General features: G+C 46.6%; 2 protein-coding genes across 6 annotated transcripts in view; one reads left to right on the top strand and one right to left on the bottom strand.

Annotated features, from left to right (window-relative positions):
- Positions 1-6,369, bottom strand: part of LOC100739557 (leucine carboxyl methyltransferase 1-like) — an 18,301-nt gene extending 11,932 nt beyond the window's left edge. For 2 of the 3 annotated variants that reach the window (XM_021086458.1, XM_021086456.1), the window contains exon 1: positions 6,043-6,369. In XM_021086458.1, the coding sequence (XP_020942117.1) occupies positions 6,043-6,152 (110 nt within the window). In that variant the 5' untranslated portion in view covers positions 6,153-6,369. Of the gene's footprint in view, positions 1-6,024 lie in introns of all 3 variants that reach the window. The other variant, XM_021086457.1, reaches the window with a different exon arrangement.
- On the top strand, positions 19,351-64,669 carry LCMT1 (leucine carboxyl methyltransferase 1). 3 transcript variants are annotated; one of them, XM_021086454.1, is made up of 11 exons: positions 19,352-19,677; positions 27,981-28,072; positions 30,790-30,911; positions 36,044-36,120; positions 38,235-38,296; positions 43,534-43,636; positions 51,743-51,863; positions 56,137-56,238; positions 57,519-57,610; positions 62,118-62,215; positions 64,450-64,669. In XM_021086454.1, exons 1-11 carry the CDS (start codon positions 19,568-19,570, stop codon positions 64,470-64,472), a joined length of 1,002 nt encoding a protein of 333 aa, XP_020942113.1. In that variant the 5' UTR covers positions 19,352-19,567; the 3' UTR covers positions 64,473-64,669. The 3 variants fall into 3 exon arrangements, 2 of the variants coding, with proteins under 2 accessions (XP_020942113.1, XP_020942114.1); XM_021086455.1 differs by lacking the exon at positions 27,981-28,072; XR_002342375.1 differs by lacking the exon at positions 27,981-28,072 and having other exon boundaries at positions 19,351-19,677; positions 56,137-57,610.

Below are 71,112 nucleotides of genomic sequence, written 5' to 3'. Positions count from 1 at the left end.
TGGCCAAACACTAGATCCAACTCAAAGCTGCACCGCCAGGTGAACAGAACAAATCGTGCCATGTTCACACAACAACACAAAAAGAAGCACATGATTTGACACGGACCCCGATTCTCTCCTGGACCAACCTGTCACCTGCCTCCTCTGAGCTGCTCCTCCACTAGGTCTCTGCCCGGGCTTAGAATATAAAGGCCTGAGCAAATACGAACGCAGTTGAAAACCGCTCAAGGCCACATCACCAGGATGACTCCCGTTCCCCTTAGAGGGCTTGCTTGCTTGCCTGAGAAAACTCCAGGCTGCCAAAAGAACTTACTCTTTGCTCCAGGTGACACCCTGTCCCCCAGTTAGCAAAGCCAGATGCTTTCACGTGAACCAACCCCCTCTTCCCCACGTTCTGTGCTTTTGCTCTGACTCCAAAGAATCCCTGCTTCCCCCTCCTTCCTCCCTCACTCTCCCTTTAAAACACCCTCTCTACAAACTGGAGTTGAGTTGAGTTCATGCTGGATTCTTTTCTGCATTGCAATCGTTATTACTGATTAAAATCTAACCTCACAACTTTAACGCGTATCCAGCTTTGTTCATCTCCGACAACGGGTGTTTTATCTTTGACAACGTGTGAAACAGGGATGAATCCCCAAGAACATGTTGAGTGAAAGAGACACAAAAAGAACGCATGCTGCATGATTCCATTTATCTTATACTCGAGAATGGGCAAATCTATTCAGGGTAGCCAGAATCAGAAAATATTTGCTAAGTAAGGGTAAGGAGACTAACTAGAGCTAAAAACGGAACTTTCTGGGTTTTAGAAATATTTTATGTCCTGTTTTGGGCAGTGATACACAAAAACATTCCACTGTCAACACTCATCAAACCGAACCTTCATGTTCTGTATAAATGATCTCCCCCTCTCTCCCTCACACCTGCCACCTCTCCCTCTCTCTTCTGTCTTAAGAATACCTGAGCGGGAAGTTCCCGTTTTGGCTCAGCCTGTTAAGAACTCGACATCGGGGAGTTCCTGTTGTGGCTCAGTGGTAACAAACCCGACTAGGACCCATGAGGACAGGGGTTCAATCCCTGGCCTCGCTCAGCAGGTGAAGGATGCGGCCTTGCCATGAGCTGCAGTGTGGGTCACAGACACAACTCAGATCTGGCTTGGCTTTGGCTGTGGCACAGGCTGGCAGCTACAGCTCCCATTCCACCCCTAACCTGGGAAGTTCCACATGCCACAGGTGTGACCCTCAGAAGACCTAAAACGAAAAAAAGGAAAAGGAAAGAGAGCTTGACCTTGTCTCTGTGAGGGTGCCTGTTTGATCCCTGACATTGCTCAGTGAGTTAAGGATCTGGCCTTGCCACAAGCCTTGGCCTAGGAGGCAGATGTGGCTAGGATCCAGTATCGCTATGGGGGTGGCAAAGGCCTCAGGTGCTGCAGCTGATTCCACCCCCAGCCTCGGAACTTCCACATGCCACAGTATGACCTAAAAAAAAAAAAAACCTGAGGAAATTCTAGATGGAGGAAAAAAAAGATGAGGACTGTAGCTAATCCTCCCAGGGCCCTTCCCAGCTCCCAGTCCCTCTTCTTCCTAGGAGGACCCCCATTTTGCCTGAGGCATCCATCTGCACTAGGAGGAAGTCTTACCTCCCCACACTGTGCTCCACTCAGGAGTGGGGCCGTGTGTCCGAACTCTGGCTAAAGAGCACTTAGTTCACAGAAGTCTTCAGGGCAGGGCTCCCCAGAAAGCTCCTGCTCTCCTGATGAAAAGGGGCACACTCAGACACACACGCCTCTTGCTACTATCCCTTCCTTTGGAGCGCAGCTGCTCACACGGTGCTCCAGGAAGCACAGACTAAAACAATTCTGACATCCCTGCAACAAATCTGTTTTTAACCTGCAAAGCAAGCTTGAATCCATTCACAACGGAGCAACTTTCTAATCAGAAGTTTTCAGACAGTGGAGTTCCCTGGTGCCACAGCAGGTTAAGGATTCAGCACGGCCACTGCTGTGGCTCCCGTTCCAGCCCTGCACCAGCCACTGGAGCATGCCACGAGTGTGCCCCCAACCAAAAGAGAAAAAAAAAAAAAAAACAACAATGTGTGTGACCAGAGAAAAAATACTCGGTCTCACTCCTGATTTAGAAAAACAAATCCTCTTCCACCTCACACCAGTCACAACGGCCATCGCCGACTGGGTCATTTTGCTGTACAGCAGAAATTGACCCAACATTGTAAATCAACTACAACAAGAAAACGTTTTAAAAAAAGAATGGCCATCATGAATAAGTCTCCAAATAACGAATGCTGGGGAATGTGTGGAGAAAAGAGAAGCCTCCCACCCTGTTGGTGGGAATGTAAACTGGGGCAAGCAGTACGGCGGGGCCTCAGAAAACTACATTCAGAACTACCATATGCTCCAGCAATTCTACTCACAAAACCTGCATTCAAAAAGATCCATGCACCCCTATGCTCACTGCAGCCCCATTCCCACCAGCCAACACAGGGAAACCACCCAGAGGTCCACTGACAGATGAATGCATCAAAAAGACATGGCACATAAATACACAATAGAATACTACGTAGCCATAGGAACGAACAAAATAATGCCACCTGCAGGCAACATGGATGCAACCAGGAATTACCATACCAAGTGAAATCAGAAAGAGAAAGACAAATACCACAGACAGCACTTCTAGGTAGAATCTACTATATGGCACAAATGAACCCACCTATAAAACAGACACTTTGTGGTTGCCAAGGGAAGGCGGGAGGGAGCGGGATGGACTGGGAGTTTGGAGGTAGTACATGCACACTCCTACACTTAAAATAGATCAGCAATGTGGTCCTGCTGTGTAACACTGGGAACCCTGTCCAGGCTCTTGGCACAGACCATGATGGAAGATAGGACGAGAAAGGCAACAAACATATGCAGGACTGGGTCACTGGACTGGATGGTAGAAATGGGCACATCGTAAATCAACTATACTTTAAGGAAAACATTATCACCCACCTGCCAGTATTGTCACACACAAAAGCAGTACATCCAATCAGAAGAGTTCTAACTTCTGGATTGTAGGAGGGATGATGGAGATGAGGAGGAGGAGGAGGAGGAGAAAGAGGGTAGGGATGATAACAATGACTCATTCTGAACGCCTACTATGTGCCAAGCACTGTGGGAAGGGCTCCACATTTAATCTCACAGCTACCCTCTGAGACAGATAACGGTATTTATCTTGCACAGGAGGACTCCCTACCAAAGGATGCAGCAAATTCAAGCAGAAATTACAGACCTGGAGTTCCTGTTGTGGCGCAGTGGTTAACGAATCCGACTAGGAACCATGAGGTTGCGGGTTCGGTCCCTGCCCTTGCTCAGTGGGTTAACGATCCGGCGTTGCTGTGAGCTGTGGTGTAGGTTGCAGACGCGGCTTGGATCCCGAGTTGCTGTGGCTCTGGCGTAGGCCGGTGGCTACAGCTCCGATTCGACCCCTAGCCTGGGAACCTCCATATGCCGCGGGAGCGGCCCAAGAAATAGCAACAACAACAACAACAACAAAGACAAAAAGACCAAAAAAAAAAAAAAGAAAGAAAGAAATTACAGACCTAACTCAGGAGCTAACTGGCTTTTGAAACATGATTTGTAGGGACCTTAGACAGCTGTAACTCAGGGGGGCAGGAACCACCTGACTCGCAGCTACATCAGTAACTTCAAACAAATAATATTCAGGCTGCAGGGAAATCAAAACTAGCAATAAGAGGAGTTCCCGCTGTGGCGCAATGGGGTCAGGGACACCCCCACAGTTCCAGGAGGCAGGTTTAATCCCCAACCCCACACAGACTGTTAATGGAACTGGCGTTGCCAAAGCTGTGGTCACAACCATCTGATCTGATCCCAGGCTTAGGAACTCCATGGGCCACAGGGTGACCAAAAATAACTCACTGATTAATTATTTTTAAAAAACTAGCAATAAGCATTTATCGAAGGCTTCACTTAGGGCCAGATCCTCTGCTAACCTTTGCATGGATTATCTCACTGGATTCTCACATGCAAAGGGCACGTTACCATTATTATCCCCAGCTTATTTTATTTTATTTCATTTTACTTTGTCCACACCTGCGGCGTGCAGAAATTCCCGGGCTGGGGATCAAACCCAAGCCACGTCCTTAACAGCTGGACCACCACGGAACTCCTCTTAGAGCCATTTTACAGACGAGGAAACAGAGGCAGAAAGAGAATAAAGGGCCTACCATTCTGCAATAATGAGTCCCTAGTCAACAAGATGACTCTGTGACAAGCCGTAACGGTTTAACATGTTCCCCTGAAGATGCAGAAGAACCACAGAACTTGAACGTCACTGGTCCTGGACACTGTCCACAGTCATTCACCTGACGACTCTCACCATCTCTTTGCCTGGTTTGTTCACATAAGAGAAAACCCGGGGCAAACAAAGCCTGGATGAAATGCATCCAGGGGGCAAACAGGTCCGGGTTTTATGGCCCCAGAACCTATGTCAGAAGATTCTGATTCGGCATCTTCAGGATCCAGAGTAGGCCCTGAGCACCTCTGCCTTGCTTTTCAAAGTCCCACAGGCTATGCCGATGGGCACTCAGGCCTGGGAACGAGATTCCCCGCAGTGCCAAACCCTACCTTCCCCACAATGTGAAGCGGTCTCAGGACACGCGGGCCTTGCAAACTGAGGCAGAGAAGAGCTCAAATTATGACAACTATCCAACAGAGGGTCAAGGAAAGGCAGGCCCGCATTACGCTATTTCTCTGCACTGCTGAGTCTGAACTATTTCATACCAAACTTGCCCTGTTTTAAAGTAAGCAACGTAGCCAAAAATGTTACCCACAATTTTTTTTTTCTCTTTTTTCGCTGAGCCGGCAGCATGTGGGGGTTCCCAGGCCAGGGACTGAACCCCTGTCACAGCAGTGACCTGAACCACAGCAGTGACAAGGCCATATTCTTAACCCACTGCACCCCTGGGCAACTCTACCAACAAATATTACATAAACCAATATTGCCAACACAAACGGCAGTCCCTAGGGGGCCCCAGCTTCCACGAAGGACATTCAGTTGCTCTAACAGTCCACACTCCCTCCTGCCTCTGCCACAACACCCTCCTACATCCCTGTTTCCTTTCGCCCTCCTTTCTTTGCTCTCTTCCTTCCTTCCTTTCTTGCTTTAGGTCTTCTCAACTCAAACATCATCCACTCAATTACAAACTCCAAGAGCACGTTGTTTTTCTCAGCACTCAGCACAAAACTGTAACTATGTTGCTACCCCGGTAATTGTTTGCTTCCTGTCCTTTCCAACTGGAGTGAGTTCAGACACCACCTCAAACTTGCTCATTACCAGTTCTCCATCACAAAACACCACCAACTCGCCAAAAGGAAGGGCCTGGAACAAATTAAACTCTGAATTGCTGTTGAATGACTGGATGAGTGGAGGACACTCAAGCGTCATGCTTTCTTTTTCACGCCTTCAGGTCCATGACACACACCTGTGGTCACCACGTGCACACACACCCCCCCCACACACACACACATAGCCTCCACTGCACTCCTAATTCTAGCCTCCCTTAGCAAAACCCAGAGCTCTGGAGAATACAGGCTCCGCATGCAAATATGTGGCCCTGGACAGGCCATTCCCCCCCTTAACTAACCTGAGTTTCGGGGACACGACAGGGATCATGACAAGTCCCAGTGGAAATTTATACAAGAGCAAGAACCTGCATTTCTCCTCCGAACCCATCAAGGCCGCAGTTATGACTTGCTTCAAGTGTGTGTCCAGGCCCAGTCCGCGTCTACCTTGTTCACTGCCTTATCCCAGTCAAGGCATCCCCAGGCTTGTGCTGTGCCAGGCACACACCACACGTTACGTATTATTAGTGAAGTAAGTGAGTCCCCGCTCTGAGCAGGGGCTCACAGATGGCCCACAAGGGAACGCGGACCTTTTGGGTAAAAGCCCACTCCCGAGACACAGGCCCGCCTCCCACCTAGGCCCCACCACCCAGGGGAAGCCGGCCCCTAACCCCGCGCCGCGCAGGTACCGCTTGCACAGAGAAGCATCTTCGCAAGTGCCGCGCACGCCCTCGTCGTCCGCGTCCGGAGGGGAGGAAGAACAGCCGGTGAAAGACGGCCTCCTCAGGCTAGTGGCCATGGGCGTGGAGGGTGCGGAGGACTGCGTCTACCCGGGACATGGAAAAGGCTCGACGGACCCTGGGTGAAGAAGCGAGCCCCGGAGAAAGCAGGCGAGAGGAGCGGGTCTGCAACCGGCTCCGCCGGCGCGGCTCAGTGACGCCGCCCTCCGCAGCTGCGCCAGCAACCTTCCAGCGTCTCGGCGTCTTCGTCCGACAGGCTCCTTGGACAATTTCCCCGCCCCCTCAGCCCAGGGAGGCGCCCATTGGACAACTCCTTTGGCCCCGCCCACACAACCCGGAAGGTCAGGCGGCGAAGGGGCGGGACCTGAAATGGCCGCAAGGGAGCACCGCAAGCCCTTCTGGGAATCGAAGTCCTAGCGCTTTGGGACGCCACCGGGTTACTCAGGGCAGGTTATGAGCTTTTAGAAGTGTAATTAACTCAGGGCGGAAGAGCTGGCATAATCCTCAGCGTCGGGGCAAAGGGCAGAGAAGCCATCTGCAAAAACAAGTGCAGTGATAGAGTCAGTAGGAGCTGGCTCATTCAGCAGGAAGAAGGCAGGAGACCTGCAGCCCAGCAGAAGAGGGCTTCCCAAACCTCTGCTGGGAGGACATATTGTTTTCCCCAAACTGAATCCTTTGTGGATGACATTCTGTTAAAAGATGCTTTGCAGAGTTCCTGATGTGGCTCAACGGATGACGGACTTTGGTGGCTGCAGGTTTGATCACTAGCCTCACTCAGTGGGTGACAGATCCTCCAATGTCATAAGCCATGGCAAAAGTCACAGATGTTAGGTTCTGGTGTGGCTGTGGCATATGCTTCAGCTGCAGCTCCAGTTAGACCCCTAGCACAGGCACTTCCAGATGCGTCACGTGTGGTCATGTGAAGAAAAAAGGAAAAAAAAATGATTTGATAGAAAAATAACATGGAAAAGACATGCAGAATACAATACCAACTTTTGGGGGGAGGATTTTTTGGTTTTTCCTTTTTTTTTTTTTTTTTCTTTTTCACCTTTTAAGGGCCTCACCCTCTGCATATGGAAGTTCCCAGGCTTTGGATTGAATTGGAGATACACCTCCTGGGGCTACACCACAGCCACAGCAATGCCAGATCCCAGCCTCATCATTGACCTTGGCCTATGCCACAGCTTATGCAATGCCAGATCCTGAACCCACTGAGCAAGGCTAGGGATCAAACCCATGTCCTCATGGATACTAATGGGATTCATTTTTGCTGAGCCGTGTGAGCCACTCCAAGCCCAACTTACTTTTTAGTAGATTCACCAGACATAAAATCCCTCTGCCAACCTGCGGTAAAAGTGTCCAAATTCTACTCTCAAATGTCATTCTACAAATGGTCACCCTTGAGCAGCAGGCCTTCCTAACAGACAGACTCTGTCTTCCCGTACCCCTTAAGTATTTCCCAGCTCCTCTGTCCCAGCTCCCCCGACTCCAGAGCTTAACAAGGTCAGTCATTAGGCCACCACTGGCTTGTGTCTCCCCTCCCCACGTGATGCCACCTTATCCACACAGAGGCTCTAAGCCAGACAGGGCGGGAGTGAGGGGAACATGGTAAAAAGTATGGCTTTCTTTGCTCTGACATCCATCTGCCCAATTTCCTAGATCACCAAATGGTATTTTTTCATGTGCCCTCATGATACTGAGTTTCGCTTACTTATTTACTTACTTATTTATATATTTATGTATTTATTTATTGCTTTCGAGGGCCACACCTGAGCATTCCGAAGTTCCCAGGCCAGGGGAGGAATCAGAGCTATAGCTGCCAGCCTACACCACAGCCACACCAACATGGGACCTGAGACATATCTGTGATCTACACCACAGTTCAAGGCCATGCCAGCTCTTAACCCACTGAGTGAGGCCAGGGATTGAGCCCCAGTCCTCATGGATACTAGTCGGGTTCATTACCACTGAGTCATGACTGGAACTGCAATTTTGACTTTGCCTAAAATACTGAGTAGATTTCACTAAAGCCTCAAAAGAGTACATCTTCAAGAGGCACATCTAGATCAGATATTTTCACAGAAAGCATTGTGTTTTCCTAAGTAGCAGTATAGGACATTGTATTTTTCTTAAGCTCATTAGTTCCAGTCTTAAGGAACTTGTGCTCATTTTGGTTAGGGCACCTGTTTTGTTTTGTTTTGTTTTGTTTTGTTTTTCAATAACAGAAAGGGAGGGAATAGCAAAGTCATTAATTTTCCTGGAAAGCCTCCAGATAAATGCTGATCCTGAAAAGGGGCAAAGTGTTGTCTTGCTCTCCTAGCACAGTGGGCTCTGAGGGATTACTTCCGGTGTCACCGAGTGACCGTTTGCTTCTCTGTTTGTTTCTAGGATATTTTGCTCACATCCACAGCGTCAGTCATCTTATCAAGGTGTTTCTGCTGAAGACAGGATGCAACTGTCAAATTCTAAACCTTGGGGCTGGCATGGATACCACCTTCCGGAGCTTAAATTTCTCCTCTTCTCTCCCAAGTGGTTTAAGTTTTTGAAATTACCTGGCTCAGAAACTTTAAATATATATATATATATATATATATATATATATATATATATATTCAAACATGGTGCATGTCAGCCTGTTCCCACCTCTGTTTGAGGCCACCCACCCCCAACACACCACCCCTCAGCCCTGTCCTTGAACTCACCAGGGCCCTAGTGGAGACATTGGGGTTGTTTCCCACCTTTTGTTGCTACAACCAGGGTTCAAGTCAAAATCTTTGGGCACGTTTCTCTCTGTGTCTGTGGCAATATAGCAGGGCAAAAAGTTCTACCAGTGAAGGAACTGCTGACACAAGGAACATGTGTGTTTGTCATGTGGACTATAATGCAAGGTTTTATTGTCCCCATAACAGTCTTCAGTAAGATTTGGTGATTTGCAGGGCTGGGTAATGGTTGTATGATGCAAAGCCCCTTTGGAGTCATTCTCTCATGGCTTTCCTCCACTGCACCATTAGGGTTCAAGGGCAGGTGTAATGACCCTCACAGGAAAGAAAGCCTGGGGGTAATTAGTGGCAGAAGCAAAACACCAAGGTTCTGGTGTTTGCTTCCTGGGCTGGAAGTTTATGGCCAAAACTTCTCCCTACAGGTATCATACTCACTGCATTTTCCCTTCCTTCCTTCCTCCTTTCTCTCTTTCTTTCTTTCTACAGACTTTTCTTAGTCCTTCTATCAGCTTAGACACTTGACCATAGTGGCTACATGCACTTCTCCAGATTTCTTGCAGACTTAGACCAGAGAAATGGTATAGTGTAGAGGCATGTAGGCATAACTCGCCCTACAGTAGCTATTCTGTCCCTCATCAGCTCACTGGATAAGAAGGTCTTTGTCCATCAGAGACCCCTGCCAGATGGGGCTGGAGAGTACAGAGAGCAGGTCCAGTCCTAGGAGGGCAATGCTCTGTGGGTCACTGGGGTCTCCAGATGTTGGGAGCAGGGAGGTGCAGCCCCTCCTCATCCAGAGGGTCTCAGGGACCAAGCAAGGGCCCAGAGCCAGGTGCCCAGCCTTATTCTTTATCCCAGCATGGGGCCCTCTGGCTCAGTGAACTCCCCTGCCCACATTCTGGTTGGCTAGCAGCTTCATGTGGTGGAAATGCTTCTTCCTGGCTGAGGCCCACCAGGCCTCTGCTGTGCAGAATAGGGGCATGGGGGAGGTGGGGTTAGTGCCTGGAGCTCCTACATCAATCACTGGCCAAGGTGGCAGTGGGGGCTCCCCAGCACATGGCCCAAACCTTGTCAGTTCACTTGCAGCTCTCCTCTTGCACTGACCATCCGACCAGAGAAACTGGCACTGTGAGGCCACTAGCCAGGGTACTGCAAGCCCGGCCCTCACCTTGGAGTCCCTCAATCCCCCCAGTAGGTTTGCTTGACTCCCAAAGCTTAGAGGATCAAAGCCCAATGGGCCACTCACTAGATGACCTCCATGTCCTTTTACTCAGCAATCGCCTGTTCCAGTGATATTTAACTCACTTCCCAGGTGACATCTCAAACACAAAGTGATAAAAGCAGACACAAATATGTGGACGGTGGGAAACCCATACATGACGTCCAAGAACCGCCAAAACTCCTCTGTGGGACTAAACCCCCAAGTAGGGTCAGATGGGGGAGGAGGCAGACTTGGAAGTGGAGAGGTGCTTTTGGGTGATGGAGTCAATGTCTTTATAAGGGTCCACACTGATGCGCAGGTGTGGACTTCTGCAAAATGCACTGACTTTACTCTTTACAGGGATGCAGGTCACTGTGTGCCTTTTACATTGACTTAAAAAATGCTGTGGCGTGAGACTCACAAGCTGCAGGACAGGGAGGGCCATATGATTCCACTTAGTAAAAAAGGGAAAGGGAATTAATAGCTACAGAGTATACTGTATAAAATAGAGAAACAGCAAGTTCCTACTGTGTAGAACAGGGAACTATACTCAGTAGTTTGAAATAACCTGTAAGAGAAAATACCCTGAAACAGGATTTCTACCTGAGTGTGTGGGGATATATATCTATGTATAGAACACAAATCACATTTCTGTACACCTGAAACTAACACAACATTCTAAATCAACTGGACTCCTGTTTTATCCAATTAAGTAAAACTTAAAAAAACAAAGGCAAGGAGTATTTTCTGTGAACACACACTCAGAGATGGCGCCTTCAACAGGGCTGGGATGCTGGACGCAGGTCCAGGGAATCCAAAGCAGCACAGTGGCACCAGAGAACCACACAGGTGGGGAAAAGGCCCAGGCCCTGGGCTAGAAAGACGTGGGGATGAGCCTGGGGGCAGGGGTGGGGGGACAGGTCCCTGCAGTCAGGCCCTTGGTGAGGTCTCAGGCAAGAACGTTGTTGCCTAGAAACCACTCATTGTGATTGGATTCTTAGCCTTGCGCTGGCAACAGTGCAGGGACATTTTGCGGGACTGTCCGACGGCAAGGGACGCTTTGTACGAGTGGACCAGGTCTGTTCCATGACCCGCTGTAATGGCCACCTGGTTTGAGACCCTTGGCTCCAGCTTAGGGAGTTCCCTGGGGCAGCTGGGTGGTAGTGTGGCCTCCCTCACAGGCCACATCTCAAATGCGACAAAAGTGGTGTTGGGCAAGGGAAATGAGCAGGGACCTCAAGACGTACATCAATCCATGAAGAAGGAAGGTACGTCTTCTTCCTTGAAATCGGGGGATGAGGGGAAAGAGGGTGCTGTTGTAAGTGTCGAGAACAAGGTTCTTCCACAGACAACATCATGGAAAGACATAGCCAAAGATCAGCCAGCACAGTCTGCTGCTGACAATGAGATCATAACACTAGGCAGTTTCAATAAGAACAATAGTGCTATGGAAGAGAACTTGAACCCTGAAAAACCAGCCCAAGGTATCGATTTGGAGATACAATCTCTTCCGAGGAACTTATCCTCTGAAGCCTCCAGCCAAGAGAACACACAGGTTCATCTCCAAGTACAAGCATGTGCTTGGGAAAGAGACCAAATCTTAGCTGTTTTAGAGGAGAAAACTCGGGAAAACAGCAATCTGAAGAGAGAAAACTTCCACATGATGGATGTACTTGTTGCCAAAGAAGTAGACCTGGTCAGACTTCAAGAGGCAAATACAAAACTCTGCACTCAATTTGAGAGCAGTGGTCAGGACATGTTTCAAGATAGGCTTCAGCATTTATCCCACCTCATTCGAGAAAAAGACATTGAAATCGATGCTTTAAATCAGAAATGTCAGACGTTACTGACAATCCTGCAAACCTCCAGGGACGGGGATGAGGTGACCAGAGTTGGTAGGAGTCAGGTGGAGGAGCTGCTATGGCAACGGGATCAGTTCCAACAACAAGTGAAGAGGATGCAAGAGTGGAAAGAGCACGTGATGACCTCGGCGCAGAATATGCAGCAGGAGGCAACCCAACTCCAGAGAGAGCTGCAACAACTTCACGTGCAGGATTTAATTCACAAGGATAAGAATGCTAAGCAACAAGCCAAGTACACGGACCCGATCCAAGACTGGGAAGGCAATGAAATCAGACTGAAAAACATGGCGAAGCAAGTAGCACAACTTCAGCTCAGCCTAGAGCAGCTCTGCCATTCCAGAGACCTTTCTGAAGGGGAGTTTGACTTTACTGTACCACAGCCCTCCACCCAATCTCTCCCTTCCGAGTCAGCTGACTCTCTCAAGGACAGGAAATCCGATGTGTTGACTGAGTCTTCTCAATTGCTCGAACAAGATGGAGGAGACTTAAGAAAAGTATTGGAGGAGAAAGATGCCATGATTAGAACCCTCCAGGAAGATAAGCAGAGACTGTCTGACTCCATCGCAGCCAGCGCCGACCTCGAAAGGAAACGACGAGAAGAGACAGATTCAGAAATGAAGCAGCTCTGGAATAAACAGGATGAATTCCAAACCTTACTGAAGGAAAAAGAGCTCATCATCCAAGCAAAAACCAATGATGTCCTTTCTTTGAGTGACAGGTGCACGAGTGAAGTGCGTGAAAATGAACTTTTGAGGCAGGCCGTGATCAACCTCAGGGAAAGGGTTGTCCATTTGGAAGCCGATGTGTGTACACTGCAAGAGGAAAAGGGAAAAAGAGTAGAAAAGTGTAAGGAGAGGGAAATGGAAACTCAAGCACTGCAAGAGACCAATGTGCAGCTCTCCATGATGCTGAGAGAAAAGGACTCAGAGATTGTCACCATCAAGGAGAAGGCTCTTGCTCTGGAGCATCTCCTGAAAGAGCAAGAGCATGGCAACACAGAGCAACTGAGCCAGATTTTAAATGCCCTGACAGCCACACAGGAGAAGACCGTTTTGACTCAGAGAGAGAGAGACGAAGCCATGCTGCTCTTGAAAAGGAAACAATTGGAAAACGCTGCCCTCCAGAGCCAGGTTCAACACTTCCATGAAAAAGAACTCAGTTTCAAGAAGGACCTGGAGAGATTGAGTCACCAGGCTGTCCACTCGGAAAAGTCCTATAAACTCCAAACATTGATGGCCGAGGAGAGAGCTGCTCAACTGGGTATGAGAGTCAGCACCTTGGAGGAAAAGCTCCTTCTGGCCTCCAGGGCCCTGGAAGAGGCCAGCCAGCAAGCGAGCTGCAGAGAGAATCCCTGAAGGAGCAACTGCATGTCATCTGCAAGCAGAGCGAGGACACTCAGCTGCAGCTTTCTCTCTCCCAACAGCAAGAGAAGCAGGCTGTACAAGCCCTAGCGAACATGAAGACGGTCCTGGCTGAATGGATGGCAAAGGCAGAGCACCTCGAAGGCCAACTCCTATCGGCTCACAAACTTCAGGAGAAAGCACAGGCGGCCTTGCATGGGAAGGAAGACCAAATTAGAGATCTGAAGAAGCAAACCGCGGTCCAACAGGAAGTGCTTGATAACCTCCAAGAGAAAGTGATGAACTTAAGAAGTGACGCAGAAGGCAAAGTCGATAAAAGCCTCATGAAGAATCTCTTCATGGGCTATTTTCAAACACCCAAAGCTCAGCGCCCTGAAGTGTTCCAGATAATCGGAAGCACTCTGGGCATCAAGAGGGAAGCCATGCAGGTGCTTCTGAATGAAGAGAAAAGCAGTGGTCCCAGATGGATGACCAGGTGGCTGGGATCCAAAAGTGGCCCCAGGACACCTCTGGAACCAAATCAGCAATCAGCAATGCCCAAGACGTCGTTCTCAGAACTTTTCGTTAAATATCTAGACACAGAATCTCATCACACTTTGCCACCACTCAAACCCTCTGCTTCTCGTGTGAAACGTTCAAATGCAGCAGGAAGGAAACAACCAGCTCAGAACATCCGACTCCATCTTCAAACTACCCTTGGATCCACACCCAAAAAACCAGAGGTGAAAGTGGGCTCTCTGTCTCTCTCTCTGGTTAACCCTCCAGGACCTGAGCCTGGTGGGTCGGGCATCTTCTTTTAAATGCTATTACTGATGTGGCGCCCACATACCCACCTTTGCTGCTGCCAACTGGCAAGAACGCTGGCGCTGGGCTGAAAGACCTTTCCAAGCAACGGATGGTTCTCTAGCCAGAGAAGACAGCCCTTCAAAGAAACCACAACATGGCCTTTTAGGAAAAGCCATGCACTGTTCCCCCCCCTTCAGTTTTTCTCTGTTAAATAAACATATAAATTCCTTCAAAAAGTGTGTTTTAAGGACTTTGACACCGTCACCCCAGTTAACACAGTGGGTATTTATTTCTTTATTCATTTATTTTGGCATTTAGGGCCACACCCAAAGTGTATGGATGTTCCCAGGCCAGGGGTCTAATCGGAGCTACCGCTGCTGGCCTATGCCACGGCACAGCAACGTGGGATGTGAGCTGGGTCTGAGCCCTACACCACAGAGGACAGCAACGCTGGATCTCTTAACCCACTGAGCGAGGCCAGGGATCACACCTGCATCCTCCTGGGTACTGGTTGGGTTTGTTACCACTGAGCTACAGCAGGAACTCCCCATGCAGTGGTTCCTTCTTCTATGAGAGGGTGATGGTGGGATTCCAGGCTGTGAGCAAAGAGTACTTCCAATAGTATTTTTTTTTTTTTTTTGTCTTTTTGCTATTTCTTGGGCCGCTCCTGCGGCATATGGAGGTTCCCAGGCTAGGGGTCTAATTGGAGCTGTAGCCTCCGGCCTACGCCAGAGCCACAGCAATGCAGGATCCGAGCCGCGTCTGCAACCTACACCACAGCTCACGCAATGCCGGATCGTTAACCCACTGAGCAAGGGCAGGGACCGAACCCGCAACCTCGTGGTTCCTAGTCGGATTCGTTAACCACTGCGCCACGACGGGAACTCCTCCAATAGTATTTCTAATCCTATCGTTTTGTGTTTGGACTGCACCCAGGCCAGAGAGCTCATCCATGCCACCCATAGCAGTGACAATGCAAGTTCCTTAACCTTCTGGGCCACCAGGGAACTCCATGCCTTCATTGTTTAAAACGAGTAGGTATTGATGTATTCCATAGGGAGTGAAAACTCTAACTTGTGTTAATGTTTCAAATGATAAAATACACACGTGCCACTCATTGTACAAGAAAAAAGGTGAAAAGCACAAAAGTACAGATGGGTGCTGGAAACTATCCATTCAGCCTTTTTCCAAGACCCCAATTCATTTTTTTTCCATCCTGCTTTTGCTTTAGCCTCTTTCCTAAGCGGAAGGCTGCCCACATCTCTACAAGCAAACACTTCTCATTGTCCTCATTCAGCAGCAGATATGTTCAGATATGTTCTCTCAGGGACCATGGTCTGATATGTGTCTTCTCATGCACCCTGTGGTCTCAGGGGAAGCTCCTCCACTCCCCTGACTTGACTTTCACCTGGATGCCAATGACCTGAATGCCACCTCCCACCTCACCCTTCTCCTGACTCCACACTGATTTATCAGAGTGTCTGCTGGATGCCTCTACCAGGTTCTTCTCAGGTTTCTCAAAATCCACATGGCCTAAGGGAGCTCAGGACCCTCCCTTGGAACTTGCTTCCTCCTCCTTCATCCTTTCGTCATCTCAAAACCTCTGTCCATCTTGTCACCCAAGCAAGAGCCCTCAGAGCCGCAATGGCTCTCCATCTCCCCACTCTATATCCCATCAACCATCAAGTCCACTCATTTCCTTCCCTTCCTGCCTCTTCCATGGACCAGAAGAGTGGACTCCTCCCTGCTGTGGCTCGTTCCGTCCCTGGGCTTCCCTGAGTCCACATTGCTCACTGCTCAGAGAGTGAAACTGCTCACATGGAGATCTGATGTTACTTCCCTGCTTGAAGTGGCTGTTGGGTCCCCACTGCCTTGAGTCCCAGCTTGAATCCAGTAACCAGGGCCTTTGGAGCCTTTCTGCCTGCTTGTCATCCCCACACAGGCTACCCTCCAGCCACATATGACTTCTTGCAAATTCAAACAGACTCTTACCCCAATAATTGCCAGTCAGATCATATCAGGACCATGCCTTCCAAAAAGTGAGGATCAGGAATGTGCAATTTCTCTCCTCTTCACCTCTTGGGGCAGGAGTATTTCCACACAAAACTGATGGGGAGGGCCAAACACTAAATGGATGATCCCCATGGCATTTTCATAGTCTAGGGGAGGACACGGTGATACTATGCAGGGCCACATGGAGTTTTCCCTTGGGCCTGGAGTGAACAAGCAGGTCCTGGAGTGGGCAGACTTTGGAGTCATAAGACAGTGGAGGTGACTCTGGTTCCCAGCAGGAGGGTGTGGTTTGCTTGTTTGAAGAATTTCCCAGTCTGGCAGGGAACTGGAAGTCCTACTTGGGGACTTGGGGATAAGTTGTGCCTGGTCTCTGGGATACGGAGGGTGGTTGGACTAGGGGCCCTTACCTGTGGGAGCAGAGGGAGGGAGTTTGGGCCATTTAAGGCCCTCTGATTTTACCAAGTGTCAAGGCAAGACTTCCCACTGAATCTGGATTTCAGGGGTTATACCCCAAAGACTCTGAGATACCTTGACACCAATGTGAACCTTGGTGATGATACAGCCTTTAGGCAGGAGGTGAAGTCCTGCCCCAGGCAGTGAAGCTGGCACTTGACCGAGAGGGAGAGGGGGTCCTCAACCACATGAAGTGTCTGAGCCCTAAGTGATGTTCACTCCGTGGATTCCAGAGGGTCTGGGGGAGCGCTGACATCATCAGGCTCAGTGGCACCTGACCATGGACTGAAGAAATGGGAAGCCAGGCCACCTACAGGTAGGATGTGCCAGAGGGCCCGGTTTCAGCTCTATCCTCTAGCAAGGAGGCCTTAACGACCACACTGAGCTTGTGGGGTGTGGCCTCCATGACTCAAGATGTGCTGGGCAGCTGGGTATTGGAAGCTCAGGCTCTGTGAGAGAGACTCTATTTCCAGTAAAGCCTAGGGCATGGCCAGCAATTCTTGCTCTGATCATATGTGAGGCAGGGCCTAGAGGGGCAGTTTCTTGCATCAGAAGCCCACAGATATCTGATGGACATCACAGGTGGTCCAGAGACCCAGGAAGCAGGAGAGGAAGCTGCTAATACCTCTTCACGGAAGCCATCTCCAAAGGCACTAAGGGGAGCCCCTGTTGATTTCAATCTAGGCAGATTCCAGGGCCAGTTGTTAGAAGGGCCCGACCCAAGGGGGGCTAATTTAAAGTAATAGCATACGAGTTCCCACTATGCCAAAGTGGGCCATGAACCTGACATGGTCTCCTTGAGGATGTGGGTTTAATCCCTGGACCTGCTCAGTGGGTTATGCATCTGGCATTGCTTCAAGGTGCAGAGTAGGCTGCAGATGCAGCTCGTCTATAGTGTCACTATGACTCTGCCAAGGGATGGAGGCAGCACAGGACACAGGCAACATCACCAACTTAGCTGTACTGTAGTGGCTCAGGAGGCAATCAGGGGGCCATTTTTCAGTCTTCTTGGGTTTGTGACATCCTGCCTTTGCCAGAACAGCATGAGGGGTGACTTCCAGGCCTGTGCTGGGGGTAGTTTCCTAAAGAGAGTCCACCTGCTTACCCCATGCAGCCAGTGATGGAAATCAGGATAGATGCAGTGACCAAAGTCCTAGCGTCACACCTGGGAAATGGAACTCAAGCACCCACGACTCAGGATGTTGGGTTGTCACTGGTCTCAGGCAGGATCCTCGGGGGACCTCCTGTTAGACACAAGGCACACTGATGTCACCTTGCTTTGGGACAAAGTGAATTGAGAGAAGCTTCTGCAGTTCCCAGGAGGTTCAGGGGATTCAGAATCAGTCATTGTCATGGCAGTGGCTTTGGTCACTGCTGTGGTGGGGGTTCCATCTCTGGCCCAGAAATTTCCATGTGCTATAGGTCTGGCCAAACAAAACAAAAGAAGACACAATAGGTTTTGCCTAAGTGGCAAGAATGAGCCATTCGGGTGGGACAGATGGCAACAGCCATTGGAGACAAGAGATCATGAGCTAAAGCCCAAGCTGGCCAGCCAATGGCACTCACATCCCAGATAGTAACGCCTGCCTTGCAAACCCGTTAACTAGCAAAAGAGTAGGTAGTTACAGCTGCCCAGGTACCCTCACTTGAGGTTAGGGCATCCTGTTTGTGAAGCCAATTGCTTTCCTCATTCTCCTTCAGTCTATCCGAGAGAGGTTCCCACTTAGAGTTGTGGGGTTGGCTGAACACAGGACCCTCGACACCAAAAGATGGGATGGACAGCAGCTTACAAGTCACATGGACTCGCAGCCCAGGGGAGGACACTACACAGCATGCAGGGCTATCAATGAGCTCTTGTTCCTTCATTGAATACTCAGCCAGCATTTGATAACTGATCTTGGCCCACCGTATGGGTGCTGGGTTTTTGTTGTTTCTTCATGTTCCCTGTGTGTGTAACCCTTGGTTCTTCAAGTTTGAGAACATCCATTCCCTGCTTCTGAGAGATAGTGAAATAGAGAATACAAACAGAATTTTATTTAGAGATTGCTTATAGTAAGTCTAGCATAAAGTCTATGCGATGAACATCTTGCAAATGCGTAATCGTGAAATAGATACAAATGAACTCACATCACCTTGAGAAATTATGGACGTGTCTATGGACTTCTTCCCCATTCTTTTTCACTCCAGTGTGCTACTTTCTCCACTCCCTAAAGGGCACACATAGCCTAATATCTGATTTACCCCTAGGTCCTACACTAGTCTGTAATATTATTTGACCATCTATACGTGTTTTTCTAAATAACATTACTTCTGCTTTGATTGAACTTTACAAAAATGTTATCTTTTTTTTTTTCACTGAGCATTATGATTTGCAATTCAACTATGGATGCTTTGAAGTGGTAGCTCTAGTTCACTCGTTTTCACTGCTGCACAGTTTTCATGGTATCCCTTTTCCACACGTTCCTTTCTTCACAACATTTCTGAGGTGACTTTGCGTGCAAAGCTCTTCCCCCAGTTCCTGCCACAGAGTCAGCACTCAGTAAACATATACTCAACGGCAGAATGAGCCAGCTCCTACTGACTCTATCACTGCACTTGTTTTTGCAGATGGCTTCTCTGCCCTTTGCCCGACGCTGAGGATTTGCCAGCTCTTCCGCCCTGAGTTAATTACACTTCTAAAAGCTCATAACCTGCCCTGAGTAACCCGGTGGCGTCCCAAAGCGCTAGGACTTCGATTCCCAGAAGGGCTTGCGGTGCTCCCTTGCGGCCATTTCAGGTCCCGCCCCTTCGCCGCCTGACCTTCCGGGTTGTGTGGGCGGGGCCAAAGGAGTTGTCCAATGGGCGCCTCCCTGGGCTGAGGGGGCGGGGAAATTGTCCAAGGAGCCTGTCGGACGAAGACGCCGAGACGCTGGAAGGTTGCTGGCGCAGCTGCGGAGGGCGGCGTCACTGAGCCGCGCCGGCGGAGCCGGTTGCAGACCCGCTCCTCTCGCCTGCTTTCTCCGGGGCTCGCTTCTTCACCCAGGGTCCGTCGAGCCTTTTCCATGTCCCGGGTAGACGCAGTCCTCCGCACCCTCCACGCCCATGGCCACTAGCCTGAGGAGGCCGTCTTTCACCGGCTGTTCTTCCTCCCCTCCGGACGCGGACGACGAGGGCGTGCGCGGCACTTGCGAAGATGCTTCTCTGTGCAAGCGGTACCTGCGCGGCGCGGGGTTAGGGGCCGGCTTCCCCTGGGTGGTGGGGCCTAGGTGGGAGGCGGGCCTGTGTCTCGGGAGTGGGCTTTTACCCAAAAGGTCCGCGTTCCCTTGTGGGCCATCTGTGAGCCCCTGCTCAGAGCGGGGACTCACTTACTTCACTAATAATACGTAACGTGTGGTGTGTGCCTGGCACAGCACAAGCCTGGGGATGCCTTGACTGGGATAAGGCAGTGAACAAGGTAGACGCGGACTGGGCCTGGACACACACTTGAAGCAAGTCATAACTGCGGCCTTGATGGGTTCGGAGGAGAAATGCAGGTTCTTGCTCTTGTATAAATTTCCACTGGGACTTGTCATGATCCCTGTCGTGTCCCCGAAACTCAGGTTAGTTAAGGGGGGAATGGCCTGTCCAGGGCCACATATTTGCATGCGGAGCCTGTATTCTCCAGAGCTCTGGGTTTTGCTAAGGGAGGCTAGAATTAGGAGTGCAGTGGAGGCTATGTGTGTGTGTGGGGGGGGGGGGGTGTGCGCGTGGTGACCACAGGTGTGTGTCATGGACCTGAAGGCGTGAAAAAGAAAGCATGACGCTTGAGTGTCCTCCACTCATCCAGTCATTCAACAGCAATTCAGAGTTTAATTTGTTCCAGGCCCTTCCTTTTGGCGAGTTGGTGGTGTTTTGTGATGGAGAACTGGTAATGAGCAAGTTTGAGGTGGTGTCTGAACTCACTCCAGTTGGAAAGGACAGGAAGCAAACAATTACCGGGGTAGCAACATAGTTACAGTTTTGTGCTGAGTGCTGAGAAAAACAACGTGCTCTTGGAGTTTGTAATTGAGTGGATGATGTTTGAGTTGAGAAGACCTAAAGCAAGAAAGGAAGGAAGGAAGAGAGCAAAGAAAGGAGGGCGAAAGGAAACAGGGATGTAGGAGGGTGTTGTGGCAGAGGCAGGAGGGAGTGTGGACTGTTAGAGCAACTGAATGTCCTTCGTGGAAGCTGGGGCCCCCTAGGGACTGCCGTTTGTGTTGGCAATATTGGTTTATGTAATATTTGTTGGTAGAGTTCCCCAGGGGTGCAGTGGGTTAAGAATATGGCCTTGTCACTGCTGTGGTTCAGGTCACTGCTGTGACAGGGGTTCAGTCCCTGGCCTGGGAACCCCCACATGCTGCCGGCTCAGCGAAAAAAGAGAAAAAAAAAATTGTGGGTAACATTTTTGGCTACGTTGCTTACTTTAAAACAGGGCAAGTTTGGTATGAAATAGTTCAGACTCAGCAGTGCAGAGAAATAGCGTAATGCGGGCCTGCCTTTCCTTGACCCTCTGTTGGATAGTTGTCATAATTTGAGCTCTTCTCTGCCTCAGTTTGCAAGGCCCGCGTGTCCTGAGACCGCTTCACATTGTGGGGAAGGTAGGGTTTGGCACTGCGGGGAATCTCGTTCCCAGGCCTGAGTGCCCATCGGCATAGCCTGTGGGACTTTGAAAAGCAAGGCAGAGGTGCTCAGGGCCTACTCTGGATCCTGAAGATGCCGAATCAGAATCTTCTGACATAGGTTCTGGGGCCATAAAACCCGGACCTGTTTGCCCCCTGGATGCATTGCATCCAAGCTTTGTTTGCCCCGGGTTTTCTCTTATGTGAACAAACCAGGCAAAGAGATGGTGAGAGTCCTCAGGTGAATGACTGTGGACATTGTCCAGGACCAGTGACGTTCAAGTTCTGTGGTTCTTCTGCATCTTCAGGGGAACATGTTACGGCTTGTCACAGAGTCATCTTGTTGACTAGGGACTCATTATTGCAGAATGGTAGGCCCTTTATTCTCTTTCTGCCTCTGTTTCCTCGTCTGTAAAATGGCTCTAAGAGGAGTTCCGTGGTGGTCCAGCTGTTAAGGACGTGGCTTGGGTTTGATCCCCAGCCCGGGAATTTCTGCACGCCACAGGTGTGGACAAAATAAAATGAAATAAAATAAAATAAGCTGGGGATAATAATGGTAACGTGCCCTTTGCATGTGAGAATCCAGTGAGATAATCCATGCAAAGGTTAGCAGAGGATCTGGCCCTAAGTGAAGCCTTCGATAAATGCTTATTGCTAGTTTTTTAAAAATAATTAATCAGTGAGTTATTTTTGGTCACCCTGTGGCCCATGGAGTTCCTAAGCCTGGGATCAGATCAGATGGTTGTGACCACCGCTTTGGCAACGCCAGTTCCATTAACAGTCTGTGTGGGGTTGGGGATTAAACCTGCCTCCTGGAACTGTGGGGGTGTCCCTGACCCCATTGCGCCACAGCGGGAACTCCTCTTATTGCTAGTTTTGATTTCCCTGCAGCCTGAATATTATTTGTTTGAAGTTACTGATGTAGCTGCGAGTCAGGTGGTTCCTGCCCCCCTGAGTTACAGCTGTCTAAGGTCCCTACAAATCATGTTTCAGGAGTTCCTGTCGTGGCGCAGTGGTTAACGAATCCGACTAGGAACTATGAGGTTGCGGGTTCGTTCCCTGGCCTTGCCCAGTGGGTTAACGATCCGGCGTTGCCGTGAGCTGTGGTGTAGGTGCAGACGCGGCTCGGATCCGCGTTGCTGTGGCTCTGGCGTAGGCCGGTGGCTACAGCTCCGATTCAACCCCTAGCCTGGAACCTCCATATGCCGCGGGAGCGGCCCAAGAAATAGCAACAACAACAACAAAAGACAAAAGACAAAAAGACAAAAAAAAAACAAAAAACAAATCATGTTTCAAAAGCCAGTTAGCTCCTGAGTTAGGTCTGTAATTTTTTTTTTTTTTTTTTTTTTTTTTTTTTTTTTTTTTGGTGTTTTGTCTTTGTTGTTGTTGTTGCTATTCTTGGCCGCCCCGCAGCATATGGAGGTTCCAGGCTAGGGTCCAATCGGAGCTGTATCCACCAGCCTACGCCAGAGCCACAGCAACTCGGTATCCAAGCCGCGTCTGCAACCTACACCACAGCTCACAGCAACGCCGGATCGTAACCCACTGAGCAAGGCAGGACCGAACCCGCAACCTCATGGTTCCTAGTCGGATCGTTAACCACTGCGCCACGACGGGAACTCCAGGTCTGTAATTTCTGCTTGAATTTGCTGCATCCTTTGGTAGGGAGTCCTCCTGTGCAAGATAAATACCGTTATCTGTCTCAGAGGGTAGCTGTGAGATTAAATGTGGAGCCCTTCCCACAGTGCTTGGCACATAGTAGGTGTTCAGAATGAGTCATTGGTATCATCCCCACCCCTTTTCTCCTCCTCCTCCTCCTCCTCATCTCCATCATCCCTCCTACAATCCAGAAGTTAGAACTCTTCTGATTGGATGTACTGCTTTTGTGTGTGACAATACTGGCAGGTGGGTGATAATGTTTTCCTTAAAGTATAGTTGATTTACGATGTGCCCATTTCTACCATCCAGTCCAGTGACCCAGTCCTGCATATGTTTGTTGCCTTTCTCGTCCTATCTTCCATCATGGTCTGTGCCAAGAGCCTGGACAGAGTTCCCTGTGTTACACGGCAGGACCACATTGCTGATCTATTTTAAGTGTAGGAGTGTGCATGTACTACCTCCAAACTCCCAGTCCATCCCACTCCCTCCCGCCTTCCCTTGGCAACCACAAAGTGTCTGTTTTATAGGTGGGTTCATTTGTGCCATATAGTAGATTCTACCTAGAAGTGCTGTCTGTGGTATTTGTCTTTCTCTTTCTGATTTCACTTGGTATGGTAATTCCTGGTTGCATCCATGTTGCCTGCAGGTGGCATTATTTTGTTCGTTCCTATGGCTACGTAGTATTCTATTGTGTATTTATGTGCCATGTCTTTTTGATGCATTCATCTGTCAGTGGACCTCTGGGTGGTTTCCCTGTGTTGGCTGGTGGGAATGGGGCTGCAGTGAGCATAGGGGTGCATGGATCTTTTTGAATGCAGGTTTTGTGAGTAGAATTGCTGGAGCATATGGTAGTTCTGAATGTAGTTTTCTGAGGCCCCGCCGTACTGCTTGCCCCAGTTTACATTCCCACCAACAGGGTAGAGGCTTCTCTTTTCTCCACACATTCCCCAGCATTCGTTATTTGGAGACTTATTCATGATGGCCATTCTTTTTTTAAAACGTTTTCTTGTTGTAGTTGATTTACAACGTTGGGTCAATGTCTGCTGTACAGCAAAATGACCCAGTCGGCGATGGCCGTTGTGACTGGTGTGAGGTGGAAGAGGATTTGTTTTTCTAAATCAGGAGTGAGACCGAGTATTTTTTGTCTGGTCACACACATTGTTGTTGTTTTTTTTCTCTTTTGGTTGGGGGCACACTCATGGCATGCTCCAGTGGCTGGTGCAGGGCTGGAACGGGAGCCACAGCAGTGGCCGTGCTGAATCCTTAACCTGCTGTGGCACCAGGGAACTCCACTGTCTGAAAACTTCTGATTAGAAAGTTGCTCCGTTGTGAATGGATTCAAGCTTGCTTTGCAGGTTAAAAACAGATTTGTTGCAGGGATGTCAGAATTGTTTTAGTCTGTGCTTCCTGGAGCACCGTGTGAGCAGCTGCGCTCCAAAGGAAGGGATAGTAGCAAGAGGTGTGTGTGTCTGAGTGTGCCCCTTTTCATCAGGAGAGCAGGAGCTTTCTGGGGAGCCCTGCCCTGAAGACTTCTGTGAACTAAGTGCTCTTTAGCCAGAGTTCGGACACACGGCCCCACTCCTGAGTGGAGCACAGTGTGGGGAGGTAAGACTTCCTCCTAGTGCAGATGGATGCCTCAGGCAAAATGGGGGTCCTCCTAGGAAGAAGAGGGACTGGGAGCTGGGAAGGGCCCTGGGAGGATTAGCTACAGTCCTCATCTTTTTTTCCCCCATCTAGAATTTCCTCAGGTTTTTTTTTTTTTTTTTTTTAGGTCATACTGTGGCATGTGGAAGTTCTGAGGCTGGGAGTGGAATCAGCTGCAGCACCTGAGGCCTTTGCCACCCCCATAGCGATACTGGATCCTAGCCACATCTGCCTCCTAGGCCAAGGCTTGTGGCAAGGCCAGATCCTTAACTCACTGAGCAATGTCAGGGATCAAACAGGCACCCTCACAGAGACAAGGTCAAGCTCTCTTTCCTTTTCCTTTTTTTCGTTTTAGGTCTTCTGAGGGTCACACTTGTGGCATGTGGAACTTCCCAGGTTAGGGGTGGAATGGGAGCTGTAGCTGCCAGCCTGTGCCACAGCCAAAGCCAAGCCAGATCTGAGTTGTGTCTGTGACCCACACTGCAGCTCACGGCAAGGCCGCATCCTTCACCTGCTGAGCGAGGCCAGGGATTGAACCCCTGTCCTCATGGGTCCTAGTCGGGTTTGTTACCACTGAGCCACAACAGGAACTCCCCGATGTCGAGTTCTTAACAGGCTGAGCCAAAACGGGAACTTCCCGCTCAGGTATTCTTAAGACAGAAGAGAGAGGGAGAGGTGGCAGGTGTGAGGGAGAGAGGGGGAGATCATTTATACAGAACATGAAGGTTCGGTTTGATGAGTGTTGACAGTGGAATGTTTTTGTGTATCACTGCCCAAAACAGGACATAAAATATTTCTAAAACCCAGAAAGTTCCGTTTTTAGCTCTAGTTAGTCTCCTTACCCTTACTTAGCAAATATTTTCTGATTCTGGCTACCCTGAATAGATTTGCCCATTCTCGAGTATAAGATAAATGGAATCATGCAGCATGCGTTCTTTTTGTGTCTCTTTCACTCAACATGTTCTTGGGGATTCATCCCTGTTTCACACGTTGTCAAAGATAAAACACCCGTTGTCGGAGATGAACAAAGCTGGATACGCGTTAAAGTTGTGAGGTTAGATTTTAATCAGTAATAACGATTGCAATGCAGAAAAGAATCCAGCATGAACTCAACTCAACTCCAGTTTGTAGAGAGGGTGTTTTAAAGGGAGAGTGAGGGAGGAAGGAGGGGGAAGCAGGGATTCTTTGGAGTCAGAGCAAAAGCACAGAACGTGGGGAAGAGGGGGTTGGTTCACGTGAAAGCATCTGGCTTTGCTAACTGGGGGACAGGGTGTCACCTGGAGCAAAGAGTAAGTTCTTTTGGCAGCCTGGAGTTTTCTCAGGCAAGCAAGCAAGCCCTCTAAGGGGAACGGGAGTCATCCTGGTGATGTGGCCTTGAGCGGTTTTCAACTGCGTTCGTGTTTGCTCAGGCCTTTATATTCTAAGCCCGGGCAGAGGCCTAGTGGAGGAGCAGCTCAGAGGAGGCAGGTGACAGGTTGGTCCAGGAGAGAATTGGGGTCCGTGTCAAATCATGTGCTTCTTTTTGTGTTGTTGTGTGAACATGGCACGATTTGTTCTGTTCACCTGGCGGTGCAGCTTTGAGTTGGATCTAGTGTTTGGCCATTGTGAACAGGCTGCAGGGAACATTGTTGTAGCAGTCTGAAATGTCTCTTGGATAGATATGTAGGAGTGGAATTGCTTAGTCATAGGGTGGGTATGTATTTAACTGCCAGACGAGTTTCCAAAGTGGTCTATCAGTTTACACTTCCCACTGGCAATATATCCAAACTTCAGTGGCTCCATATCCTTGTTAAACATTCATTGTTGTCAGTGGATGTAAACTACATCTCATTTGGGTCTTAAATGACCTTTCCCTGGTGACAAATGCATACTTCTCAGGTGCGTATTGGCCATTTCTGCATCTTCTTTTGCGAATGGACTGTTGGAGTCCTTTGCCCATTGTTGCTACTGGTGATCCCATTGGTTTCACCTTATTAGAGGTCATGATACATTCTGGCTGGGACTCCTTTGTCAGACACCTGTGTTGTGAATAGATGTGTATGCACAGGAAAATGAGAACTTGAAATATCATTTACAGTATAGCATTACAGAAGACTAGCTGTTTAAGTCCCAGTCAAAACTCTAGCTGTCTTTTCTTTTTCTGTAAGAAATTAGCAAATCGAATCTAAATGTGTGTGGAAATGCAGAGAATCTGGACTAGCCAAATCAAATACCTTCAAGAGAAGAGGGAATGTGGGGAACTTACACTGCTTATAGTAATTGTAAAGGTCCAGTTAAGCTACCGGGATTTTAGGATACGAATGAGTCCCAGCTCCTTGTTTGAAAAGCGCGGTTTCAGACCAGGGAGCAGGTGTGCTCTGTTCTCCTTGGACAGCCTGGGCTTGTAGTGAATTGTGTGCTTTAGTGAGTCCTTTGTGTGTGGCTGTGTCAAGTTGCTGCCTTGAGCAGCTGCACATGCCTGCTTCCTCCTGGGTGTGTATGGATGTGCAAACATGGATGGGAGAGGCTGGAGTGGGGAGGGGTTGTTGTGTTTGTACCAAATTGAGCACCTCTTGCAGTCCAGGCAGCAGGAAGCCTTGTTGCTGGATGTGAAGAAAAGGAAGGATGTGATATGTGCATGGAGGAGCTGACAACCTAATGGGTGACATCCAGCATATGCCCCCCTCCTGCCCCACATCTTAAGTTTGGACTTACTTAGCAAGCAACGTGGAAGTGGTTGTGTTATTAGGATATCACTTAGGATGCTTTAAGCTGCAAGTAGCAGAAGCCCAGCTCGATTTGGCTTAAGTTGTAAAGACCTGTTTGTCTCACCGTCAACGTGCTCGTATTCCTAGGGACGTAGAGAAGGCTCCAGGCCATGGGGCATGACGAAGCCTTAGGGATCCAGGTTCCTTCTATGACTTGTCATTTGTCCTCAGGCTGGTTCCACTCATGGTGGCAGGAGACTTTCAGGGGTCCGCTGGGCCTCAGCTCCCCAGGTTGGAACAGTCTCGCTTTAAATCCTGGTGTAGGGTAGATGAGGATAGAAAGAGTTTGGGCTTCCTTCGCATTTCCCAAGTTGTAGCTGCTTTGCGTAAGTGTTCCTGGTTTCCCTCCTTTGACCTGCTTAAGGAACAGGAAATGACAGGTGTGTACGAATCCGGAGAAATTCCTTGGGAGTTACTAGTGATGTTGGCCCACTCTTTTGGGATCTCCCTTCCCCTGGAAACCGCACTCTTGGTGGATGAAATGGCTCTGATCAGCTCTGGCCAGTGCGTTTGCTGAGTGAATACATGGTTGCAGGTCTTCTGAATGGTGTAGGACGTGGGGTTACTTGATGTTCAGGGTCCTGGGAATGGAATGTGTGATCTGAGGGAAGAAACGAGCATGGTGGGCAGTGTGTGAGGGGCAGCGTCTGGGAGTGGAAAGGTGGATGGAGAAGCCTGTTTATGCTGGTGCTGGGGCCCTAGGTGGGACTTGGCCTTTGAGGTCAATACATTGTTTCTTGTGGCTCCTTTACTTGGGTCCTGGGAACTTGGCCGTGGAACCTGGCCTGACCTTCTCTCCTCACCTGCTTCTTTTTCCATTGTTTCCAGATTTGCGGTGAGCATTGGCTACTGGCAGGACCCTTACATCCCGCATTTGGTGAGACTGTCTAAAGAGAGGAAGGCCCCCGAAATTAACAGAGGCAAGTGACCCTCTCCCTCCCCAGCATCTGCTCGTCAGCTGAGAGGTCTGAGGTTTTAGGGATTAGGGTTTTTATTGTTGTTGTTGTTTAATTGACTGCACCCTCAGCATGTCCGCTAGGCATCAAACCTTTACCACAGCAGTGACCTGAGCCACAGCAGTGATAATGCCAGATCCTTAACCTGTTGAGCCACCAGGGAGCTCCTAGGGATTCGTTCTGGAAAAGAGGGTGCTTTTGTGCACACTTTGCAACTTCCTCACCAGCATGGTGTCTTAGGAAATTGTATTTTTTGGCCATACCATCAGCACATGGAAGTTCTTGGGTCAGGTATTGAACCTGTACCACAGCAATGACAGCAATGGATCCATAAATGTTAGGCCGCCCGGGAACTCCTTTCTTAGGAAACGTAAAATTTGTTCATCTGATACATGATAAATGTACACTCTTTTTATTTTCTATTCCTCTTGGGGTGTGGTTGAAAATGAGTTTTATATGCTTAGAAGGCATTGATCTGTCTTTTACTCTGAACTGTCCACATAAGGGATTATTGTTGTTGTTGTTGCCACCTTGTTAAAATGTTCATAGCACTCTCAGGTTCTGCAAGTAATAGCTTTCTTTTTCCTTTTCTAGGGCCACACCTGGCATATGGGTGTTCCTGGCTAGGGGTCAAATCAGAGCTGCAGCTGCCAGTCTACACCACAGCCATAGCAGTGCCAGATCCGAGCCTTGTCTGCAGTGTACCCCGCAGCTCTCAGCAGTGCCAGATCCTTAGCCCACTGAGTGAGGCCAGGAATCCAGTCCGCATCCTCATGGATCCTAGTCAGGTTCTTAACCTGCTGAGCCACAACAGGAAGTCCTCGGCATGTAATTTCCATCAGTGAAATGGAAGGATTTGAGACCGGAGTGTGATTTCGTTTCAGCCGGGTTGAGAAACTGACCCAGGACTGTAGTTCCTGGGTGTGCAGGGTCGCTTGGCCCTCATGATGGGTCCTGTAGGTCAGTGGTGTACGGAATGCAGAGAAACTTCTAAATGGTGACTCCTGAGAAGAAGGATGTGGTATTTACTTTGAGGTTCGGGTGAATCCCGGCATCAGTTAGGTTGGGCAAGGCCTGGCTACGAGGCCTGCATCCTCCCGCCTGGGCTCTAGAGGCAGATTCGCTCATGAGTGGTCCAGAGGCAGGGACCCTCCATGGCCAGTGGCTGGCTGAGTGCCCCCTTCCTTCTTCCTCTCCTGGGTTTGCATCTGGAGATTGGGGCCCTGCAGCCCAGCAGGAGAGGGCTTCCCAAACATCTTCCCTGAGGACGTATTCCTGTCCCCAGAGGGAATCCATTGTGGATGAGGTTCTGTAAAATACAGTGAGAGATGCTTTGCAGGGTTCCCGTTGTGGCTCAGTGGATTAAGGACCTGCTGTAGACTCTAGGAGGATGTGGGTTCAGTCCCTGGCCTCAGTCAGTGGGTTATGGCTCGGGTATTGGCCAAAGCTGGAGTGTAGGTCCCACATGTGTCAGGGTTGCAGTGTGGCGGTGGCTGTGGGATAGGTTGGCAGCTTCATCTCTGATCTGATCCCTAGCCTGGGAACTTCGAGATGCAGCTGCAGAAAGAAAAAAGAAGAAACAAAGACTTGCTAGCAAAATGTCGTGAAAAGACATGCGGAATAGAAGCCTCACTTATTAGTAGCTTCAGCAGATGTAAAATCCCTCTGTCAAGTGCAGTACAAGTTTCCAAATGCTGCTGTCAAGTTTTATTCTTGAAGTGGTGACAGTTGAGCAGCAGGCCTTCCGAACAGACAGAAGTCCGTCTTCCTGTCCCCCTTTGGTGTTTCCCAGCTCCTCTGTCCCAGCTGCCCCTGCCCCAGAGCTGAACAAGGCCAGTCATTAGGCCGCCACTGGCTTGTGTCCCCCCTCCCGCCTGTGATGCCGGGTTATCCACACAGAGGCGCTAAGCCAGACAGGGCGGGAGCGAGGGGACCGCGATAAGAAGTGTGGCTTTCTGTGCTCTGACATCCATCTGCCCAATTTCCTGACCCCAAAACATTATCTTCCATGTGCTCTCACAAGTTTGATTTTTATCACAGGACTGAGTCCCTTTCACTAGAGCCAGAAAAAGCACATTTCCAAAAGGACCGTTTAGATCAGATGTTTTGACAGAAAACATTTTTCCTAAGTGACAATATAGGCCATCTTATTTTTCTTAAGCTGGTTAATTGCACCCTTAAGGAGCTCATACTTCTTTTGGTTCCAGTAGTTTTTTTTGTTCTTTGTTGTTGTTGTTGTTTTGCCTTTTCTATGTCTGCACCCGCAGCACGTGGAAGTTCCCAGGCCAGGGGCCCAATCGGAGCCACAGCCGACGGCCTACGCCAGAGCCACAGCAGTGCCAGATCCGAGTTGCATCTGCGACCCACACCACAGCTCACGGGATCCTTGTCCCACTTAGCGAGGCCAGGTATTGAACCCACAACCTCATGGTTCCCAGTTGGATTCGCCAACCACTGCGCCACGATGGAACTCCTGTTTTTTTTTTTTTTTTTTTTTTTTTTTTTTTTTTTTTTTAGTGAGAAAGGAAGGAGATTTGAACATCATTTCTCCCAGAAAGTCTCCAGATAAATGCTGACCCTGAAGAAGGATAGAGTGTGTCTGGCTCTCCCAGCACAGTGGGCTCTGCAGGGATTACTTCCTGGGTCACCGAGTGATCGTTTGCTTCTCTGTCTGTCTCTAGGATATTTTGCTCGTGTCCACGGCGTCAGTCAGCTTATCAAGGCATTTCTACGGAAGACAGGGTGCAACTGTCAAATTCTAAACCTTGGGGCTGGGATGGATACCACCTTCTGGAGGTTAAAGGTACATGAAAATGTCCCCTCTTCTCTCTCCAGGGGATTAAACTTCATTTTGCGAAATTACCTGGTTAGGAAACTTGAAAAATATGTATATATATTGAAATGTATATACCAAAAGGATGCAGTGTCACCCTGTCTCCACCCTATTTGAGGTTCCCCACCCCCAACACCACCCATCAGCCCGGTACTGGATCCCAGCAGGGCCCTAGTGGAGACATGTGGGTTGGTTCTCACCTTTTGCTCTTGAGCCGCCCTGTTAAACGGGGTTATGATACACATCTTTGGGTACATTTCCCTCGGTGTCTGGGGCACTACATCAAGAGAAAAAATTCTGTGCCAGTGGAAGGAACTGCTGAGACCAGGAATGTGCGTTTGTCCTTTGGACAGTAATGTAAGGTCTTTGGTCATCCTAACAGTCTTCCCTAACATTTGGCGCCTTGCAGGGCTGGGTAGTGATTTCACGATGCAGAGCCCCTTTGGAGTCATTTGGCAGTTTGTTTCCTCCACTGCACCATTAGGGTTGAAGGGCAGGTGTAATGACACTCCCAGGAAAGCAACCCTGGGGCCAGTTAGTGGCAGAACCAGGATAAGGTTCTGGTGTTTGATTCCTGGGCTGGAATTGTATCACCAAACCTTTTCCCTGTAGATATGTCACTAATTGCATTTTCTTTCTTTCTCTCTCTTTCCTCCTTCCTTCCTTTGTGTGTGTGTGTCTGTGTGTCTGTGTGTGTGTGTACACACAGATTTTTCTTGGTTCTGTCAGGTCTGTGACGTAACAGTAACAGCCACATGCACTTCTCCAGATTTCTTGCAGACTTAGACCAAGAGAAACTGTAGAGTGGAGAGGCATGTGGGCGTGACCTGACCCACAGTATCTATTTTGTCCCTCAGGAGCTCACTGGATAGGAAGGTCTTTGGTCATCAGCGCTCCCAACCTTTTCCTTCCTTGAGAATCCGTAGCCTCGACGTGGCCCTAGTGTTTACAGTTTGCCTCTGCAGTCTTCCTTCTGGAGAAGATAACTAGCACGTAGGAAGTGCTTTTACACAGAGGACCTCATGAAGTAACCCAAGAGCTGTTGTGGTGCGGAGGGGGGGCAGCGGCCAGGCACTCAGACATGTGCGGGAGGTGGGGCTTTGAAGGTTTGTGACTTCCCCCAAATTAGACAGCCCGCGGTACTGGGACGTGAAGCAAACGCTGCCCTCTGCCCATCAAACTGCGGATTCCCTTCTTTTTCCTGTGCCCTCAGCCCTGGGGTTGTTGGGGGTGGGGTGGGGTGGGGTGGGGTTTTCTTTTCTGTGTCTCAGCTGTGTCTCTACGTCGTGCCCCTGGTGTGGTGGAAGCATCTGGAACAGAATGCGGTGTAAGAGTGTGTGCACTGCTGGTGTTAAGAGGGGCTGCTGGAGAGATCCTGCTTATGGCTGACACCCTATGGATGTGTTCATGTGGTTTGCTTTCCTACCCCCATCTTGGAGGTGGGTTAATAACTCTAAGCGTGAGACTTTAATTTCCGAGCAAGGTACATCGGGGCAAGGTGCCCCTTCCAAGAAAAAGGTTGTCAGAGACAAGGGGAATAGCTTAGGGCCTCAGAGTCCTTTGTGGAAGTTTTTTCTTTTGTTTGATAATTATTTTAATCTGAGATGTGTTTTTTTGTGTTGTTTTAGGACGCTATCCACAGCATATGGAAGTTCCAAGGCTAAGGTTTGAATCAGAGCTACAGCTGCCATTCTATACCACAGCCACAGCAGTGCGGGATCCAAGCCACTTCTGTGACCTCCACCATAGCTCATGGCAACTCCAGATCCTTAACCCACTGAGGGAGGCTAGGGATGGAACCTACGTCCTCATGGTTCCTGGTTGGGTTTGTTCACCAGTGAGCCACCAAGGGAAATCTTGAGGTTTGGCTTTTTTTTTTTAATTTAAAGTTTCTCCCCCGTCTCTCCCTTGCTGTCTCTTTTTTTAAATATTATGCTGGCTTGCTCTTTTATTTTTCTTTCTTTCTTTATTTTTGTCTTTTTGCCTTTTCTATGGCCGCTCCCGTGGCATATGGAGGTTCCCAGACTAGGGGTCTAATTGGAGCTGCAGCTGCCGGCCTACGCCAGAGCCATAGCAGTGCAGGATCCAAGCCAAGTCTGCGACCTACACCATAGCTCACGGCAATGCCGGATCCTTAACCAACGGAGCTAGGCCAGGGATCGAACCTGCAACCTCATGGTTCCTAGTCAGATTCGTCAACCACTGTGCCACGACAGGAACTCCTGGCTTGCTCTTTTAGAGGAGAGGCAGCACAGTCCAAATCCAGCCTTCCATGTATTTTTGTAAATCAAGTTTTATTGGAATGTGGCCACTCCCATTTACATACGCCTTATCTGTGGCTGCTTTAGCACTCGGACTGCAGGGCTGACTAGCTTCGACAGAGACCCCCCCAGCCTACACAGCTGAAATGCTTTCTAGTTCTTTCCAGAAGTTTGCTAAGCCCTGTCTTAGAGCTTTATATCTCTGTAAAAGGGCAGGGAAGTCCTGTCCGTTGGTCCAGTTGCCTCACACTTCTTCTCCCTGGGGTGGCCCCCCAGCTGCACCTGGAGAGGCTTAGCCAAGAGTCACAGGTTTTCAGGGACCATGGCCTTGAGAGCTTGTTCCATCAGATCCCAGGGGTCCAAGACTGGAGTTCCCATTGTGGCGCAGCGGAAATGAATCCAACTAGGAACCATGAGGTTGTGGATTTGATCCCTGGCCTCCTTCAGTGGGTTAAGGATCTGGCGTTGCTGTGGCTCTGGCACAGGCTGGCAGCAACAGCTCCGATTAGACCCCTAGCCTGGGAGCCTCCATATGCTGTGGGTGTGGCCCCATAAAAACAAAAAAACAAACAACAAAAAAAAATGTTGACCAGGAGCCCAAGACTGCCAGTCCAAGACCCCCATCTCCAGGCAGCAGCAAGAATGGGGCAAAGAATAAAGGGTGAGTGAAACCCTTTAAGGGGCCTCGGTTCTCGTGTCCCTTGAAGAACATTTCTGTGCAGCCATTTGTGCAGCCAAAGGATCCAGAGCCCAGGGGACGCAGTCTCTGTTTGGGGGCGTGTGAAGCGGGTGACCACCTTGGGTCTTTGTCTCAGGGCCACCCTTCCTGGTGGCTGTTCCTGGCCGCCCCCTGGTGGCTGTGCTCGGCCTTGGCTGCCTTCCCTGCCTCAGGTGCCCTGCCAGCTCCTCAGAGGGCAGAGTCAGAGGAGCCGGAGAGAATCACTGAATCCGGTGTTGAGGCATCCCTTGCCACAGCCTTTTTGCCCCTTTCTCAAGGCTGACAAAGAGGACGTCTGCGTCTGAGCAGCTCCAGGGGTGCCTTTTGGAGGCTTCCTTCTGCAGGGATCCCCCCCTCAGAGCTCTGATGAGGAGCAAGTGTGTGCGTGCCGGGCAGGCCCCTCAAACCGTCAGGCATCCTGTGCGGGATGTAGGACGCTGTGCTGTCCTTCTCGGGGTCCTTGGGGGTCTCCTGGAGTTTGAGACTCTTCTTAAGGCTCCATCCCTTGTGAGTGAAAGCTCTTGAAAGGTGTTACAGAATTTCTTCTCTTGGCCAGGTTGTGGAGCACGTGGTTCCTTGCTAAGTGTTAGAGGTGTGAGGAGTTGCTGCAGGCAGAAAGGGCTGGTGTTTCAGTTTCCACAGCTGGTGAGGGGGCTGAGGAGGAGAGGATAAGTTTGGGAATAGGCAGTGGGGCTGAGCAGTTTTTTGAAAATTGCAGTGTATATCATATGTAATTTTATTTTTATTTTTTCTACATAATTTTATATTTGAATAGAATTGATTTACAACGTTGTGTTAGTTTCAGATGTATAAGACAGTTATTTGTTTGTGCATATATATATATATATTTTTTTTTAAGATTTTTTTTCCCTTATAGCTTATTCCAAAATATTCAGTATAGTTCCCTGTGCTATAGAGGAGGTCCGTGTTGGTTATCTGTTTTACAGGTATTGGAGTGTATCTGTTTATCCCAAACTCCTGATTTGTCGCTCGCCATCCCTTTTCCCCCTTGGTAACCATAGGTGTTTCTGCTCTGTGGGTCTATTCCTGTCTTATATTTAAGGCCATTTGTATCTTTTGTGTTTTTAGCTTCCACAGAGAAGCCATAGCCTATGATGGGACGTATTGTGTTAGTTTCAGGTGTATTACACAGGGATCTGACATTTGCATACATTCAGGGCTGAGTGACTGATTGGACAGGGAGGAGACGGGAGAGTTCTGTCATGACCAGCAGGGTTCTAGATGTGGGTGTGGCCAACGACCAAGCTAGGAAAAGCAGAAGGGGAAGCAGTGCCATGTGTGTGTGTCTGTGTTATTGGGTGTGTGTTAGTGTCACACTTGTGTTAACTGAGGTCACAGTAGAAAATTACTGTGCGTCCCTAGCCAGGACCTGCGTCTACGTACCTGTGTCTGTAAATGGTAGAGGCACGCACATGATGCCCTCGTCTGCGTGTCCCTCTCCTATTTCCTCATTATACCTCACAACCCCATGAGGTGTTATCAGTTTCTCTCCTTTTCCAATGAGAAAACTCTGGCCCAGGGAGTTCGTGACTTTCCCAAGGCCTCCCAGCAAACAAGTGGTGGAGCTGGGATTTGAACCCTGTCTCCCCAGGCCCAGCGAGCCTGCTCTTTACCGCCTCTCTGTTCTCCACCATCCTGGAAAGAAATCCGTGCATCACAAAATAATACTTACCTCATTCCATGGGATGCTTTTGGATATGTGCCGTTTCTCTGTTATCCCCACCTGCTGGTCACAATGCCCCACATTGATGTCTTGACTCTAATAGGTCTCAAGCTGCCTTTTGGGAAATCCTGTGATGTCCTGCTTCCAAACCAGCTTTCAGCCCCTCCCTTCGTCCCTGCCAGTGGCCACTTGCCCGATTCAGGCTCCTCATCGCTTCTTACCTGGATGACTGCAATAACCTCCTTTTCCCCTCCATCCATTGTTTATGCTGAGACCAAAGTAATTTGGAAAGTACATTTCTAACCTTATCATTCCCCTGATTTAAAATCGTTAAGTCCCCCCATTGCTCTCAGGGGTCTAGTACTTGGTCCATGAAGATGATCGCTAGAGGTGTGAGTTTAAATAACTGTATAAGGATTTCTGTGTGTGTTTTTTTCAGGATGAAGATCTTCTACCAAGTAAATATTTTGAAATAGACTTTCCAATGATCGTCACGAGAAAGCTGCATAGCATCAAGTAAGTGTGGCTTTGGCCGGAAGCCAGAGCCCAGTGAAATCAGAACCAGCTCCTGGGAGTTCTCGTCATGATGCAGCGGATACAAATCCTACTAGGAACCATGAGGTTTCGGGTTTGATCCCTGGCCTCACTCAGTGGGTTAAGGATCTGTGAGCTGTGGAGTTGCAGACGTGGCTTGGATCTGGCGTTGCTGTGACTGTGGTGTAGGCCAGCAGCTGTAGCTCCAGTTGGACCCCTAGCCTGGGAATGCCTCGAGTGTGGCCTAAAAACCCAAAAAAAGAAAAAAGAATCAGCTCCTGGTAGGGTGAATGCAGGAGACCTGGTGTAGGCACTGCCTTCCTTTCCTGGCCTCCTCCCTCTCTCCCTGGCCCTGGACCCTCATTGCAGTGTGTCCTGCAGTCTTCAAAATGAAATAGACCCTCTCCTGGGACCTTTCTGTCCAAGAATGTAATTTCTCTATCATTGAAACAAATGACCTATCGTAGTTTAGTGATCTGAATTTTTATGTGTATTTGGCTTACGTCTTCACCTCCAGGGCACAGAAAGGTGGCTGGGTCAGACTAGATGTGTTGTAAATATTTTTGAATGAATCCGTGGGGGGCTGAGGTGAATCAGTGATCATATCTGAGATATTGGGGGGGGGTTGCATTCTGAGTCTAGTCTTCAAGGAATTTGCCAAGCTCTAAGTGGTGAGGTTGCTGCTCTTTGCCCAGAGCTTTCCTTTGCCGAGTCCCGTGGTACGTGCCTCATTTGCATTGTCTCACTCAGTCCTCAGAGCCCACTCGTGGAGTAAGTGCTGTCATTAGCCCCTTTTACAGTGAGAAAACTGAGGCTCAAAGAAGTACAGTGAATTTGCCTCCGGTCACCTGGCTAGAAAGGGGGTGGAGGAGAGAATTAAACACTGACCTTCAGACCAAGGTTAAGGTTTCCCAATGGTTTTTTTTTTTCTTTCTTTCTTTCTTTCTTTCTTTTTTTTTTTTTTTTTTATACAGCTACCCTTGCAGCACATGGAAGTTCCTGGGCTACAGGTCGAAAAGGAGCTGCAGCTAAGGCCTACACCACAGCCATAGCAATGTGGGATCCAAGCTGTATCTGCAAAGTGCACCTCAGCTTGCAGCAACAGCAACGTTGGATCCTCAACCTACTGAGCAAGGCCAGGACTAGAACCCACATCCTCACGGACACAGTGTCGGGTTCTTAACCTGCTGAGCCCCAATGGGGAGCTCTGGTTTCCCCAAAATTTAACCTATGGTCACTCCCCCCTTTTTTATATTAGTCATCTCAGTAAAATTCTAATTCTCATATTTCACAGAGTTTTTAATAAACATTAAGCTTCAGCTTGCTCTTTAGAGATGTCTGATTCTCACACACTGGAGATGATTTTCAAGCTTTGTTTTTTTTTTTTCCAGTTTGCCCTGTGACAGTAAGCTTTTTACCCTTTCCAAATATAAAATCGTATCATTTACCAGATATGCTTTGTGGATGCTAGATGGTAACTCTGATGCTCCGTGAACTACAGTGTGTGACTCAACTTGTCTGAACTCTGAGAGAAAGCAGAGCAAGTAGGCTCTGCATTTAAGGCCAGGGCTGGTTTTCTGGGGTGAATAATGCGTTGGCCTTTGTGTACAGTTGTTGGAATATTGAACTTGGCTGGCCAACTTCTGATTTTTTGCATATTCTTATTAGGGAACTTATCACAAAAGTGTTTCAAAACTTTAGGTGTCTAGTAAGAATCAGTTTATTTGTAAGACGTCTTAAAAGTTTTGTTTGAGAAGAGGGCAGGGCACTAGCGATGGCTTGAAAACCACTAGGACGTTTGGAAAATTCTTCCGGCCTGTCTGTAGCTATTTCTAATTAAGTATTTCATGATCTCCTTGGTAATCTGATATCAGATTCTCAGGGTAAAGCTTCGCTGACCTAACCCGAGATGTGTATCCCCTGGATTTTACTGCATGTGCCCAGGGTCAAATATAATTAAACAGAAGCCCCTGCAGAGTGGATGGTTCTTGGAACAGTAGTGATATCTACTTACCGTGTCTGAGGTGGGTGTTTGCATTTTTGCAGTAAGGGCGTTAACTTGACTCATCTTTCTTCTTTTTCTCATCTTCCCGTAGATTGAAACCTCTTCTTTCAAAACCCATTTTAGACTTACATTCAGAGGACACACTTCAAATGGGCAAGTATCCTTAACCTCAGTATACAACATGGGCTATGTAACAATTTTTGCTCTTTTTCCCCTCTTCTTTTTAAAGATGCTGTGTGTGTGCGTGCATGAATACACATGTTCTTCTGCTGATGCATTTTTCACATCCACTGCAGTTACTATGAAAGATTTTTAAACAGTTTTTGGTGTGATTCTTCTTAGGTGCCCATACACAATCCTAAATCTTTTTTTTTTTTCTTCTTCTTCTTTTTTGGCCACACTTGCAGCATATGGATCAAATACAAGCTGCAGCTGGGACCTATGCCACAGCTGCAGCAACACCAGATCCTTAATCCACTGTGGTGGATTGGGAATCAAGCTGATCCCTCCTCAGAGACAGGCTGGATCATTAACCCACTGCTCCACAGTGGGAACTCCAATCCTAAAACTTTTAAAATAGAATTTAAGTTGGGAGTTCCTATTGTGGCTCAGGGGTAAGGAACCTGACTAGTATCCATGAGGATATGGGATTGATCCCTAGCCTCACTCAGTGGGTTGCCATGAGCGGTGGTTTAGGTCGTACATGTGGCTGAGATCTGGTATTGCTGTGGTTGTGGTGTAGGCTGGCAGCTGCAGCTCTGATTCAACCCCTAGCCTGGGAACTTCCATGTGCTGTGGGTGTGGCCCTAAAAAAAAAAAAAAAAAAAAAGAATTTAAGTTAGTTGCCAAATTTCAAAAGTAGGGTTTTTTTTTAAGTCTTTTTTTTTTTTAATTAATGTATAGTTGATTTTCAGTGTTGTGCCAATTGCTGTATAGCAAAGTGACTGAGTCATACATGTGTATGTACATTCTTTTTTTTAACTGTAAATACAAGATTTATTTTTTATTCTTTTTTTTGTCCTTTTTTTAGGGCTGCACCCACGGCACATAGAGGTTCCCAGGCTAGGGGTTGAATTGGAGCTGTAGCTGCCAGTCTATGCCAGAGCCACAGCAATGCCAGATCCAAACCGTGTCTGCGACCTACACCACAGCTCACGGCAACATCGGATCCCTAACCCATTGAACAAGGCCAGGGATCAAACCTGCAACCTCATGATTCCTAGTCGGATTCGTTTCTGCTGCGCCACAATGGGAACTCCAAGATTTATTTTTTAAAATGTAAATGAGACTTTTATACCAAAAACTTCATTTGTTTATGCCGCTGCCTACACAAACATTTCTCTCTTTTTTTTTTTTCTAATGGCTGCCGATGCAGCATATGGAATTTCCTGGCCTGAGCCAAGTCTGACCTACACCACAGCTCATAGCAAAGCCAGATCCTTAACCCACTCAGTGAGGCCAGGGCTCCAACCCACATCCTCATGGATACTACTTGGGTTCATTTCCGCTGAGCCACAATGGGAACTCTTTGTTTTTTGTTCTTTGTTTTCTGGTTTTTTTTTTTTTTTTATTACTTTTCAGGGCTACACCTTCGGCATATGAAGGTTCCCAGGCTAGGGGTCGAATCGGAGCTGTAGCTGCCAGCCTACCCACAGCCACAGGAACTCAGGATCCAAACCAAATCTTCTACTTACACCACAGCTCGTGACAACATCAGATCTTTAACCCACTAAGTGAGGCCAGGGATCAAACCCACATCCTCATGGATCCTAGTCGGGCTTGTTAATCACTGAGCCATGAAGGGAACTCTCGGGAACTCATTTTTTAAAATTTTCTATTAAGATATAGTTGATTTATACTGTTCCTTCAATTTTAGCAAAGTCACTCAGTCATTCATATATATATATATACATACATATACACTTTTTTTTTTTTTTTTTTTTTTTTGGTCATTTTAGGGCCACATCCATGGCATATGAGGTTCCCAGGCTAAGGGTTGAATTGGAGCTGTAGCTGCCAGCCTATGCCACAGCCACAGCAATGCCAGATCCAAGCCACATCTTCGACCTATACCACAGCTTGCAGTAATGCTGGATCCTTAACCCACTGAGCAAGGCCAGGGATCAACCCACAACCTCATGGTTCCTGGTTGGCTTTGTTTCCGCTGAGCCACAAGGGGAACTCCTGTCTATCCATTCTAAATGGAAACATCTACTGACCCCAAACTCCCAGTCCATCCTACTCCCTCCCCCTCCCCCTCGGCAACCCAAAGTCTGATCCCTATGTCCATGAGTCTGTTTCTGCTCTGTAGATAGGTTCATTTTTGCCCTATTTTAGATTCCACATGTAAGTGATATCATATGGTATTTGTCCTTCTCTTTCTAACCTTAGTAGGATACTTCACTTAGTAGGATAATCTCTGGTTGCACAGATGAAATTCTTAATTTTCCAATTTTGTTTGGAAATCTCAGCTCTAGCTCCTACACTACCTTAATCCAGCAGTGGCTGCCTCGTTTGAAGGGGTTGTGCCTTCTCCAGTTCTGTCCCTGCCACTCACTTTGGACTTAAACCCGACCTGTTTCCTGGTTTATGTCACCTCCCTGGTCCCTGCAGTTTTCCCCTCAAATTTTGGTTGTGAGTGTTTTTACAACACTTTCCTCATTTCTTAGCCTTTCAAATTATGGTAAAACTCTTCCAGAATCTTCCATTGTTTTCAGTCTCTGTTGGAGAAGTTCAAGGGCCTTAATTAGTAATTCAGGTTAGAAAACCTGCTCAGAGCTCTCCTTATGGCACAGTGGGATTGGCAGCGGTGTCTCTGTACCTCTGGGACGCAGGTTTGGTTCCTGGCCTGGCACAGTGGGTTAAGGATCTGGTGGTGGTGCAGCTGCAGCGTAGGTCACAACCAAGGCTCGGATCTGATCCTTGGCCTGGGAACCCCGTGTGCCGCAGGGTGGCCAGAAAAGAAAAAAAAAGAAAGAAAATGTGCTCCGAGAGGATGGCCTTCGTGAATAGTCGATGCAGCTAACACAGCAAACATCATAGGAGGTTAGAGAAGCCTCCTCTCTTGCACAACCACAGGGCTTCAGTCGTCCTCCTAATGACCAGATTCCCAAGAAAGTCCACAGAAAATAATATCTTCCCCTTCCTTTGACTCTCTCATACAGACTGTAGCTAGAAGCCGTTCAGTCTTTGCCCTTTGCTGGCCTATTTGCTTTCTCCACAGTTTTGCTACCATAATTTTCTGTATATTTGGTTAACACTTGTGTCAGAATGATTATCTATAAAGAACAAGCCAGTACTTTACTAGGACTTTGATCCATCAGTGATGTAGAAGTATACGAAGGAGAAAGTAAAGACCTTCCATAATCCCCTCCAACCCAAGAAAACCAGTATTCAGAGTATTTTCCACTGCAGATGAACAGCATACGCAGGGAAAGGTAAGTATCACATAGTACACATATGAATATAATCCAGTGCCTGGCGCATAAGAGTTTTAATAAATTTTCGTCGAATGAACGCATGTACACCTTGAATAAATATATGTTGTAGTTTAACATGTATTTGTTGAATGGATAAATCTGTACTTCTATGTATAAATATAGCTTTATATATAATTTTAATGTGAATAATTTATACATGTTATTTGTGACTGGCCCTTTTCATGTCCTAGCAAATCATGGTTATCATTTCTCGTCAGTATATATAAGTCTACTTCATTATTTCTGATTGCTTTATAGTACTTTGTTGCATGGAAATTCCATTTTATTCAATCTACTCCCTACTGATGGTCCTTTAGATTGCTGCCTTTTTTTGTTTCTGTCTTCAACAATTTGTAGAAAACGTGTATATGGGCATATTTGCAGGAATTATTAGCTCAATGAAGTATAGATTATGAATTTTTTTTTCCTTTTATGGCCACACACCTGTGACATATGGAAGTTCCTGGGCTGGAGCTCAAGTCGGAGCTATGCCACAGCCAGACCAACACTAAATCCGAGCCACATCTGCAACCTACACTGCAGCATTCAGCAGTGCTGGATCCTTAACCCAATGAGCAAGGCCAGGGATTGACCCTGCGTTTTCATGGATACTAGTCGGGTTCATAAACTGTTGAGCCACAGTGGGAACTCCTCTGTTGGAATATTTGAAAGCAAATGTTACTTTATTTGTGAATACTTTAGTACGTAAACATTTTTAAAATTTATTTTATTGAAGTATAGTCGATTTACAGTGTTTTTTTGCTGTACAGCAAGGTGATTCAGTTATTATATATGTATATATAAACAGATATATATTCTTTTTTTTTTTTTTTTTTTTTTTGGCTTTTTGCATTTTCTAGGGCCACTCTCATGGCATATGGAGGTTCCCAGGCTAGGGGTCGAATAGGAGCTGTAGCTACCAGCCTACACCAGAGCCATAGCAACGCGGGATCCGAGCCGCGTTTGCGACCTGCACCACAGCTCATGGCAATGCCGGATCCTTCACCCACTGAGCAAGGTCAGGGACTGAACCTGCAACTTCATGGTTCCTAGTCGGATTCGTTAACCACTGCGCCATGACGGGAACTCCTATATATTCTTTTTCATACTCTTTTCCCTTATAGTTTATCACAGGATATTGGATATAGTTCCCTGTGCTCTACAGTAGGACCTTGATGTTTATCCACTGTGTAGATAAGAGTTTGCATCTACAAATCCCAAACTTCTAGTTTATCCCTCTTCCAGCCCCCACCCTCTTGGCAAAAATGAACTATTTTCTTCTAAACATAGTACCTCACAAACTGGCAAGACCTTTACAGAGCAGCCAGCCATGTTTAAATAGGCTTCCTCTTTGACCTTGGAATTCCACTCACTGTAACCTAGCCCAAGTGGATACTCCATGGTGTATGTAGAAGGATGTTCCTTGCAGCGCCTGAGATGGAGTGACCTTGAAATGCTGCATGTCTAACAGTGAGCAGTTGTCCAAGGTGTTTTATCCACTCCTTGGAGCACTGTGAGGTCATCCCAGAGAGTGATGTCCCTGACACCTGTTGTTAAATAGGAAAAGCTCTCAAAACAAGTATCGAGTGGCCCCATTTTCTTTTTTTTCCTGTATAGAACGTGTTTGTGTGTGTTTGGAGAGAGAGGATGTGTCTGTCTTGTGCCCACAGAGGAAGAGCTAGAAAGCTATACACTAAAATGCTAACAGTTATGCCTGGAAAATGTGATTTTTACTTAATTTTCACCCTCTTCTTACCTGTTTTTTTTTTTTTTTCCCATAATGAGCATATATTTTTATAATGGAGCAAAACAATAGATTCACTTTAGTTTTGAAAAAGCCACATCTGTTGAAATTATCATCTCTTCTCCCTTAATTTTTCATGAAATTGTAATCTCTTCTTCCACTTACAGACGGGCACACATTGGATTCAACGAGATATGCCATCATTGGAGCTGATCTCCGAGATATTCCTGAACTGGAAGAGAAACTAAAGAAATGTAACATGAATACACAGTGAGACTTTTTTATTAGCCTCTTACATTTGTGATTTCCTGCTAATATGAAATAAGGCTGGTTGGAAGTACAGGGTGATACTCGTACCATTTTGTTTCCCTGTAATCTTTATCATTGTCATTGCTATTAAGCTTAGTTTTCTGAACTTTTTTAGAAGCAAGCTTCCTTGAGTCTGCTTTCCTATGAGAATCACCTGTGTTGCTTTTGTAAAATATGCCCTAATATTAATACCTAATGTTATAGAGTTGGAGGGAAGATGGTTATATGCACAGAAACATATAATTGTGACATTAAAGAAAGGATTGGCATCCTGAATACATAAAAAATAGCTTTTTTTCTTTTTTTTTTAAAGCCCCATAGACAAATGGGCAAAAGAGAGATGACAGGCAGCTCAAAGAAGAAACTGGCTAGCATATGAAAATGCTGTTGGACTTCAGCAGTCATCAGATGAAATATTTTACTCCCACCAAGTTGGCAAAAATGTAAAAGTCTGACATAATATTAAGGATTGGCAGGGATTTAGGGGGAAGGGCATGGTCACGTACACTGGGTGGAAGTGGCTTTGGCACAGTCCTTGCCAGGAGCAATCTGGAATTATCTAGTAGAATTGTAACTGTCTGTACCATGGGAAATTGCAGGTGACTGTTGGGCACGTCCCCCCAAAGGTCTGAACGTATGTACAAGGAGGATGTTCGTTGCAGCCTCTGCTTTTAGTTGAAGAAAATTGGGAACAGCTTAAATGTCCATCAGAGGGAGAATGGATGAATGTAAAATGCAAGACTTTGGGGAGAGCCCAGAAGCTTAATGTTGAGTTTCTAAAAATGAAATTTCAAAGTAATGTGCAGAGTGAGATACTAAATGTGTAAAAGCAAAGCCCCCAAACACTGTATTTTCATGATTACCTATAAACATTACAGAAGTATTTTTAAAATGGGTCAGAAAGATTCACACCAAATTCCTGAAGGGGGGGGTACCTTTGAGGAGCAGAGGAGGGGAGTTAGGTGTGTGGGTTTTTTTATGTTATTTTTTGGAGAGCTGCACTGGTGGCTTATGGAAGTTGCTGGGCTAGGGGTCCAATTGGAGCTGTAGCTGCCGGTCTGCACCGTAGCCACAGCAATGCCAGATCTGAGCCGTGTCTGTGACCTACACTGCAGCTCACAGCAACGCTGGATCCTTAACCCACTGAGTGAGGCCAGGGATCAAACCCAAATCCCCATAGATACTAGTTGTGTTCATTACCACTGAGCCACAGTGGGAACTCCTGAGGTGTGTGGTTTTAGCACAGTGATGCTGGTCAAAATAGATTGGAGTTAAAGAGCATGTTCATTGCGGCACTATTCACAATAGACAAGACCTGGAAACAACCCAGATGTCCATCGACAGATGTTTAGATTAGGAAGGTGTGGTATATGTACACAATGGAATACTACTCAGCCGAAAAAAAGAACAAAATAATGCCCTTTGCAGCAACATGGTTGGAACTAGAGACTCTCATACTGAGGGAAGTCAGTCAGAAAGAGAAAGACAAATACCATATGACATCACATATATCTGGAATCTAATATAGGGCACAAATGAACCTTTCCACAGAAAAGAATATCATGGACTTGGAGAATAGACTTGTGGTTGCCAAAGGGGATGGGGAGGGAGTGGGGTGGACTGGGAGCTTGGGGTTAATAGATGCAGACTGTTGCCTTTGGAGTGGATCAGCAAGGAGATCCTGCTGTATAGCACTGGGGACTCTGTCTAGTCACTTTTGATGGAGCATGATAATGTGAGGAAAAAAAAATGTATGCATGTATGTGTGACCGGGTCGCCATGCTGTGTACAGTAGAAAAAACATGTGTTGGGGAAGTAACAATTGGGAGGAAAAGGCACATCTCCATGGTGTATTCTAAGTGAGATGACACTTTTTGGGAATTTTCTCATGGCACAGTGGTTTAAGGATCTGGTGTTGTCACTGCCTCCAGCATCTTGGGTTTGATCTCTGGCCCAGGAACTTCCACGTGCCATGGGTGTAGGAAAAAAGACGACACTTTCAGGAATATCTGAAGTAACTCAAGGGAGAGGTTTGAAAGGAAGGCAAGGGACAGGGAAATGAGGGAAGTCCGTCAGAAAGAGAAAGACAAATACCATATGATATCACATATCTGGAATCTAATATATGGCACAAATTTTAAAGAATAGACTGAAGGCAAAGAATCAGTGGCAACAATGAAAGCAGTTAGCAACTAGGGGAATCATTGCTGGAGGAGAGGGAAGGGAGGATGGAGAGTAGACTGGGGTGAACTAGCCTTTGAGGGAAGGAAAACACCCCCCTCTCACCCCCAGCATTCTTTTAAGAGGGGAAGAAAGCGGGTGAGGACGGGTGCAAATACAGATAAGCTTTGGGCGATGGAGGGGAGGGAAGCATGGGGGGTTAAAGCATGACCTTCCTAACACATCCACGTGAGTATGGCTGTTAATCTCTCTCTCTTTTTTGGTCTTTTTCCCATTTCTTGGGCCGCTCCCGCGGCATATGGAGGTTCTCAGGCTAGGGGTCGAATCAGAGCTGTAGCCACCGGCCTATGCCAGAGCCAGAGCAACGCAGGATCTGAGCCGTGTCTGCGACCTACACCACAGCTCACAGCAATGCTGGATCCTTAACCCATTGAGCAAGGCCAGGGATTGAACCCGCAACCTCATGGTTCCTAGTCGGATTCATTAACCACTGAGCCATGACGGGAACTCCTAATCTCTCTATTTTGAAGTTCATGCTTACGTGTTTAGTCTAGAATCATCAACCAGGTCGTCATTCCTTAGGATTTACATCTCCCAAGCCCAGAGGTCAGGGACAGCTCTCCTTGACCCAGTGCTGTCCCTCCAGCTTTATTGTCTGAGTTCGTCCCACGGCGTGTTCAGAGAATAAGGGCTGTAATACTGTGTCACAGGTATTTATGTGCTTTTTTCCTTTGGGGAGATGCTTCAGTGGTTCACACATTGTAGTGGGTAGTGTGCTTCCTTTGAGCAGAAGTCAAGTCTTGACTTTCCAGGACAACACTGGCCTTGTCGGGGGCACGTGGGTGCGTGAAGGTCAGCAGGAGGGGCCTGGACTCCTTCCAGAACAAGGAGAGCACATGTCCTGGGATCTCACCCTGGCTTCCCGTCTCTTCTTTCCAGTTGTTTCATAAGGGACAGTTTTGTTTTTTTGTTATTTTTTAAAATCTCTTTGAGCCTTTGTTTCTTCTTTTACGAACTGGCCTAAAAACTGATCTCATGAGATGATTTTTTTTTTTTTTTCCTCTCTCCATGCTCGCTTTAGGCCTCTATTCAGATAATTTGTTCTTTTTTAAATTTATGCTAGAGTTGATTGACAGTGTTAATTTCTGCCATACAGCAGAGTGATTCAGATGTACATATATACACATGCTCTTTCATACTCTTTTCCATTATGGTTTATCATGGGATGTTGAATATAGTTCCCTGTGCTCTGTGGTAGGGACTCATGAGATGGTTTAGAAGATTAAGTAGCGTGTGTGAAAACAGATGAACAGAAGTCGGCACCTAATAGGCCCTGAGTCAGTTGCATTTTGATTCTGACTCTTGACTCTGTGAAAAGCCAAGGTTCTGGTACATGTGCTGAAAGATGAAGGATAATCAGGTAAAAATCGGGCTAGCTTTTGTCAGGGACGTTGGCCTCTCGCTTTTGGAGAGCTACAAAATGGGCCAAAAACAATTGATGTAACAAGTTTCAGAATTGCGTATTTTTCCTTGTGGCTTCATTTGTGTTTTCTGTTTTCCTTTGTGGGCCGTCTTGCCTTTGCTTTTCTTTAACTTATAATTTGGAAAGTATGACTCCTGTTTTTAATATTGCTCACGGCTGCCTCTTACAAAATAGATGGTAGAAATGTTTAACTTTTCATTTTCAAGTAATTCACATCTACCAAAAAAAGTGCGAAAAGAATATAAAAATATCCCGTATAGCCTTCTTTGCCTGGCTCCCCAACACGTTAATATCTTACGTAGATAATGGTTCATTTTTGCATTAAAAAGATTCTTGAAACGGTGTTTCTTTATTTACCAACCTATCAGATGAGGTTTTGGAACTATTTTTCATTCACTTTTTCTAATCATTTTTGTTGCTATAGTCTCGAGTTTTAGACTGACAGCATGTTACTTTTAAAAAGCACTTTAATGTTTTTCTTTCTGATTTTCAACTTTGTTTGAAACTCAAACTTAGACTTAATTCTTTTTCCTTTGGATTATTGTCCTCGGTTTCTTTGTGCTGTATCAGGTTGAGACTAGAGAGCCTTTTGGAGATGTACTTTTAAAATAAAGTTATATAACATTTCACTATCAAAAAAGAACAACAAAAAAAGAAAATCCAGACATGCAAAACAGGGGGATAGTTGGGTCTGTCAGGTCAGAGCCAGAGTTTACCTGTGGATGGCCTTTCTCTCGACTGGCAGACAACATGTGTCCACACACTGAATCCACCTGGACCGGTTTTAATTCTGATGGGAACATACACTAGACCTTGACCTTGGACCTCTGTACATCTCAGTTTCCTCCTTTGAAAAGGGAGACTAATAACAGAACCGAGAAAATGTTAGCAGGTGATGGTGTTGAAAACCTTTTTTTTTTTTTTTTTTGCCTTTTCTAGGGCTGCTCCTGTGGCATATTGAGGTTCCCAGGCTAGGGGTTGAATCGGAGCTGTAGCCGCCGGCCTACTCCTGGTGTAGCAACTTGGGATCCAAGCTGTGTTTGCAACCTACAGCACAGCCCATGGCAATGCCGAATCCTTAACCCACTGAGCAAGGCCAGGGACCAAACCCACAACCTCATGGTTCCTAGTCGGATTCATTAACCACTGCGCCACAACAGGAACTCCCAGTTGAAAACCATTTTTTAAAAAAACTCAGCAGGGAGTTCTCACTGTGGCTCAGCAGAAGCAAATCGGACTAGTGTCCATGAGGGCGCGGGTTCGATCCCTGGCCTTGCTCAGTGGGTTAAGGATCCCATGAGCTGTGGTGTAGGTCACAGACGAGGCTCGGATTAGCATTGCTATGGCTGGCTATAGTGTAGACTAGCAGCTACAGCTCTGATTCAGCCCCTAGCCTGGAAACCTCCATATGCCGTGGGTGTGGCCCTAAAAAGACCAAAAAAAAAAAAAAAAAAGTCTCTGAGCAGTCTCATTCATTTCTGTAGTTTTAGCTGTTGCTAGTGGTTCCCTTGGTTCCTAGAAGAGAAAATATAAAAAATAATTCCTAGTCCTACTACTCAGAGGTAACCACCTTCACAAATTTTATATCAAAAATTATAAATATACTTTTTCTTTAAAATGTGATCATGCTATGCACATGGTTTTAGAACTTTTAAAAGAATCAAATCTGTCTATGTATATATATCATATACTGGCAGTCAATTATTTATTCACTCCTTCATCAAATAGTTGTGGATCTACTGTGTACACTAAAGTCACGAATAAAATAGCTTATATCATGGTGTAGGAAAAAGAGACATTAAATAGCTAATTACAGTTGACTAATTATTCTTGAGGTACCTGCTTTGAAAAAGTATAGGGGGAGCACATGAGAGGCCATACTTGTTTTTTTTGTTTGTTTGTTTTGTCTTTTTGCCTTTTCTAGGGCCATACCCGCAGCATATGGAGGTTCCCAGGCTAGGGGTCGAATCAGAGCTGTAGCTGCCAGCCTATGCCAGAGCCACAGCAACACCGGATCTGAGCCAACTCTGTGACCTACACCACAGCTCACGGCAACACCGGATCCTTAACCCACTGAGCAAGGCCAGGGATCGAACCTGCAACCTCATGGTTCCTAGTCGGATTTGTTAACCACTGAGCCACGACGGGACCACCCCTAGAGGCCATACTTGAATCTGGGGACCAACCTTGGATAGTGTTCATGTCAACAAATGCAGTTCTTTTTTTTTTTTTTTTTTTTTTTTGGCTACACCCAGGGCATGTGGAAGTTGCTGGGCCAGGGATTGAACCCATGCCTCAGTTATGACCTGCGCCACAGCTGTAACAACAGCAGATCCTTAACCTACTGCACCGCAAGGGAACTTCCAATTCAGGTCTAACACATCACCCTTACAAGCTGCTGAGCTGTCCTTTGGATGGATGTGTCATGTTCTTTCCAAGTAATTTCTTTTGAGCATTCGAGTTTACACAATTTATTCTAAGACCGCCACCAATAAAAACAGACAAAAACAACCCACTTGCTTTGTGGGAGAAATTGGAACCAGCCATGAGGACCATTGATACATGGGGGCAGCGAGTGAAAAGAGGATCCAGTGAAGAACTCGGAGAAGGTCCGGTAATTACTGAGCCAGGAGTAAACCAGTGGTGCTTACATAATGTGGGGATGCCAGGGCTTCCTTTCAAAGATTAGGGCTTTTAGGGAGTTCATGTCATGGCTTAGTGATTAATGAATCCGACTAGGAACCATAAGGTTGTGGGTTCAATCCCTGGCCTTGCTCAGTGGGTTAAGGATCTGGCGTTGCCGTGGGCTGTGGTGTAGGTCGAAGATGCGGCTTGGGCTCTGTGTTGGCTGTGGCTCTAGCGTAGGCCAGCGGCTATAGCTCCGATTGGACCCCTAGCCTGGGAACCTCCATATGCCAAAGGAAGTGGCCCTAGAAAAGGCAAAACGACAAAGATTAGGGCTTTTAGATATTTCTGTAGGCGTTTATTGCTTTTCCTAGTTCACAATTTGTTCACTACTTTGGGTCTGTAAATCAGAGTGCCTACTAACTAATAATGTAATTTCTTGACTGTTAACATTGTTTTCATTTTTTTTTCCTCTTTTTCTTTCTGTTTTGGCCGCCCTGCTGCATATGGAGTTCTCAGGATAGGGGTCAGATCCAAGCCGCAACTGCGACCTATCCCACAGCTGCAGTTGTACCGAATCCTTTAACCCACTGTGCCAGGCTGGGGATCGAACTTTTGTCCTGGCGCTTCAGAGACGCTGCCCATTCTGTTGCGCCATATCAGAAACTCCTGTTTTCAATTCTTGATAGTAAAGCTTTTATAAGAATTAGATTCTCGGAGTTCCCGTAGTGGCGCAGTGGTTAACGAATCCGACTAGGAACCATGAGGTTGCGGGTTCGGTCCCTGCCCTTACTCAGTGGGTGAAGGATCCGGCATTGCCGTGAGCTGTGGTGTAGGTCACAGACGTGGCTCGAATCCCGCGTTGCTGCGGCTCTGGCGTAGGCTGGTGGCTACAGCTCCAATTAGACCCCTAACCTGGGAACCTCCATATGCTGAGGGAGCGGCCCAAGAAATAGCAAAAAAGAAAAAGAAAGAAAAGAAATAATGGCTGCAACTTTCACAAATTCAATTTGACCAAAAAAAAAAAAAAAAAAAGAATTAGATTCTCTTTAGTGAATATCAGTATGTCTACATTATATCAGTCCATTTTCGATGTGTAACAAATCCTTCTAAACTCTGTTTTAAAACAACCCACAATTCAGTTGCTCAGGATTCTGTGAGTTGACAGTTTGGGCTGGGCTTAGCTGGGTGGTTCGTCTGCTAGGGCCCCACTGTAGCTGATGTCTCTGGGGTTTACTCACACGTGGACAGCAGGCAGGTTGGCCAGGCTGCCTCATTCTCATCCACAGGCCCCCCGCCCCCCCAATGGCCAGCTAGCTTGGCTTCATTCCCATGGTGGCTTCAGGTTGCCACGTGCAGCAAGAGAGTGAGCACCCGTGTGGAAGTCATTTCCAAGCTTCTGCTTGTATCATGTTGGTTGCTGGTCCATTGGCCAAAGCCAGTGACTACCCCAGATTCCAGGGGGAGGGAAATAAACCCCACTCTTGAGTGGGAGCATCTCCAGTTTCCCGTGACCCAGGGTGCTCACTAGGGAAGAATTTGGAGCCATTTTCACAGCCTGCCTCATATTTAATGATTTCCACCAGCAGGACTGCTGATTGGCCACTGTGTAAAACCTTGGGTCGTGGCACACTTGGGTCAATGTGAAAACCAGTACTTGTGGTTTTCCCAGGGGCATGAACTGCCCTGCCAGTGCTGCCACCTGAGTACAATCAGAGGGCCCCATTTTGCTGAAAAAGTATTTATGTGTCTTTTTTTTTTTTTTTTCCTTCTCTTAGATTGCCCACCCTCCTGGTGGCTGAATGTGTGCTGGTTTACATGACTCCGGAGCAGTCTGCAAACCTTCTCAAGTGGGCCGCCAACAGTTTCGAGACTGCCATGTTCATAAACTACGAACAGGTAAGAGGAAGCAGGAGGAATGTGCCTTCTGCACGGGACTCCAGTGGTGGCTCTCACTCCTGCGCACCCTCGGAACGGGCTTTGTCTGATTCTTTTCCTTCTGCTCTGGCCGCTTACACATCTCCTTTGTTCATTAAGTCCAGCAAACCTGGTATTCCTGAGTTCTTGACTTCCTGCAGACTTGTAGCCAGAGTTTTTGGAAACTCCTGTCTTGGCCCTCAGGAAAGCTTTTTGGAGTTCTCATTTTGATCCATCAATAAGATGTTTGCTATAAAGTCACAGATGGTGATGGAGGGAATTTTGGCTGCCATCAGGGTAGGGGTAGCAAACTCAGATGCCTTCAGAGGCAGGTAATGATGCAGGTGGAGGAGGTTGGCCTGGTGCAACATAGGGTGGATTGGTGGGGATTGTGATAAACTAGGGCACCCGTGTCCTGTTTCATGGGATGCCCACTGTTTGGTTCTAGCCAATTGGGGTGAGCTTAGAGTTGCCTGGATTCCCAGTTTTTCAAGAGAAGTTAGAAATGCAGGATTTTAGCAGTTCCCATCATGGCACAGCGGAAACAAATCACACTAGTATCCATGAGGATGCAGATTCGATGCCTGTCTTCGCTTAGTGGGTCAGGGATCCGGCATTGCCATGCGCTGTGGTGTAGGTCACAGACACGGCTCGGATCCTGGTTGCTGTGGTGTAGGCCAGTGGTCGTAGTTCCGATTTGACCCCTAGCCTGGGAACTTGCATGTGCCATGGGTGTGGCCCCAAAAAGGAAAAAAAAAAAAAGATAAAGAAATGCAGGATTTTAATGGGAAATTTCCTGTTTCTAAAATCACTGAGTTAGGCCCATTGCCTTTTTTTCTCTCTGATCTAGTGCTGAAATTGATATGTTTTAGAGTTTGGGACTAATTCAGCCTGCATCTGAATCCTGGCCCTAACTCTTAATGTTGGCTCTGTGACCTGAGGCAGACTTGCTTGGTGGTCAGGAGTCCATGTTCTGGAGGCAGATTGTGTGACCTGGACAACTTACTTAACCTCTCTGTGCCTGTTGCCTCATCTGAAAAATCTGAAAAATGAGGATAATAATATCCCGACTTCATGGTTAATAAATGGGTAATATGTACACAAGCATTTCTGGCATTGTTCAGCTATTAAGTAAGCTATTAATAAGTTAGCTATTATTTAGATCTTTCTGAGCCCCAGCTCTTTGGGTGTTTTTTGTTTTTGTTTTTCTTTTTTGGGGTACACCCACAGCATATGGAAGTTCCCAGGCCACGTGTTGCATCAGAGCTGCAGCTGGTCTACGCCACAGCCATAGCATTGCCAGATCCAAGCTACATCTGTGATCTGTGCTAAAGCTCACGGCAACACCAGATCCTTCACCCCCTGAGCAGGGCCAGGGATCGAACCCACATCCTCCTGGATACCACTTGGGTTCGTTATTGCTGAGCCACAACGGGAACTCCACCCAGTTCTTTGTTTTTAAAGGGATAGACTTACCTCTCAAGTCTAAGTAATTCAGACTAAATTTGGCAGCAACGTGGATGGGCCTAGAGATTATCACACTAAGTGAAGTAAACAGAGAATGACAAATGTCATATGATGTCACTTATATGTGGATCTAAAAAAAATGATACAAATGAACTTATTTACAAAATGGAAACAGACTTGGAGACTTTGAAAACAAACTTACTGTTACCAAATGGGAAAGATATGGGGGGGGGACAAGTTAGGAGACTGGGACTAATATATACGCACTACTATGTATAAAATAGATGTCAACACGGACCTACTATGTGGCACAAGGAACTATACTAAGTATCCTGTAATAATTTATATGGGAACAGAATCTGAAAAAGGATGGTTATCTGTATATTTATAACGGAATCATTTTTGCTGCACACCTGAAACCAATACAGTATTACAAACCAACTATAATCAATATAAAATAAAAATTGAATTTTAAAAACACTGTTGCTATTACAGCAAAACTCAAATTGGACAAGTGCATGTGTTAAAAAAAAAAAAGTGCCTTCCTCTCTGGATTATTATGGGAATTCATGAGATGTTGAACAGCAGTGGACTGATGATTAAGCACTGAATACGTGTTAGCTACTTTTATTGTTCATCTTGGTTTGAGTTTATTGATTTTATTCTGTTTTGTTTTTAAATTTTATTACAGATATAGGCAGTAAAAGGGCCTTGCCCAGCATTACGTCTGGGCAAGGTCTGGGGCTAGACCTTGGTCTCCTGGCCTCTTCCCCGCCCACTAAGTCCAGGTTCCTGTGTAGGTGCTTCTTGGTTTGGTTGGTTTTCTTTCCTTCCCTCTCTTCAGCTGGAGGCATTCCTCAGACTCAGACTTCTGTTCTGGTGAATGGATATAGTGGCGGCTGGCCTCATCCATCCTCGCCTCTGATGTGGATAAATTCCGGTGACCTGTCTTTGCTTTCAGGATGCCATACCTGGGGCTAAGGAATTCCACTTCCCATGTTCTCACACATTTCAGATGTATGCTTCACTGATTTTCTGCATCTCTGTCTTCTTTTATTCAATTCAACAAGCTGGATTTTTTTGTTTTGTTTTGTTTGTCTTTTTAGGGCCACACCCGAGCATATGGAGGTTCCCAGGTTAAGAGTCAAATTGGAGCTGCATTTGCCAGCCTATGCCACAGCCCAGCAACACAGGATCCGAGCCTCATCTGCAACCTATACCCACAGCTCACGGCAGCGCTGGATCCTTAACCTGCTGAGCGAGGCCACAGATGGAACCCTCATCCTCATGCATACTAGTCAGGTTCTTAGTCAGCTGAGCCGTGGCGGGAACTCAACAACCCCTTATTCGACATCACACAGGAGACCACGGGTTTTTGATCAGAGACCCTGTCACTTTGGAGCAGGCCTGGGAATGTGCCAGTTTTTAGTTTGTTGACCACAGCTGTCCCTATATGGGACTCACCACTCACATTTTGTGAATAATAGGCTTTTAACATAGTTCACTATTTCCTAACAAATACAGAATCAGCAGCAGCCCCACATTTGTCCATTGCTCACGTCTTACATTGTTTTTTAATTAGTAAAATGGCAACACCACATGGATAATGATTATTTCAGTAGTGACGATGATTGCAAATTCTTAGAATTTGATTACTTAGGTAGCAGACACATTAACTTCTATAACTGCTACAGCAACCCAAAAGGTAGGTACTAGTTCTATCCTAGTTTTCCAGTTGAACCAAGGGATTGCTGTCTTCCTCACAGCCTCATAACCATCAAGCCAGGATTCAAATTGGGGCATAAAATGACGGCGGTTGTGCTCACAAATGCACGTCTATCCTGAGTGAATAGCGCGCAGTCTGTCATTAGTGTCACATAAGCCTCAGGCATACCCCCAGCCCAAATACTATTGGTTCTTGTCCTGCAGTGTTATCATATGACACTGGGAATCATTTTACATATTGTTGAAGTGATGAATTTTTGATACCTTATGTGTGACAAAACAACAGTGTGCATGTTTTGTTTTGTGACAGTTGTGCATGAATGTAGATGATGAGGATGAGTTTTGCTTTTTAGGGCCGAACTTGCAGCACATGGAAGTTTCCAGGCCAGGGGCAGAATCCGATGTACAGCTGCTGGCCTACACCACAGCAACGCTGGATCTGAGCCGCATCTGCGAACTACACCACAGCTCACAGCAGCTCACGGCAATCCTGGATCCTTAACCCACTGAGCGAGGCTAAGGATCGAACCCATGTCCTCATGGTTACTAGTCCAGTTCATTATCGCTGAGCCACAGGGGGAACTCCACGTACATGTTCTTTTCGACCTCACTTTTCAAGAGTTTATCTTAGCAGTCATTTCACATCTGTCTTTCTATCTTCCTTTCATGTTTTCACAGCTATAAAGTATTTCATTATATGAACATGCTAGAATTTATTTAACCCCAAATGATGGGGCCCTTAAGTTCTTTATTCTTCCTATTGGACTTAATGCTGCGGTAAATGTTCTGGCATCTTTGCATATGGTGTGAGTCTATGCATAGGAGAGGTTGCTGGCAGTGGCGGGCCCCAGGCTGAGTGTCTGCAGGGGATGGTCCCTGCCCAGTTGCCCTTCGAGGGGCTCTCCCCGTTTATGGTCCCTCGGCACCACGCTCAGGATTCCATGACCTGCACTGGGTATTATCAGCTCTGACTGGCTAGAAACCGACTGCTGTTGCTTTATTTCGCGTATTTAAGAAACAGCGCCCCCTGTGGCGGTGCCCAGCCCCGTCTCTCCCTTCCCAGGTGAACATGGATGACCGGTTTGGGCAGATCATGATTGAGAACCTGCGGCGGCGACAGTGTGACCTGGCGGGAGTCGAGACCTGCAAGTCGTTAGAGTCGCAGGTCAGCGGGCCGAGACCGGGACGTCCTCTTGTGCCCACCGAGGAAGGGCAGCCTCCCTTCCCAGAGAAGAGAATGGGTGAATCCCTCACGGGTGCCGGCCCGCAGGCAGCAGGGCGCTTGTTAGCCCCTGTGCATCGTGCTGGACACCCAAGCCCTCTGCTGCCATCTTGGGGTGGAAAATGGAAACGTACATTTCCTAGCCCCGTTGTTTCAACTTTTCATCATGCCATTTTTCAAACAAAAGTAGAGGGAACAGTAAAATGAACACCCATGTCCCATCAGCCAGCTTCAGAACTTAATAACATTTTATCATTGTCTTTTTTTTTTTTTTCTTCTTTTTTGGGCTCCATCTGTGGCATATGGAAGTTCCCAGGCTAGGGGTCAGGTTGGAGCTGCAGCTGCTGACCTAGGCCACAGCCATAGCAGTGCCAGTTGTGAGCTTCAGCTGCCACCATGCTACAGCTGGTGGCATGGCCAGATCCTTAACCTACTAGCAGGGTCAGGGATGGAACCGCATCCTCATGGATACTCATCAGGTTCTTAACCCACTGAGCCGCAGTGGGAACTCCTCATGTCATTTTGTTTACCCTCCCTCCTGCAGTTTTTGTTGGTATTGTTCTTGGAATATCTTAAGGCAAATCCCAGCCAGTAGGTCATTTCCCCCGTAAATACTTCAGTCTGAACCTCCTGCCAGTGAGGACCTTCCCCCTCAGGATAACGATAATACTATTGTCACACCTTACAGATTGACACAACGCCTTTGTAGGAGCATCTGACCCAGCTCACCTCCAGTTTTCCTCAACCATCTAAAATGCATTTGTCATTAGTGTTTTTGAATCAGGATCCAAACATGGTTCCCAATTTGTACTTGACCGATGGGTCCCTCCAGTCTCTTGGAATCTATCATTGTTCCCTCCGCCTTCTGCCCCCTCCACCTTTTATAATTTGTTGCTGAAGGGACACGTCCCACTCCTGCCCGCATTTTCACACTGCTTATGTCATGTTATCCCTAGGGCACTTAAAAAACACTGTTGCTCATGGGACGGTTTCTTCCTTTGTTCCTCTTTAAATAGACTTCAGTACCTTTCCCCCCAGTCCCGCATTATAACAGCACAGCTTCTCTATAGAAAATGGAACAATAAGAAGGAGAAAGATGGTGGGGGCCAGAATGGGCTTTAGAAAGAGGAGTCCTCCGAGGGGAGCTCTGGTGCCTGTGCAGAGTGTCCTGTGTCCCACGACAGCATGTTGTCATCTCCGTTTCTCCCCACTACATGTTTTAGAAAGAACGGCTCCTGTCCAGTGGGTGGGAATCGGCTTCAGCCGTGGACATGATGGAATTGTACAGCAAGTTACCTCGCGCGGAAGTGAGCAGGTATGAGATTGGCAAAGAGTTCGCTCCTTGCCAGGTAATTGTGAATGAAAGGCGTAATTGTCTGCATCCTTTAATGATTTGTTTTTTTTTTTAAACCCTGAACTAGACTTATTTTGCAGCAAGTTAACCTACTGCTAGTGTTGATTAAACATTGATAACACCTCAAGAGTAACTCATTAGCTACTAACCAAGATAAGGTTTATGCCTGGATTATCTTAGTGGAAATAAGCAATTCCACCTCGGCTGTGGAAATCTTGCCTAATCCCTGTGTTTTGGAAGAGGAGGAAAACGATGTTGCTCAAGAGCTCCTAAGAGGGAAAACGTCTGCCTAAGGATTTTTAAGTGGACTTTCCCCTCATTATAAACAAATACATGCTCATTGTTCTGAAGCAATTTTCAAGCAGCATAAAGTATGTGAAGATAAAGCAGTTGTGCACCCTGTAGCTGCACCCTCCAAAGACAGTTGCTGTGAATAAATTGGTGTGTATCCTTTTTCTTTGGGAATGTGGAGATAAATATTTCTTGACATCTAGATGTGTGTTTTTTGAATCAGTAGGTTGATGTGACATGTATTGGTCTGTAAACCACCATCCTTTTTGTGGCCACACCCATGGCACTCGGAAGTTCCTGGGCCAGGAATTGAATCCGCACCACAGCAGTGACCCGAGTCACAGCAGTGACAGCACTGGGTCCTTAACTGCTGAGCCGCCAGGGAACTCCCTCACCATCTTTTTAAAAAACTGAACAATCGATTGTATTTATCTCTGCTTGTCAAGATGTTCAGGGTTACCACACCCTGTTTAGTGGTGCCCGGTGTTTGTATCGATGTGTGGATATATATATATTAAAGGCAATAAATTTTAAAATTGAGGCACAATTGACATACAAGATTAGTTTCACGTGTACAACATAGTGATTCGGTATTTGTACATATTGTAAAATGATAATAGTAAGTCCAGTTACATCCATCATCATGTGTACAGAATTTTTTTTTTTTTTTTTTTTTTGGCTTTTCCCGAGGCATGCGGAAGTTCCCAGAGTCGGGGTCTAATTGGAGCTATAGCTGTCGGCCTACACCACAGCCACAGCACCGACAGATCCAAGCTGCATCTGTGACCTACACTACAGCTCACGGCAATGCCAGATCCTTAACCCATTGAGTGAGACCGGGGATCAAACACACATCCTCGTGGTCGGATTCATTTCCGTTGAGCCACAACAGGAACTCCCAGAATTTTTTTGCTTGTAATGAGAACTTTTAAGATTTACTCTTAACTCTCAGATAGGCACTTAGGGTTATTAACTATAGTAACCACGCTATACGTTACATCTTCATGATTTAACTTATTTTATAACCAGAAGTTTGTACCTTTTAACCCCATTCACATATTTTGCCTGCCCCCCACCCTGGTAACTGCCAAGCTGTAGTTTTTTTTTTTTAATTCTACACATAAGAGAGATCACATAGTTATTTGTCTTTGACTTACTTCACTTAGCATAGTGCCCTCAACGTCCGTCCATGTTGTCACAAGGGGCAAAATTTTTCCTTCTTTTTTTTAATGGCTAAATATTCCATTGTATGTATACATATATATGCCACATTTTCTTTATTCATTCCTCCATTGGTAGACACTGAGGTAGTTTCCTTGATAATAATAATTTTAAAGTAATCAAAGAGTAATGTCTCTAGCTGGGCATTTAGTTGTGCTGTCTTGTCTTTGGTTTTCTTTTAACTTCCCTGTTAGAAATAGCCCTGGAGGGAACCTTACTTTATACATCTCTGGACAGTGTTAGCGCCAGCTTAGATCTCTTTTTATAATTTCTTTTGTACTTTGTGATTTGTGCTGCCCCTTGCCTCTGGGGGCAGTTTTGGGTCTCTTGCGAGATAATAGAATTTTTGCTCTTGCTTCTCCATTGAACTTCCCATTAACATTTAGAAATGTCGCTATTATTTTCCAAGAACATTCATCAGAGCCTTGAGGTCGTGAAAGGGATGTGTCCATGTGATCAAGTTAATGCTTCGTGTATTCTTCTAGAATTCTCCTTTCCCACAGGCTGGATTTCATTTGCCACATGGTGACTGTTTCGAATAGCCCTGATATGGCATCTGTAATGCAAAAGCTCTAGCTACTCTCAAGAGACACAGGGAGGAGTTGAATTCGCATCCACCTTGAGGGGAGCAGGTTTTTTCTAGGCAGTCGTTTGTCCTGTGTTGCCACAGCCTTTTACAGCCCGTGTCGTGTTTTGACAGAGGCAGGTGATGAGGCAGGATGGGCTTTGGTCTGTCCACCCCAGGCCGACCGGTCCGCCCAGTTCTGAGGATGCCTCATAGTTTGTGTCTGCACCTGCCCAGGGCTTTTGCCGAATCCTCTGTATAAAAGGAAGTCAAAAGGCAGGCCTGTTGGTGTAACAGACACTGAGCACCTCCTATGCGCTATGTACTTTTCTAAGCGCAAGGGATGTCGCCCTGAGCAGAATAGGCCAGAAGCTGCACCTGCTTGGTGGAGTTCACCTTCTAGAGAACAACTTTCACGGGCTAGTGTCTCCTGATAGCTGAACTTGGTCCTAGCCATCCTGGCGCCCTCATCTCGGGGCTGGTTTCTTCCTTGCATTAAGAAACCTGCCTTGGAGTTCCAATCGTGGCGCAGTGGTTAACGAATCCGACTAGGAACCATGAGGTTGTGGGTTTGGTCCCTGGCCTTGCTCCGTGGGTGAAGGATCCGGCATTGCCGTGAGCTGTGGTGTAGGTGGCAGACGCACCTCGGATCGCGCGTTGCTGTGGCTCTGGTGTAGGCTGGTGGCTACAGCTCCGATTTGACCCCTAGCCTGGAACCCTCCATATGCCGCGGGAGCGGCCCAAGAAATGACAGAAAAGAAAAAAGAACCTGCCTTGAAGTCCTCCGCCAAGATTAGCTGGGAAGCCGCCAGAGTGCTTCTCGGAGAGTCCTCACTTGGCATGTGACCCTGCGGCCTACGCACCAACACGGGAGAGAAACACAAGTACAGAAACATTCATGAGCGTGTACATCTGTTCGCCTGTGCATGCAAGCACGCACGCACACACACAGCCCAAACACACGGCACTGTCAGAATGTTGACAGTGGCTCTTGGCGTAGTGGGCTGTGGATCCTCTTTAATTTTTCTTCTTTACCCTTTTTGGAAATGCCTGCATGGTCCTCAGTGCCCCACTGTGTGCCTGTCTTGAAAGAAAACATTTTAAAGAGCTATTTTCAGGGAGTTCCCATTGTGGTACAGTGGAAACGAATCTGACTAGTATCCAGGCGGATGTGGATTCAATCGCTGGCCTCGCTCAGTGGGTTAAGGATCCAGCGTTGCCATGAGCAGCTATGTAGGTCACAGATGCAGCTGTGGCATAGGCCAGTGGCTACAGCTCCGGTTTGACCCCTAGCCTGGGAACTTCCATAAGCCACAGGTGCACAGGTGTGGCCTTAAAAAGACGGGGGAAAAAAAAACAAAACCGTGCTATTTGCATACATTCATGCCTGTTTCTCTGTGTGTATGTATTTAAAAGTTTACATTTAAAATGATTTCTTTGTCTCTTTAGGGCTGCACCCACAGCATGTGGAGGTTCCCAGAGTAGGGATCTAGTTGGAGCTACAGCTGCCAGCCTGTGCCACAGCCACAGCAACGTCAAATCTGAGCTGCATCTGTGACCTACATCACAGCTCATGGTAGTACTGGATCCTTAACCCACTGAGGGAGGCCAGGAATTGAACCCACAACCTCATGGTTCCTAGTCAGATGCGTTTCCGCTGCGCCACTGTCGGGAACTCCTAAATAAGTTTTAAAAGTTGTTTTTACTGAAGTGTAACAGCTCTTATATAGCAAGGAAATCTACATTTTTTTTCTAGTTTGTCCTTTGTCGTTTTTGACTTGGTGTATTCTTTTCAATAAAAATAAAATGGGCTCACACCATGCATGCTCTTTTATAGTGTACTTCTTTTCAGGTAGTATATCCTGAACTTCTTTCCAGGCCTGGACATATAGGTCATCACCTTCATTCTTCTGAAAGTTTATTTTTCAGCTGTACCCATGGCATATGGAAGTTCCCAGGCTAAGGAATCAAATCAGAGCCGGAGCTGTGACCTATACCACAGCTACAGCAACGCCTGATCCTTAACCCACTGCATCTGGCTGGGGATTGAACTGGCACCTCCACAGAGACAAGCAGGATCATTAACCCATTGTGCCACAGCAGAAACAACTATCACCTTAATTCTTTTTTTTTTTTTTTTTTTTTTGCTTTTTAGGGCCACACCTGCGGCATATGGAGGTTGCCAGGTTAGGGGTCAAATCGGAGTTACAGCTGCTGGCCTCCACCACAGCTCACTCGATGCCAGATCCTTAACCACTGAGCAAGGCCAGGGATCGAACCCGCAACCTCATAGTCACGAGTCGGATTCATTTCTGCTGAGCCACAACGGGAACGCCTCACCTTCATTTTGAATCACCTGTATTTGTGTTGTCTATTTCATTCTCTCTGCAGAATAGAGTCCCTTGAATTCCTGGATGAAATGGAGCTTCTTGAGCAACTCATGCAGCATTACTGCCTTTGCTGGGCAACCAAAGGAGGCAGTAATCTGGGTAGGTGACTTTACGTTTGTTGATTTGGCCCAGAAATGGGAACTTTGATCTCCAAGGAACGTAAGACACGACTGGACCTTTCGACCGGGAAAACTAGAGGGTTGTGTGCATGGATCCAAGAGCATAGCCAGAGAATTAGCTGACATAGCCTCTGTGTTTTCATAGCACAAAACCCTGAAGAACTGTTTAAATACACCACATGTCTCAAAGCAGACCAACCCACAGCCCTTAGGAGCTTGACTGTGGAATTTACTCAGCTGGACGGTAAAAGACCTTGAGGCTTGTAATAATCTTTATAAAAGGAACCAATGTTTGTCTTTGTAATCAACTTGTAACCAGGTTTGCTAGACGTTAAACACACAGATCTTTATGTCTCTCTAACACCCCCCTGCAGCTGCGGGTTGAGTTTCTCTGTCTTACCTTCTCTTATATTTAAGGTAAATTTCCCCGGCCTGGTAGAGGAGAGCCCCAGAAACACAGCATGAAGCCTTGACTCAGTGTGTCCTGACCTGGTTCATCCTTTACAGCTGCCCATATTGAGCTCACTTCCCCGTGGGCAGCGTCCTAGCCCGGGGCGGGGGGGAGGGATCAATTTAGATCCCAGTCCTGGTCTCTAATGTCCTAGGTGCCCCCAAGCTTCCTACAGATGTGTCTGACATATGACCTTAGGCAGGTAGTCAATACAACACAAAGACCTTGTCAGAGTCAAGAATTGTCTGCTGTGTGAAAATTCCAGATCGTTAATCATCTCTCTTGGGCTTATCTTTCTGCTAGTTTATAAATTTACCCAGGTGGGCAGTTTTGCCCACAGGATCCTTTTAAATTATTTTTTATTTTAAAAATCATCTTTTCAGTGTGTTTTCATACTGTCATCCTCTCCCATTTTTAAAAGCAATGTAACTTTTAGTAACTTTCTAAAAATACGGCAAAGGAAAAAAAAAAAAAGTCACCCGCGTGCCCACCATTCAGAGAGAACATTTCTGGCAACTTTTTCCCTTCCATCTTTTTTCTAGCTATTGTCTTGTTTTTAGCAGAGTTGAATTTATTTATGTAACCTTGATTCCTGCTTTTCACTTAAACTTAGAAGATTTCCCCTTCCTGGGAAAAACTCTGCCTGAGCATAATTTTAATGGCTTTATCATTAGTCAGTTATGAGGCTGTGTCTGATTTTACTTAGCTTTCCCACACTTTAAAAAATATTTGGGGAGTTCCCGTTGTGGCGCAGTGGTTAACGAATCCGACTAGGAACCATGAGGTTGCAGGTTCGGTCCCTGCCCTTGCTCAGTGGGTTAACGATCCGGCGTTGCCGTGAGCTGTGGTGTAGGTCGCAGATGCGGCTCGGATCCCTCGTTGCTGTGGGTCTGGCGTAGGCCGGTGGCTACAGCTCCGATTCAACCCCTAGCATGGGAACCTCCATATGCCGCGGGAGCGGCCCAAGAAATAGCAAAAAAAAAAAAAAAAAAAAAAAAAAATATTTGGCAGTTTGTAATAATAGCAGATTAATTCCTTTTTTTTTTTTTTTTTTTGGTCTTTTTAGAGCCTTACCACAGCATATGAAAGTTCCCAGGCTACAGGTTGAATTGGAGCTGCAGCTGCTGGCCTGCACCACAGCCACAGCAATACTAGATCCAAGCCGAATCTGCAGCCTAGACCACAGCTCACCGAAACACCGGATCCTTAACCCCCTGAGCAAGGTCAGGGATTGAGCCCACATCCTCATGGATACTAGTCGGGTTCCTTACTGCTGAGCCACGACAGGAACTCCACAGAGTTCATTGCGGTTTTTGTAAAGCAACAGTGTATTGAGCACTTTATGTTAAGGGGCCTTCCCCCCCACCCCCCAACTTTCTGCCTGGCCACTTGGTGATACCGGTACTTATGTGTTGGGGGACGGGAGGTGAGGGGGGGGGAACTGTCTGATTCAGTCAAGGTTCAGCATTTAAGGGATAGACTTTTGGGTTTATTGCAGAGAGCGCATAAACCATTATAATCGTTCTTAATCTATTTAAAACCTTCCATAAACATAGTCTCGTTCAGCCTCTTGCTTCCTTGTGAAATCTCATCTTCGGAGGTCAAGCTGCAGTCATGGGGGCGGGAGGAGGGGTGCTGGTGGCAGTGGCCAGTGCCTCCGAGGCTGGTCACTGGGGTCCGGGGGTCACATTCTCCCACCTCTCTTTTCTCTGTCCCGACCCATGAGAATCTCTTCACGGCATTTGTGTGTTTCCTCCCCTCAGGTTTGAAAGAAATTACTTATTGATCTGTTCAAGATGCGTGCGGATCCAGAGCCAAAGCCACCACCCTCTCTGGAGCTGAGTCTCTGAGTTTCCCAGGCGGTGGTTAAGCCTCTGCTTCCAGTACCCCTGCCCTTGGCCGAGAGACCTCAGTTCCTGGGGTGTCTGTTCCAGTTCCTGTTCCTGTTGGCCTGTTGTTGAAATAAATTTCAGTTGCCAGTCGCCCCGTGTGTTGGTCCTCTGCCATTTATCCTTTGCTCCTCTGGATGGATTGCAGTCCACCTCTGTGTCTGCTGAAACCTAAGGTTCTGAACCCGACCTTGACCCTGGCTCACCCCTTGTCAGGCAGACTCAGTTCCTGCCCCTGCATCAGTTTTGGGATTTATTCCCGTGAGCTCTTGTTTGCAGCACCTGGCCTTGCCATTGATACCTTGACCAGATGTTGGCACTCTACTCTACTCCCATTTCTGCCCTGGCCAGACTAGCCTGCTTAAGTCCAGGTCCTTCACCTTGGTCATTGTGGCAGGCTGGGTGGTGGCCCTCTAAAATGTCCATTCCTGATCCTCCGAACTGTGAATGTATTCACCTACATGGCAGAAGGGGCTTCGCACACATGCCTAAGGTCTTGAGATGGGAGATTATTCATGAGCATCCATATGGGCTGGATGGAATCACAAGTGTCCTTCCTTAGAAGGCCGGAGGAGTTCCTGGCATGGCTCAGCAGAAATGAATCTGACTAGTATCTATGAGGACACAGGTTTGATCCCTGGCCTCACTCAGTGGGTTAAGGATCTGAACATACTTTGTATGAGCTGTGCTGTGGGTTGCAGATGGGGGCCAGATCTGGCGTTGCTGTGGTGTAGGCTGGTAACTACAGCTCCAATTCGACCCCTAGCCTGGGAACCTCCATATGCCGCGGGAGCCACCCAAGAAAAATGACAAAAAGACAAGAACAAACAAAAAAAACCCCACCAGATCCTTTAACCCACTGAGTGAGGCCAGGGATTGAACCTGCATCCTCACGGATAACAGTCCGGTTCTTAAACCATTGAGCCACAACAAGAATTCCTGTAACCATTTTTAAAGTGTATAGTTCAGTAGCATTCAGTATATTCGCATTGTTGTGCAACCATCACCACTATCCATCTCCAAACTTTTTCATATTCCCAAATTCAATTCTTTACCCATCAAACACTAACTCCATATTTCCATGATCAGCCCCCAGTAACCATCACATTACTCTCTGACTCGATGCATTTGCTTATTCTAGGTGCCTCCTAGAGATGGAATCATACGATATTCTTTGTCTCTAGCTTAGACTTTATATAATGTCTTCAAACATCCATGTAGCCCCAGATTTTCATTCCTTTTTTGAGGCTAAATAATATTTCACTGTATGTGTATACCACATTTTTGTTATTCACTCATCCATCAGTGGACATCTGGGTGTTTCCAACCACTGGCTACTGTGAATAATGCTGCTGTGAACATTGGTCTAGAAACATTTGTTTGACTTCCTGCTTTTAGGTCTTTTCAGTATATACCCCGAAACTGAACTGCTAGATGATATGGTGATTCTATTTTTTAAGTTTTTGAGGAACCATCATATTGTTTTCCATAGTGACGGCACCATTTCACATTCCCCTCAATAATGTTCAAGGATTCTAATTTCTTTACTTCCTCATCACACTTGTTGCTTTTTTTTTCTAATAGGTATCCTAATTGGCTGTGAAGTGGTATCTCATTGTAATTTTGTTTTGCATTTCCCTAACGATTGGTGATGTTGGGCATCTTTTCCAATATTTGTTGGTCATCTGTATATTTATAATTTTAGATCTTACATTGAGGCCTTTGATCCATTTTGAGTTAATTTTTATATATGCTATTGGGTAAAGGTCCAATTTCATTCTTTTGCATGTGTGTATCTGGTTTTCCTAGCACAATTTGCTGAGACTGTTCTTTCCCCATTAAGTAGTTTGGGCATCCTTGTCAAAAATAATTTGATCATTAATGCAGGGGAGAGTTTATTTCTGGGCTTTCTATTCTATTCCACTGGTCTATTTGTTTTTCTTTGTGCCAGTACCACACTGTTTTGATTCTTGGAGCAGTGTAGGAAGTTTCTAAATCAGGAAACATGAGTCATCCAACTGTTTTTGTCAAGATGGTTTTGGGCTATTTGGGGTTCCTTGAGATTCCGTATGAATTTTAAGATGGATTTTTCTATTTCTGCAAAAAATGCTTGGGATTTTTGATAGGTGTTGCTTTGAATCTGTAGATGTTGAGTGGTAATGACAGCTTGACAGTATAAAGCCTTACAAACCAGGAATTTGGGATGTATTACCATTTACTTATTAAAGGCTTCTTTATTGATTTTTTTTCACTGCACCCAAGCATGCGGAAATTCCCAGGCCAGGAATCAAACCCGCATTCCCATGGATACTAGTCAGGTTCGTTAACCACTGAGCCACGACAGGAACTCCATGGTGTATAATCCTTTTATTTATTTATTTTTGTCTTTTTGCCTTTTCTAGGGCCGTTTCCCATGGCATATGGAGGTTCCCAGGCTACAGGTCTAATCAGAGCTGTAGCCACTGGCCTATGCCAGCGCCACAGCCACGCAAGATCCAAATAGGCCAGCGCCACAGCCACGCAGGATCCAAACTGCATCTGCAACCTACTCCACAACTCAGGGCAATGCTGGGTCCTTAACCCACTGAGCAAGGCTAGGGATTGAACCTTCAACCTCATGGTTCCTAGTCAGATTCGTTAACCACTGTGCCACGACAGGAACTCCTATAATTCCTTTAATACGCTGTTGAATTTGGTTTGCTGGTATTTTGTTGAGGACTTGTGCATCAGTGTTGATGAGGGATATTGGTCTGTAGTTTTTGGTGGTGTTTTTTGTCTACTTCAGTAACAGGGTGATGCTGGCCTCATAGAATGAGTTAGGAAATGCCCCCTCCTCTTCAATTTTCTGGAAGAATTTGAGGATTAGTGTTAATTCTCCTTTAAATGTTTGGTAGGATTCACCCTTGAAGCCACCTGGTCCAGATTTTTCTTAGTTGAGAGGTTTTTAATTACTGATTGAACCGCCTTACCAGTTACGAGTCTATTCATAGTTTTTGCTTCTTCATAATTCAGTCTTAGCAGTTTCTGTGTTTCTAGGAATTTGTTCATTTCATCTAGGTTATCCAGTTTGTTGGTGTGTAATTGTTCATAGCACTCCCTTTTAATCCTTTTGATTTCTGTTAAATCAGCAGTCATGTCCCCACTTTGATTTCTGATGTTACTAATTTGAGTCCTCTCTCTTTTTTTGTCAGTGCAGCTAAAAGTTTGTCAATTTGGTTGATCTTTTTGAAGAATGGGCTTTTGGTTTTGTTTATTTTTTCCTTCTGTTTCATTCATCTCTGTTCTAATCCTTATTTCCTTACTTCCACTAGCTTTGGTGTTTGTTCTTTTTCTAGCTCAAGATGCTAAATTTAGGTTGGTGGAGTTCCCATAATGGCTCAGCAGTTAACAAATCCGACTAGCATCCCTGAGGACGTGGGTTCAATCCCTGGCCTTGCTCAGTGGGTTAAGGCATTGCCATGAGCTGTGGTACAGGTCGCAGACTTGACTCAGATCCCATGTTGCTCGTTTCTGGCGTAGGCTGGAGGCTACAGCTCCCGATTAGATCCCAGCCTGGGAATTTCCATATGCTGCAGGTGCAGCCCTAAAAAGACAAAAAAAAAAAAAAAGAAATTTAGGTTGTTGATTTGAGATTTTTTATTTTTAATGTACACTTTTACAGTTACAGATTTCCCTCTTAGCACTTATTTTGCAGCATCCTGTAAGTTCCGGTATGTTATTTTTTTTATTTTCATTTGTCTCAAGGTATTTTCTAATTTCCCTTTTGATTTCTTCTGTGCCCCACTTGTTAAGAGTTTGTTGTTTATTTTCCACATATTTATAAATTTACCAATTTTCCATCTTCTTTTGGTTTCTAGTCTCCTTCTGGTGTGATAGGAAAAGATAATTTGTATTATTTCAATCTCTTTGAATTTATTAAGACTACTGTGGGAGCCTAACATAAAACCTCTCCTAGAGACTGTGTCATGTGCACTTGAGAAAAATGTGTACTTGGCTGTTGAGTGGAATGTTCTGTATATGTCTGGCAGGTGCAGTTTCTATCTCCTTATTGATCTTCTGATTGTTCTCACCATAGGCTTTTGACCCCCAAAGCTTATCTCAAAGGCTGTGTCTCCTGGAGTTCCAGCTGTGGCTCAGCAGTAACAAACCCATGAGTACACAGGTTCGATCCCTGGCCTCACTCAGTGGATTAAGGATACAGTGTTGCCATGAGCTTTAGGTTGGTGGAGTTCCCATAATGGCTCAGCAGTTAACAAAGTCACAGATGTGGCTCAGATCTCGCATTGCTGTGGCTGTGGTATAAGCTGGCAGCTGTAGCTCCAATTCAACCCCTAGCCTGGGAATGTCCATATGCCGCAGGTGCAGCCCTAAAAAGACAGCAACAACAACAAAGTCTGTGTCTTCCATTCTGCTTTTCCAGGTGCCTGTCTTCTCTCTCCTCTTTGGTGATTCACTAGCTCCTCAGAGTCAACATTTCTTTTTTTTTTTTTTTTTGTCTTTTTGCTATTTCTTGGGCCGCTCCCGCGGCATATGGAAATTCCCAGGCTAGGGGGATCTAATCGGAGCCGTAGCCACCAGCCTACGCCAGAGCCACAGCAACGCGGGATCCAAGCCACATCTGCAACCCACACCACAGCTCATGGCAACGCCGGATCGTTAACCCACTGAGCAAGGGCAGGGACCGAACCCGCAACCTCATGGTTCCTAGTCAGATTCGTTAACCACTGCACCACGACGGGAGCTCCTCAGAGTCAACATTTCTATTACCAAATTCATCTCTTCCCTCTCCTAAGTAGCTCTAAGTAAGCTCTGCCTTCTTTGCCGGTGAACCACTATTCCACTCAGAACCCTCAGAGCTCTGCCTTTTTTACTCAATTTTTTTTTCATTTTGAAAACATTTTTATTATGATTGATTTACAATGGTCTGTCAATTTTTGCTCTACAGCCAAGTGACCCAGTCATATATATATATATGCATTCTTTTTCTCATATTATCCTCCATCATGTTCTATCACAAGCGCTATGATATATAGTTTCCTGTGCTGTACAGCAGGATCTCATTGTCCATCCCCTCCAAATGCAAGAGCTTTCGATTCCTAACCCCAGATTCCCAGTCCATCCCAGTCCCTCACCCCCGGCCCCTGGCAAACGTGAGTCTGTTCTCCATGTCCATGATTTTTCTGTTTTGTAGGTAGATCATTTGTGCCGTATTTTAGACTCCACATATAAGTGATATCCTATGGTGTCTGTCTGTCTCTTTCTGAGTTACTTCACTCAGTACGAGAGTCTAGTTCCATCCATGGTGTTGCAAATGGCATTGTTTTGTTCTTTTTTATGGCTGAGTAGTATTCTACTGTGTGTATATACCACATCTTCCTAATCCATTCATCCATCAGTGGGCATTTAGGTTGTTTCCATGTCTTGGCTATTGTGAATAGTGCTGTGATGAACATACGGGTGCATATATCTTTTTCAATGAAATTTTTGTGTAGATATATGTCCAGGAATGGGATTGCTGGGTCATATGGTAGTTCTGTATTTAGTTTTCTATATGTAGTTACTGTTTTCCATAGTGATTGTACCAATTTACATGCCCACCAACAGTGTAGGAGGGCTCCCTTTTCTCCACACCCTCTCCAGCATTTGTTATTTGTTGACTTGTTAATGATGGCCATTCTGACTCGTGTGAGGGGGTAACCTCATAATAGTTTTGATTTGCATTTCGCTAATAATTAGTGATGTTGAGCATTTTTTCATGTGCCTGCTGGCCATCTGTATGTCATCTTTGGAGAAATGTCTATTTAAGTCTTCTGTCCATTTTTCAATTGGGTTGTTTGGGTTTTTTGTTGTTGTCATTGTTGGGTTGTATGATTTTATATTTTGGAGATTAAACCTTTGTTGGTTGAGTCATTTGCACAAATTATCTCCCATTCTGTGAGTTGTCTTTTCATTTTTTTAATGGTTTCCTTTACTGTGCAGAAGGTATGGAGTTTAATTGGGTCCCATTGGTTTATTTGTATCTTTATCATCTTTATTCTCAGAGGTGGATCAAACAAGATGTTGCTGTGATTTATGTCAAAGAGCATCCTGCCTGTATTTTCCTCTAGGAGTTTTATAGTGTCTGGCCTTACATTTATGTCTTTAATCCATTTTGAGTTCTTTTTTGTGTATGGTGTTAGACAATGTTCTAATTTCACTCTCTTACATGCAGTTGTCCAGTTTCCCTAGCACCATTTATTAAAGACACTATCTTTCCTTCACTGTATGTTCTTGCTTCCTTTGTCATAGATTAATTGAGTATAGGTGTTTGGGTTCATTTCTGGGCTTTCTATCCTATTCCATTGATCTGTGTTTCTGTTTTGTGCCAGTACCATACAGTTCTGATGACTGTAGCTTTGTAGTAGAGTCTGAAGTCAGGGAGCCTGGTTTCTCCAGTTCCCCTTTTTCTTTTCAGTATTGCCTTGGCTATTCAAAGTCTTGCGTGTTTCCATACAAATTTTAAAATATTTGTTCTAGTTCTGTAAAGAATGTCTTTGG

This window comes from Sus scrofa, chromosome 3 (assembly GCF_000003025.6).
Source record: "Sus scrofa isolate TJ Tabasco breed Duroc chromosome 3, Sscrofa11.1, whole genome shotgun sequence".
Classification (NCBI taxonomy): Eukaryota; Metazoa; Chordata; class Mammalia; order Artiodactyla; family Suidae; genus Sus; species Sus scrofa.
The sequence above is the reverse complement of the archived record's forward strand: the minus strand, read 5'-3'. Positions and strand labels throughout refer to the sequence as shown.

Bases quoted from the DNA above. Each gene is read 5' to 3' on its own strand.
- LCMT1 (XM_021086454.1), top strand. From the start codon at position 19,568: ATGGCCACTAGCCTGAGGAGGCCGTCTTTCACCGGCTGTTCTTCCTCC. The intron at 30,912-36,043 runs GTACATGAAAAT...TGTTTTTTTCAG, and splicing joins CCACCTTCTGGAGGTTAAAG to GATGAAGATCTTCTACCAAG. The intron at 36,121-38,234 runs GTAAGTGTGGCT...ATCTTCCCGTAG, and splicing joins AGAAAGCTGCATAGCATCAA to ATTGAAACCTCTTCTTTCAA.